Genomic DNA, 72,089 nt, shown 5'->3' with positions numbered 1-72,089 from the left:
GCAGCAGCCATAACAACAACAACAACAAATGCACTTACGACTGATATGATTATTATTATAGCACAGAAAAGCAGCAACATGACCAAGACCAGGCCCACACTAGAAATGGGAATAGTAAAAGAGGACCACAGGACATACTCCACACTAAGAAGAAGGGTGGGGATGGTGGAGAGCGGACAAACAAAACAAAGACAATAAATCTGCAGCAGCTTCTTTTCAGCGGCAAATGAAAATGTTTTGAGCGCAAAAGATGCAAGCAGTAAGAGAGAGAGAAAGAGATAGATGGTAACAGAAGTATGAAAGGGTTTAGGGGGGGAGCGAATCTCGCTCGAGGTGCACAGATGCATACCAGCTGATAAGGAATATCTCATATTTTTTGTAACTCTCTTCTGTCCCACCTCTCTGCTTGGGTAACTCTTGTTGCTTCGGCTGTTGTCTCCTCTTAAGTGCAGTAAGTAAGCCCTTAAAAGTAGTGCAAGAGATGCCTGCTGCAAGATGCCAGCTACTCTTCTGCCACAGGTTGTTGGAGTCCAAAGTTTTTGGACTTTGCTTCAAGTCGTGGAGAATTTTCATCCTTTTTTTTCGCTTTGCTTTGCAAGCGCGTTATCGCTGAACAGCCGCATAAATAATGTGGCTTAAAGAGCAGGTTGACGCCTACAAAAACAAAAGACCTCAATATCCCAGTATACAGGGGAATGAGGTTCTTCTGCCTGAGTACCTTCGGGTAACCCTAAGTAGTTGTTACTTTTTGGCATTTGTTGAAGTTCCGGGCGGTGATTAAGTTTACCCGTGTATGAAGGCCTCTCTGTTCAATAACTTTTCCCCGAACTTGCACACAAAAATAATTGCAAGGTGAAAAAAAATTGTTTTTTTCTTGCCTTTTTTTTGTGCTTTTGTATTATTTATAACTTTTGGGGTCTCTGACTGTGATTTCAATTAAAAGTGACCAGGAAACTGGTAACCAAGTGGCAGGAACCTATTTCGATGCACTTTTAACTATGGAATATGGCATAAAAATGGCATAGAGCGAGAGTGAGGGAGGGAGAAAGGCAAATGTGTTTAATGACAATTTCTTCTACCTTTTAACAACATGGTAATGGTGATGGCGATGGCGATGGTGTTGTTGGTGGGCTCTGCACTCAACACCCATGCTTCCGTTGCTGAAACAACCTGCCACAAAACAACACCACCATCGGAGCTCAGAGACTCCAGTGGAATATCCAGTTCCTCTTCTTCGTTGGAGCAATTATAGCTATGGACAACAAGAACAACAAATATTTTACGAGCCAGCATTTCGAACTCCATTAGCCGCAGAGTTATGAAAGTTTTATTGCCAGTCAACTTGCCTTTTTTTTTTCCTTCCTCCCTCTTTCTCTCTCTCTCTCTCTCACTGTCCTCTCTATCTCTACGTCTCTCTGTCTCGGGGCTAAAAAGAAGTCATTGGCCATTACATTGGACCTTGTCGTGTTGTTCTAGACTCAAATACATTGACTAGATCTTGACTCTCTTGGTTTTAGGTCGTTAAGAATGCATTTCTTTTGCTTAACCAATGCGTGGCATGAGCAACAATTACTAATTTATCTATTTTATGATATTTGCTCTCTCTGTCTTTCTCTCATTTTGGTTTCAAGTTCCATAATAATAAAATTAATAATTTAACTACAATTCGAAATATTCGTCAAGAGTGTTATGCGATGGCAAAGGATTATCAATTTTCATTCCATACACACACACACACACACCTTAAGAGCAAAGTGCACTTATCTAAGAGGATTAGGCTATATAAAGGGAATATCAATCATATCAGTCGATTAAGGATTGTAATATATTTTCGCCATAAGTTTGCATAAGTATTTTTTAGCCACTTTGATGATGACTCAGACTTCCAAGTTCCAATTGAAACTAGCGACAAATAAATTCGATATAAATATATTTTAAAGTTAAAACTGAGTTTTACCCGGCTTAAGTTCAATAAATCTTACTATAAAGAATCCAAATTGTAACGGCTCTACTATGTACACTGCGCGACAACCGATTAGCACACCCAATGCTTCCTACATTTGAAGCTTAATATCAGCCAATCGCGTGATCCTTTTGGAATGATTTTTGTGTCATTAAGACTTCACATATTTTTTAACAAAGAAAAATAATATTTAGGTTATTAACTTTATTAATAACGTTTTAAGAGAATATTATCTAAATTAATATAAAAAAACGACTTAAATTTTTGCGCCAACCGATTAGCACACACACTCAAAAATGTCGAAATATGTAGAAAAATGGGCTTCGAACCGCATCACAAAATTTTTTATTTTTTATTATTTAATTCAATCTGTTTTACCTTATTTTTAAACAAAATTAATAATGTGTTGTGCCACCACGGTTAAGTATGACCTCATACATCCTTTTGGGTAAAGAGTTATATAATTGTTGAATGTAGTCTAATGAAATGGTGCTCCAGGCATTTTTAATACCTTCTATTAGCTCTATTTCAGTTGTATATTGCCTTCCTGATTCGTATACTTTTCGTGCGAGCCATCCCCAAACATTTTCAATAATGTTCAGATCAGGCGAGTATGGGGGCCAATTTAGCAAAGGTACGTTTTGACGTCCAATCCACGACTTTACAACTCTGGACGTATGAATAGGTGAGTTATCCTGCTGGAATTTCCACTTCAAGGGTCCAAAAATTTCCTTTATTGCAGGAAAAGCCGTTTGCCATACCCCATTGTATGCTGTGGCATTCATTCGACTTGTCAGAAATTGAAGTTCTATGGTTCCATAATAGGTAATTGCTCCCCACACCATGACACCACCAGCACAGCTGTGCAATCGATCTAAAACAAGCTCTTCCTTTCTAAGATCGTGAAAGTAGTACGAATAGCCATACGGACCGTCTACATTAAATTTTTTCTCATCCGAAAAGACAACAAGTCGCCACTTCTTACTCCAGGTCATATTCGATCGGCAAAATTCAAGCCGCTGAATCTTTCTATTTGCGTTTAGAGGTGTTTTTTTTAATTTAAGGCGTTTTATGTATTTCGCGTTTTTAATAATGCGTTGCACAGTCCGCACACTCGACTTAACACCAGATTTTTGCTTGATTTTAGCCGCAGTCTCGTGAGTTAGACGCGTTCCTCAGAATCAGTCGCTTGTCAGCCTCTGTTATTACGAAAGAAGGCCGACCTTTCATGTTTTTCCCATAAGAGTGTTCGTTTTTCAAAAATGAGGTAATAACTTTACGGCTGCGCTTAATATTTTTCGATATTTGTGAGATTGAAAGTCCACACTCTATGTAAGCCTTTATTCGACCTTTTTCTGCCTCATCTAACTGCTTTGCTTTTCCCATAATTAAGTAATTTCGATTTATTCAATTCAAAATTGATCAAATTAAATAATAAATCTCTTTAAGTAGTGAGATCCGACAGCTTTCACACAAAAATCCACACTAAAAGGGAAGTGTACTAATCGGCTGTCGCAAAAAAAAGGCATGATTTTTTCATATATTTCTAAGAAAAAATTAAGACTAACTAACGGTAAACTTCCAGAGCATGCTATTTGCTTTTATACTAAGTACAAATGCAGAAGAGTGATAGAAAAATATAAAGCATGATAGAGATTTACAGTTATTATTATAGTTATTTATATTTCCTCTGAGAGGTAACAGGGTGTGCTAATCGGTTGTCGCGCAGTGTATATCTTCAACGCTAAAAGTAGTTGCGAATTCCAACTTCATGAAGCGAAAAAAGAACCGCAAAGCTTGGAACTGCAGATTCCACATTCCTTATGTGCATATTAGTAAAAATAATATTTCATTTGCCAAAACTAGAATAAAATTGATTTAAAAATCATTTGCAAATAAAAGCTGTGATTTTTGTTCCGAATTGCACTGATAAACTAAGTTATAACTAAATAATTGTAAAGCCTGGCAACCCTATAAACATAAATGTGTCGAAACTGATTTCCAAAACCAAAACAAACAGTCCTGTTTACTCTTTTGAATGCAACCAAATCAAAGTATTTAATTTTATAAAATATTTTTGATATAAAATTTATATTCACCGTTTCAAATAAGAGTTAACGCTGATAAAGGTCCTGCGCGTTCTTTGCAATGATTAAGTTTATAATCTATTTTGGCTATGTTTCATGAACAACAATTTGGCCTAAAACAACTTCAGCCAAAAAGCAAAAACACACAAAGTCTTTTATTTTTTGTGTTTTGTTTTATGATTTCTATGGGAAACCGCATGCAGTTATATGCGGTAATTAAAAGTCAGAGAGCAGAGACATAAACATTTTTGCTGCGGCCCCCTCTTACCGCACACAAAGTGGAAAAATATTGTTACGAGTTCGGGATGACAAAGAAGCATCGTCTTCAAACATCTATAGTCTGTTGGCATTAGTTAGAGGAAACTGGCTACCTGCAGATCCGCTAAAGTTATTTGTTTGTTTGTCTTGACATTTGTTTTATGACTTAATTAAGAAAAACTATTGCATCCACGAAGAAGTCTTGTCCAAATCAGCGTGAACTTTACTCATGTGGGAGTCCTCATCCAGTAGATAGTCAGGGGATGCACAGACATCTCTTCCAAGTGGGGGCAAGTCGTAATTATACACGCAACACATGTTCCAACAACATAAAAAGAAAGGTTGGATGGACGACTTTTGTTTGCTGCCGCTTTTGTTATCACTATAATAATCACCTGGCGGCAAGGCGACGGCCAACACTGACGCTTTAGCGGATCTTGATAGTGATCAGTAGAATAGTCGACGACAACAACGACTATCATCAACCCGCATTGGCAGCGTTGCAGAAAATATTAGATAAACATACGCCGTGTTCTTGAACACAATGGACACGCCTTTTGACGCAAAGTTAATGGAATGGTTGACTTTCAGTGACCAAGCACAGATTGTGCCTGTGTTGATGGTAGTTTCAGTGACATAGGCAGAGTTAATTAACATGCATAACTAGTGCATACTTATGTATATAGAATTATCGGATCAAAGATATCTATGGCAAATATACAACATTTAGAAAAGTCTTATCACTTGGCCTCCCACCGAAGATCAGAAAGATACACAAGCTTTTAGCTCAACAGATCCAGAAATTTCATAATTCAAAAATTGTTTCAGGTTTTAAGTAAATAACGTTATGGATACGGAATTCGTAAGATGTTCGCATTGTATATGTAGTTTTTGTTTCTACAAGAATTAGACTTGTTACTTTAAGGTTATCCTATTCCATTTTCTCTCTTTGACATCCAAATACAAATTATTTTACCAAATTAAATGTTTAAATGTTTACAGTTAGCTTTATGCTAAATATAATAAAAATAGTTTAAACAAAGAAATTACATTGAGTTAACCTTCATTTTGTCGACGTGTCTGCAAAAAAGAAAAGTCCACAAACTCCATGCTGGTATCTGTTTTAAGGTACAGTATTCAAATATTTATATATATATCGTGAATCGTATTGTCTAGCCACATACATATGTATATGTCCAATGAATTAAAAAGTATTGAATTGGTAATGACAAAGGTAAAGGAGCTACAAGCGATCAAAGTCGAATGACTCATTACACTCTGACTAATTTTTAATATTGCGGAAAGAAAAGGAAAGTAAAACTTGATTTCTGTAATCCCTTTGGGTTTTCAAATAAATGGTGTTTGCAGATTTTTTTTTTAAGAAAACGGAAAGAAGGAAAATATAACAGACGTTTAATTTTTTTTTTTTTTTAAGTATAATAAATGAAAAATCAGAATTACGTTATCAGTGGTCGAAAAGATTTCCCATGAAGGTAAATTAAAGAAGGAACCAATGAAGGAATAACCATTTATGCAGTACTACTTCAAAAAGTTGCTTAACCAATTGAGTTTTCAATATGATTGGTCATTGCGGATTTTATGGATTTTTGTATTTTAAAGTATGGAAATATAATGAATAAGGAAAATACTTGCGAAATGAGAATATAATTGCAATTCTCATTGGTTTCAAACGTTTTACGACTAGAGACTAGAGCTTGATTTCTGTAATCCTTTAGGACTTTCCAAATAAGTGCTATTTGCGGAATACATATATTTTTTTAAAAGAATACGGAAATATAATGAATAAGGAAAATCCAAAAGCTTACAAAAAAGGAGTTTTCAATACAATTGGTCATTGCGGATTTTATGGATTTTTCATTTTATTTAAAGTATGGAAATATAATGAATAAGGAAAATACGACTCACGTTCAAATGCCGGAGGATTATGATATCTGTTTTCTAATAGATTTCCCATGAAGGTAAATTAAAGAAGGAACCAATGAAGGAATAACCATTTATGCAGTACTACTTCAAAAAGTTGCTCAACCAATTGAGTTTTCAATATGATTGGTCATTGCGGATTTTATGGATTTTTTTTATTCTATTTAAAGTATGGAAATATAATGAGTAAGGAAAATGCGACACACGTTCAAATGCCGGAGGATTGTGATATCTGCTTCCTAATAGACTTCCCATGAAGGTAAATTAAAGAAGGAACCAATGAAGGAATAACCATTTATGCAGTACTACTTCAAAAAGTTGCTTAACCAATTGAGTTTTCAATATGATTGGTCATTGCGGATTTTATGGATTTTTGTATTTTAAAGTATGGAAATATAATGAATAAGGAAAATACTTGCGAAATGAGAATATAATTGCAATTCTCATTGGTTTCAAACGTTTTACGACTAGAGACTAGAGCTTGATTTCTGTAATCCTTTAGGACTTTCCAAATAAGTGCTATTTGCGGAATACATATATTTTTTTGAAAGAATACGGAAATATAATGAATAAGGAAAATCCAAAAGCTTACAAAAAAGGAGTTTTCAATACAATTGGTCATTGCGGATTTTATGGATTTTTCATTTTATTTAAAGTATGGAAATATAATGAATAAGGAAAATACGACTCACGTTCAAATGCCGGAGGATTATGATATCTGTTTTCTAATAGATTTCCCATGAAGGTAAATTAAAGAAGGAACCAATGAAGGATAACCATTTATGCAGTACTACTTCAAAAAGTTGCTTAACCAATTGAGTTTTCAATATGATTGGTCATTGCGGATTTTATGGATTTTTGTATTTTAAAGTATGGAAATATAATGAATAAGGAAAATACTTGCGAAATGAGAATATAATTGCAATTCTCATTGGTTTCAAACGTTTTACGACTAGAGACTAGAGCTTGATTTCTGTAATCCTTTAGGACTTTCCAAATAAGTGCTATTTGCGGAATACATATATTTTTTTGAAAGAATACGGAAATATAATGAATAAGGAAAATCCAAAAGCTTACAAAAAAGGAGTTTTCAATACAATTGGTCATTGCGGATTTTATGGATTTTTCATTTTATTTAAAGTATGGAAATATAATGAGTAAGGAAAATGCGACACACGTTCAAATGCCGGAGGATTGTGATATCTGCTTCCTAATAGACTTCCCATGAAGGTAAATTAAAGATGGAACCAATGAAGGAATAACCATTAATGCAGTACTACTTCAAAAAGTTGCTCAACCAATTGAGTTTTCAATATAATTGGTCATTGAGGATTTCATGGATTTTTTTATTTTATTTAAAGTATGGAAATATAATGAAGAAGGAAAATACGTAAGTTATTGGCGATCTAAATGTGACTTTAGATTTTGATTTAAAATTGTAATTCAAATTTTGAATGGCTCAAAGTCTTGTGTTACTTTTCTAAACAATCGAACCCTAGTAAATGGTGAAAATCGGTCTGTGTTTTAACGATTGTGAGGAATAAGGAAAATTATTTAAACGAAAAACGTTTAAAGAAGTTCTTAAAAAGGAAAGAAAAGAAAACTATTTAAAAAGAGAAAAATAATTGATCCTATCCTGATGATTTTGAGAAATAGAATGAGCTCTAGTTCTTTATGAGCCTCTATTTATACCCTTTTTCTTAGTTAAATGTCAGAGGTAACTAGATGAAAGCATAAAAAATTTAATTGTCAATGCGGTATTTTTTGTTTGTCGATTATTTAGTTATCAAAATAATACCAACCGAAAAATCGATTAAAAGTTTATCAATTATCGATTTTTACTTTACTTACTTTTCTTAGCAGGAAACAGCTGCTTTTAGCTAAATATGTTACACTCTTATTAAAAGTATAAAAAAAGAAAGCTAAACATTTTTCCTTTAGAAACCTTAATAAATTTCTGCACTTAGAAAACGAGTTTTTATATAATTGCAAGGATCAAATAATAAAAATTTATTTCCAATATACCATTCGGCTATTCTCGAATGACGCAAAGATTCCCATATTTATATTTTATGAAAGCATTATAAAGACTTTGGCAACTGTTTTATAAATACACCGTTTTGATTCTATTCATTCAATAAGTATAATTTGTTAGTTACAGACTAACTAGTCCAGTTCTAGTTGTGTTCTATTCCTTAGAAATCATTTTGCTATGTATTGATTTGGATTTTGCTTTGAGTCATCATTCCAAATAAATCAGTCGCCACCAAAAAGCAGGTTAGGAAAAATGAAGGTGTAAGCTTGATTTTAGGCAAGTTAAGAGTAACTACAGTTTAGTAGTCATATATTTTCCAAACCATGACAGTAGCCAATTTTGGTTTTTGTTGGATAACAAGTTACAGAACAGCAACTTTTTATGTGGCGAAAAATCAAACAAAACTAATTATGAGAAAGGATAAAAACCAGAAACATGGCAGTGTCTATTTTTCTTTTGGTGGTTTTTTGCTAAAACCATATCAGACTATTGCTTACAAAACTATTTTGCCACAAACTCATGTAATTCCCATCTTGAGGAGAACCAAAAGAAATGCTACTCAACAGCACTTGTTACCCGCAATAACAAGAAACCCGGTTCGGGCCAAGGAGAGGGCAGGCCCCACACTCATCCTCCACCACTAGCATCACATTGTCTCGACGTTGAAATCAGCACAACAAGAAGAAAACCAGCAGCAAAGACGTCGACAACGACGACGACGACGACAATGAATGTTGTCTGGAGGAGCAACACTAAGCAGCTCACAGAGCAGAGACAAGAAGAAGCCAGGAGATGATGTAGCCACGACGCCCACCAGTCACCCAGTCAAGCAGCCATCCAGTCATCCAGAGTAAAAAGCCTGCCACTGTTTTGCGCATATTGTTTTGTTGTTTGTTTTCTTGTGTTGCAAGTGAAAATTAGAAAGTACGCACTTGAAAAGTGTCTGTGTTTATGTCTGGCGAACGGCTAAACACAAGAAAAAAAAAACAACAAAAAAAGCCCCTATCTCATTCCCTACCCCACCACTAACACACTAACAAAGGAAAAACAGGCATGAATAGTTTAATTAAAAATTTTCCTTTAAGCTCTGCTCGTAGACCAAAAAAAAAAAAAAATGAAATCCAAAATCAACAACGATGACAACTTTTTTGCAACAAGAAAACCAAAACTTGTTCAACTTTTTTGATTTACAAAATGACAACCAACAACTAACTACAAGACGATGGGAAGTGTTTTGTAGTTCAGTTTTGTGGCCTACGAAATAGCTAGCAAATCTCTCAGCCTTTCATTTCTAGCTAGACAGTCATTAGAAAGTTAAAATTTGTTTGGCGGTGAATTTCAAACGAAACGAACGACAAACCGATATTGTTCAATAAATATTTTATAAGCATTATCTGTTCTTTTTACAATTGAAATTAAACAATTTAAGTTACATCCGGCATCATAATTTTACTCATTTGGGAGTAATTTTTGAAGAGTTTTCTCATATAATCAAATCGATTGGCTTTTGGACGCAATTTTTGCAATTCTATGTTGAAAATGTTTTGAAGTACTAGATTTTTGGCAAAACATTTGTATTCCAGATATTTTTGAATATTTTTAGTTTAAAGTTCTTTATATCATTTATATTTTAACCCAACAACTACTAATTTGTGTGCAATAACAATGGTTACATTATTTGTAAAACTTAATTAAATGCTGGACTTTGGAGTTAGTTGGCTTTTATTGTGTTGTTTGCTACTTAAGGTCTATCTGGGCACACTAAACTTTTTGCGGCGAAGACTTAATAATAACGACCACTTCTGGTCACACTTGGTTTATCTTTTTTAGTTTCTATCGAGAGTTTCTTAATTGGTTTCCCTTGTTTTTCCTATTATTTACATATTTGTTATAAATTACATTGTTTAATATTAAGCTAGAATTGATTTAGTTACAAATAGTTGTAAGCTGTTTAGTTGTAGTTAAATTTCACATTTCCCATTAATTTTGTTGCGGAAGATAGAGGTGAGCTAACTTAGAATTCAATTTGAATGCTAGTTGATTCCGATAAAAACGAAATCATTTTAGCGGGTTATCGCATTTCTATCGATTATCGATTACACTTTCTCAATTCCAATGTCATTTACTCATATCTAGTTAGCCTTGACATTTAACTGTCACAATATGTCGGAGAGAACCCGTATAAATAAGGGAGAATGAAGGGCCAGAGCTCATTCTATTTCCCAAAGTCGTTGGGATAGGATCAATTATTTTCCTTTTTTTCTTCTCAATATTTTTTGTTTATTCCCTATTTAAACACATAATCACATTATCTGTCTACATCTTTAAAGGCAATTCAAATAAGCAATGACCAATTAAGACCACTTGATTGGTATTCTCAAAGATATATATTTGGACTTGGGATGTGATTTTCACAGGCACTTAAACGTCCATCGTATTTTCCTTATTTATTATATTTCCGTATTCTTTAAAAAAATATAAACTGCAAATAGCACTTTGTTGGAAAATCCGAAAGGATTACAGAAATCAAGCTCTAGTCTCTAGTCGTAAAACGTTTGAAACCAATGAGAATTGCAATTATATTCTCATTTCGCAAGTATTTTCCTTATTCATTATATTTCCATACTTTAAAATACAAAAATGCATAAAATCCGCAATGACCAATTATATTGAAAACTCAATTGGTTAAGCAACTTTTTGAAGTAGTACTGCATAAATGGTTATTCCTTTATTGGTTCCTTCTTTAATTTACCTTCATGGGAAATGTATTAGAAACAGATATCACAATCCTCCGGCATTTGAACGTCTGTCGCATTTTCCTTACTCATTATATTTCCATACTTTAAATAAAATAAAAAAAATCCATAAAATCCGCAATGACCAATTGTATTGAAACTCCTTTTTCTTTAACTTTCTATCAGGTTTTCCTTGTTCATTATATTTCCGAACTCTGTAAAAAAAGAAATATATATGTATTCCGCAAATAGTACTTTGTTATAAAATCCGAAAGAATTACAGAGATCAAGCTCTAGTCTCTAGTCATAAAACGTTTGAAACCAATGAGAACTCCAATGTTATTTCCATTCTAGAAGTATTTTCCTTACTCATTATATTTCCACACTTTAAATAAAATAAAAAAATCCATAAAATCCGCAATGACCAATCATATTGATAACTCAATTGGTTAAGCAACTTTTTGAAGTAGTACTGCATAAATGGTTATTCCTTCATTGGTTCCTTCTTTAATTTACCTTCATGAGAAATCTATTAGGAAGCAGATATCACAATCCTCCGGCATTTGAACATCTATCGTATTTTCCTTATTATATATCCGTATTCTTAAAAAAAAAAAAATCTGAAACCACCATTTATTTAGAAAATCCGAAGGGATTACAGAAATCAAGCTCTAGTCTTTCTAGTCAGTTGCAACTTAAAAATGTTTCATTGTGCCTAACAGTTATTTTGCAATTGGTCAAACTTCCAAATTCCAACTAAAGGAAATAAAAAGCATTATAAGAGGTTTTCTACATTTTCCACTAATGATCCAATTGGTCAATATTCCATGTTAAACGAAACTAAATTAAAATGATTGTAAAAGGTTTTCTATATTTTCCATTATTAATATCAGTGGTCAAGTTAACAAAAGACGAGCAAAAGACCTTGTCCTAAGAAATCGTGTTATTTCTTAGACCATTGTTTACTTAAAATGGTAATTAAAATGATAGTGGATGTGAATGGTGAACACTAATCCGACAATTGAGTTTTGACTTTTAGCGACTGAACGATGCAATTTTTCCATGTTTTCCAATTTTTCTGAAAAATTGTACATTTGTTATTTAAATGGAATATTTAACAAGTTTCAATGATTAACGCATATAATATTTCGACTACAAGGGTTGACCTTTTCTGCTTAGACACTAAGTACATAGTTAAATGCATTTAAATGTTCACTAAAAAAAGAAGTAAAATAGCATCACCGAATAAAACGTGATCTAAAGTAGCCGCTAGATGTATTTGATAAAATGCGAAACTGCAATAGCATTTTCAAATAATTCCAAAAATAAATATATCTTTTATTAATCGATCCTTCGATTTTAACCTTAGGCCTGTTACCAAAAAACAATCGCCAAAACAAAGAACTAATTTCTTTTTATTAAATTTCTATTGTATGTGTTCTATTTCTATTTCTATTATGTTGATTAGACATTTAAACGTATTAAAGCAAAATGTTTAGTTGTTTTTCATAGACTACAGAAATTTTTCATTCAGCTAAGTAGTTAAATATATAGAAGTTGCTTAATTGTGAGAACATTTTCCACCTTATACTAAGCAATACTTTATGTGTTTCGAAATGTTTAATTTGAGAATTTTGACTTACAGTTTTATTCCTCTGAACTTTAATACTTGCAGACAGAATTCAGGTAAAACCTTGTCGTTAGCCTCCAAAAGTGTCACGCCAATTAGAATGTCTAGTTAACAGATCTAGCAACTGGAATGCTCCAACTTTAATATGAATTTGATGTTCTGTTTTTATTCCTACAAAAAGAAGTAAAAAATAAAAATTATTATAATATCAATTTCACCTTTTAATCATAAAATTTCCATTTTCAATGACTTCTTCTACTCTCAGTCTCATCAATGATGTTTACTTAGATCAAGCAAACAACATTCTTGGCCAACATTTCACAACTGTTTCTTGTTTTTATCATCAGCCAGAAAGAATCTCTGTAAAATTGCAGATAATATTTAGACTGATGGTGTTAGAAACACTTGATATAATAAAAAATTTAAAGCAGTTTCAAGCCATATAACAATAAGAGATAAAAACCTACAAAACATTTTACATAAATGATGGCCCAAGAGGAATGCAACAGCTTATGAAATTAAGAAATTATGAATTGTAATAAAAAAATGGGAGCCATGGGAGATGAGCAACTACAAGAACACAAAAATTTCAAATACTTGGAGTCTGCCTTAAAAACGAAATGTACAAACAAATTGTAGCAAAAGACTAGAAAAGAAACTTTATGTTTGCTCGGCGTTTCGTGTGTTTTTAGACTACTATAAAATTATGTTTCTAGTTGTTCGTTTTGTGCTTTTACGAGAGATAACAAATTTTTATTGAAAGAGGTCGGATTTTTATTATTATATTGCGTTGCCCAAGCGACGAGTTCAAAATGTCAAATTTGTATTCCCCTTTTTTTCGTTTTTCTTTTTGGTAGGCACTGTAATTACAATCGACCGATTACTGCCATGGGGAATGGAAAGTGTTGCTGCAACAAATATGAAACGAGAAATTGATGTAAATATATGTATTTTTCAATATGTATTTCAATATGCCCCGAAAATCGAATCGAAAGCAAAGTGCTGATAACGATTTCCGTTGCCTTAATGACTTCATCTTGAAAACGTTTTGTCCGGCACTTAGCTGTATATATTTGCATTGCCGTTGCAGCATTTCGTTTTCAGTTTTCTTGTTCGATAAGCGTTGACACCATTAAAAATTAAAAAATACATGTATATAAGTATTTCATTGATGCGACTGCTGCTGCTGCTTCTCCTGTTCCAATTATTATTTTTTCATCGAAGCAATGGAGCATCATTCATTTGCATTTTGCTTTGTCTTCTCCTTTTGAATTCACTGCCTGTTATCAGCGGCAAAAGTGACAAACTGAAAATTTATGATTTGAAAGCATACCGCTCGCTTGCTCGCTGCTCGACCAGCTCCACCAGCTCAGCTCGAGTGTCAATGCAATAAACACTTGGTCTTTGGGGGCCCTTAAGATCCGTTGCATGTGTCATCAACAGCATCATCATCATCATTGCTGGGTGTTGCTGTTGTCTTGGTCGTGCATTGGGCACTTAGATAAGACTCTCAACTTGGCCCAAACTGCAGCAGAAGCATTCAAAGATCTTACTTAACATTTTCGTATACTTTGTTCATCTACCTACAAATTGTCAACTATCAAACAAAAAAAAAAAAAAACAAAATGCATTCATTCAGACAAACATACTAAGTAAGCTTCTTACATTGTCATAGTCATATAAATTTAGTTATGCCTCTTAATGCTCGTTCAACGAATGAATAAACGACTCGAGGGATGGAAGATATCTCTGTGACTTTATTTTGGTTTTCACAAACTGCAGTTTAGATAGAAACTTCTTCATACTGTCAAGCGTATATTTATATCCTTATTTGTTTTAAAAATACAAAACCCATGTTTTTCTTTTCCAATCGTTTTATAATTAGAAAAGCTAACAACTTAAAAACAACCTGAACCGATAAACTTTTTTGGCTAAGAATGTAAAAAAAGACATCAATTTTAAATCCGAAATATATCGAATTCCTATAAATAAGCTATTACAATGAAATTTGAATCAATTCCTAACCAAGTAAATATGTATTTGATTTGTATAAAAAACATTTGAAATTAGTTTACAAGAAATTTATTTCAACAACTTTTATATTTTTTAGTTAAAAGCTTAATTTATTATGTAACTTCTTGTAGTCTTATGTCTTGTTAGATCAGACGATTGCTTCCAACGTTTTTAGTGAATAGTTTATAACTTAAATCATGGCTACAATAATTTAATGAAATAATGTTTAAATATTTTTTTTTCAACCTAGGTCTTTTTAGTTTGAATATTCGTTTCGATTGAATGCGATTTGATTGCTTATATTTATAATTATTTCTTCCTTCTTGATTTCTTTTACAAAGATTCCAAAAAATGTTTCACGTGGTTAACAATAAATCGATTATGATTCGAATTGTTAACGTTAAACAATAAGCCAACCATGTCCAAGAAACATATCAATATTTTATAAAATCATTTGGCAAACTAATTTGGGTTAAAAGGTTACCTTTGTTTATTCTAAACGAATCTAAGGTAAAATTCAAGTTGTTGATTTATTACCTTAACCATTCTACATCTCCTTGGCGTTTTCTGATCTTTAAATATTGTATATTATATTGTGCTTATTTTTTGAGAATCAAAAAGGAAGCCATGACTCCATTGATCCATCCCTAAGCCTACAGATGTTCCCTGCTCCCAGACAAAGTGCAGTTTAAGTAGCCGCCGCCTTGCGCCGGTTGACAACTACAAAATGTTGATGATGACTTAATCTTGGCAGGCCGCACAGCAGCAACTTTTTGTTGCAGCAGTAGCGGCAGCAGCTGCGTCTCCAGTAGCCAGTCAGAAACTACATTCAGTCGTCAGTAGTTGCAGTTGCAGTTGTGGCAACATTCGATAGTTGCATTCTGGATGGAGCGCGCTACACCAGAGCAATCTTCCTATGGCCATAGAGCCATTACGAGACGCCATTCGGTTGATGTTGCTGCTGTTGCTGTTGCAGCTTAGTGGTTGCAACTCCTTCTACTACTGCAACAGTAAACAGTTAATCTGCAATTTTATTATAATTTGATTTTTTAATGCTCAGCGAGCAATGCTCGCGCTTCTTGGCTCGTTATTCCACCAATGTCTGTCGGCTAGCTGAGAGTTATGCTTTCTTTTAGCCATGGTCAACGTTTTACGATGCGTTTTTACACTGTTTGTGCCGTTTGTCTGCCTGCTTGCCGGCCTGCCTGCCTGCTGCCGGCTGGATTCGAAACTCAGGCTCAAGGCAAGCGCACTAAATAATGCACATTTTAATATTCGTCGTTGGTTGGTTATTCGGTCGGTCGGTCGGTGGGGGTAAAACTAATTTTTTCGTTCTCTGCACAAACACAAACGGCATATGAAATGTTTCCGCCTGGACGACGACGTTCATGTTTTAATAAAAACATAAACATTGTTAACACAGTCCCGACCCAAAAAGTTCATCTCTCTCTCTCTCTCTTTGCCCTCTTTAGCTACATGCTGCTACCCAGGCTGCTGGTAAAAATTTATGCAAAAATATTTTTGCAATTTTTCCCACAACAATCAATCAAAAATCCAAGTGACATTCTAAACGTGGCCCTACAGAGTACAACAAGAAGCAAAATCCAAACATTCGAAATTGTTTTTTAAATTACTAGTGACCTGAAGGGAACGTGAAGAGGGGAGAAGCGTTACCAGCTATGGGGGTCGGTCAGCCGAACGACATACGTTGCAGATCGCTCATGTGTAAGTTGGAGCGCTGTGGGACCTATGGGACAATGGTCACAGCTTCTGCCTCTGCCAGATGGACCACTCACATGTGTATGTATGTATATATGCATACAATTGGTTACTTTGGTTAACCAATATATACTATATATCTGCATATGTAGGTAGGCACCAACCATCTGGATAGAGTATTGTGATTTTCATCAGATTTGATAAAAACTTACTTTTCAACTGTTTTCGGATTGAAATTTTAACGTTTATTGTGTAGCGAGATATATAACACTCAATCAGTTATCATTCCTTTTTTTTATTACTTCATTAACTTTGTTAATTTAATAGGTACTTGTTTTTACTAAAGGGGACTTAGTTTCAGGCTAATTGTCTTCCAATTGTGACGGCCCTGACAAAAACGAATTGAACAATTCAGAGAACAATTCAAAATATTGAATTGATAATCTGATATTATTTAAAACAAAAAATAAATATTAACCAACTGAGCTTCAGGCTTTGATGCTGGTTATAATAGTCTTATAGTCTAATATAATTAATTTTAAAAATAAACAAATAATATTAGCCAACTGAAACTGCAACTTTTTAACGTGTAAGAGCCCTGAATTCAACTTTAGCTCTGGTTGTTCCCTTTATTTTTAGCCAACTATCGATTCGAAACCAACTCTGACTCATTGACTGACTAAGCGGATCTAGGCGGGGGAATGGAGGCAAAATTGCTCCCAAAAGTATGCAACAAGCCGGGCAGGAATCCGATTTTTAAAACATAAATTATCAAGTTACAAGCATAGGTTGCAAATAACTGTTGACAGATTCGAGCGGTCTCAAAATAAGTGTTTTTCAATGAGACTGAGAAATTTACAAGGTATACAAAAAGTTATACATTTTTTTTGCAATATTGAAGACTTCCAGCCTATTGCATACTTAAAGGAGAAAATTTCCCCTATTTCACAATCCTAGATCCTAGATTCTTTCTAATGCCCAAAGTAGCTAGCGATTTGGTATTTTAAAAATCAAAATATTGAAAAGTGGAACTAAGCCAAAAAACTGCCTTGAAAAATTGAGTAAACTCACTCAATGGCAGATTGAAATAATGTAATAAATTGAATTTTCTTACACAGAAATTCTTGGCTTATCGTTGAGTGTAAAATTAACTTTTGTGCATATTGAAGTTTTTTATTGTAGCTTTTCTTTCTTTTAGACTCTGTTTATCCGCAATTTTCCATTTTACCCCACTGCGTAGAATTCTCTAACCAATTTATGCTATTTTCGCAAGATGTTGAAGTGAAGGCTCCAACGACTTTAACTTGAAGTCTCATCAAAAACGGTATATTCACTTTTTTGCGTCTATATAGTATATACATACATATATATATATATATAGAGAGAGAGAGAGAAGTCTGGTTATGGTTGCAACTTTTTTGGATGCTATAACGACGCCTGATGGTGGAAGTGGGTGAGGAAACGGCGGGTAATGGTGGAAAGAATGAAAATTCTGAAATGCAATTTGTTGCTGTTTTTTAGTTTTTTTTTGCTGCTAGTTTGACGCGTATGGATTCTTCTTCTTCTTCGTTTTTCCATTCTTTGCTGGTTGGTTTATTGTTTCTTATTTTTTGTGTTTTTGTTATTGTTGCAACATTGCCTCTTTTGTTTTAACAAATTCAATTGTATTATGCAACATCTGCTGCCATACCCCGTTGCCGTTTGCCCTGCCATAGCCATCATTCGCGTATCTAAAACTTAAATTTATACAAATATGCAATACATGGCGCTCAACTGAGTTGAGCTGCTGTTGAACTGCTCTACCCTCAGCCGACAGCATTTATTGTTGCCATCAATAAAGTTATGTAAACTCGCACACACACAAACACACACATGCATGTAGATATATAGCTATCCGATCCATTTTACATATGCAACATTTTAGGTTTTTCGTATCAGCAACCTCCGAAGGGAGTGTGACAGAGAGAGAGAGTGAGAGGGAGCGAGAGAGAGTGAGCGGGTGGCAGGCCAGAAGGCTAACTGGCAGTCAGTCAGCCAGTCAGTCAGTCAATGTAAAGGAGGCACTCAGCCGGCGAGTGAAATTTACATGAAGTACATCATTGTTCAGCGTTGTCAAGCGCGCAAAATTTGTATGAATGAATGCAGCAATGGCAATGCCAAAAAAACAACAACTAAACAAAAACAACAGCAACAAAAAAAGGGCACACAAATATCCCTAAACAATTGAAATAACGAAATGGGAATACTCTATATAATATTTTTTTCTTAAAATTAAATGACTGACCCTTGATGGAATGGTTGATGAGTCCCCAAGAATATTAATCCTTAAAGAAAATTCTTAAATTGATTTTGTACTGGCACGCACGCCCTGTGTATGAGAAAACGATATGCCAAGCATTTTTAAACTAAACTTCTTAGCTTTTTGTATGAAATCTCTTGTAAAACAATAATTGAACAACTATATTTCGTATCCAAATCTAGATTTTTTAAAGTTTAAAAAAATGTAGATAGAAATTCCTTGACAGTTCCCCATCCTTCATGCATAACCTCACATTTATGCTTAAGTAATATCATATAAGAAAAGAAGGAAACTTGCTTGCCCATTTCTTGAGGATTGATACTGAAGGTAGTGTTGAAATAAAAAATTCTAAATACTTTACTTCATCTTTAAATGCAAAAATTATAAACAGTTCGTCAATAATAAAATTAACAAAAATTGGTTGGATTTATTTAATAATGAATTTAACACCACAAAAGAGAAAAAAAGCGAGAGCGCAAAAAAAAAATCGACCTAGTTCTAAGATTATTTAGAATCATAAAGTTTCATATATAAAATACCACTCTTGTATGCAGAATGCACAGTTTAGTTCAGTTTAACTAAACATTACTTTAAACTTGACTTATTGACCATGTTTATAAATATTACAAAATAAATTTTTCTTTTTTTGCTAAAGATGCTAATTTATCGATTTAAATTATCATTGGTTTTTTTTCAAACCATCTGGTGAAAGGTAAATCAACTAGCCATAATATCATTAATTGGTTGAAGTTGCTATATGTGGGGTTTTAATATTTAAAGCTTAAACTATCGATAAATCGCAATCGGTAGTTTCTGCCTTCAATTCTTATTATTCTTTTTTTTGAATGTTTTTAAGTTCAAAATAAACAAAGGAAACTATTTAACCTATATTGATGTTCCTAATGATTTGGAAAAGATATTAATAATTTTATTAATCAATTTTTGCCTTGAGACAATCTTAAGTCTTATTGTTAGAAAGCTATGAGGCTTATCATTAAAATAAAACAAATATCTTTCCTTACATCTGTCTGATCCTTAGATCAATGAGAACACGAGAAAAAACTATAAAGTAGTATAATATGTAGTACCTACCATATATTCCATTTTAGTATTGGAAATTTAAACTTCAAAGCAACAGCAAAAACTGACACAAATATTCTATTGGATTGTCGAATCTGTATTCCAAGTCGTATTTTTCATTTCAAAATTATTTTGTTGAATATGTCTTTTCACCTGACTTACTACAATTATTATCTTTTCAGATTTTCTAAAACCTGGATGGACATTTTTGTCAAAGTCAGAGGACTCTAACTGGTAAGTGAAATCATAAATCGCTACCTTTGCGAACTACCTTTTTGTTGAGACGTGGCGCGGCTGCTGCCATTGTTGTAGCATGTCGAGAACGACGAAATAACAAAAGATTCGGCGTTCAGGTCGCTCCAACTGTGCTCTTACTCAGTGGCCATCCAACAACATCAGTTCGTCGAGCATTTGCATATGTTTCCTGTGACTTTTGACGATTATATGATTTTTATACCCTTGCAAAAAGGGTATATTAATTTTGGTCAGAAGTGTGCAACGCATAGAAAGAAGCATCTCCGACCATATAAAGTATATATATTCTTGATCAGCACGACGAGACGAGTTCAAATAGCCATGTCCGTCCGTCCGTCTGTCTGGATCAACGCAAACTCCTCCTAGACTGTAAGAGCTACAGAGCTGAAATTTTGCATGTAGGCTTGTATATACTGCAGGCGTTGTATATCTCGGATTCAGCCGGATCACTATATCATATAGCTCCCATACAAATGGCAAAGTCACGAACTGTGACTTTTCTTAATAACTTCGTTATTTTCTGAGCTATTGTCGTGAAATTTAATATTTGTAAGTTAATTACACATATAAACGACTATGCCCAATTTGATCAAGATCGGGTGACTATATCATATGGCTCCCATAGGAACGATCTTTCAAAAACAGTGACTTTTGTGAATTACTTCGTTACTTATGAAGCAATTGTCATAAAAATTTATATTTCTCAGTTTAGCATAACTATTAATGACTGTGCCAAATTTGATTAAGATCGGGCGACTATATCATATAGCTCCCATAGGAACCGATTGGTGGTGAACAGTGACTTTGATCAATAACTTCGTTATTTCCTAAGCTGTTCTTTCGCAAGCATTAGACCTTTTACACAAAAAACTTGCAAGGGTATACAAACTTTGACGCGGTTAAAGTTAGCCCCGGCCCTCTGGTTTGTTTTCTTCTCTCTACTCTTTATATGTACCTACAATATGTAAAGGTATTTGCAAAGTTGGCTTCAGGTTTTATTTTGTTTTTTTCGGTTGCCACTTGTGAAACATTGGATGAGGCGAGTCAGCAGGCAAACATGCAACGACTCCCGAACTGCAGTCGACGCGACGCGTTGTATAAAAATAAATCTCCACACAGAATAGAAACACTTGGACCATGCCCATCTAACTGGCTGACTGACGAACTGACTGGCTCACTGGTTGGGATGCCTCTCCTCTGCCTATATGGAACCATACTCTGGGTATGGGTAGTGCAAAGCCCAGGAGATTTACGTGCAATTCAACAGTTTTATGACTTTACCATCTTTATACAACAGTTGCATTTTTCCCCCCTTTTTGCCTTCTTCATTCCTTTATTTTGTTTTTTGGCTCGTCAACTTTGCTTTTCGGTTTGTTGGATACCCGGATTTGCTTCTGAGAATGCACATACATATGTACAATTTGGGGCGTAAACTTGTTAAGATAATTGTTGAAAAACCATTAAATGTTATTTAAATAACCAAAAGTCTAATTCCAACTCCATGACGAAACATTACTAGATGGTTAAAGTTAAATTTCCTTGCTCCTTAATACAGATGGACGGATACTGTAATTTTAAATAATTACCCACTTAAAAAATACTATAAACTGTAACCATTGTGATGTGGTTAATATGCCATAAATATTCTTTTAAATTTCCTGTTACATTTCCTGTAACATTTCCTGTATATTAAATCGTTGTCGTAACAAACGATTTGGCTTACGGAAATCAATCAAGGGGTAAAACTAAATTTGCTGCTAAAAGTTAAAAAAAATTCACACCAATATAAATATCAAAAATTTAATAGTTATAACTTTATTGCTTATTTTGGCAACTTCTGTCCTCTGTCCGTCCGTCTGTGCGAATGCGTTTTACTCAGCCGTCTTAAGAGCTATCGGGCTGAAATCAGGATCGGACCACTATATCATATAGCTCACGAAGAACTAGAAGAAACATTTTCATAAAAATCGGAGTATGCTATGAAATTTACATATGTGATTGTAAAATAATTGTAAAATAGAGAGTAAAATTGTTTTGTTTGTATATTGATGAATTGAGTTGCAGAAAACAAATTTTGAACATGTAAAATTATTATTACCAAGGACTGCAAAGGTCTATAAACTTCGGCGTAGCCGATCTTAGCTTCTTTGATATTTTTTATTTTAAAGTAAAGCAAGGCTGTGAATCACAAAATTATCCTATTTAAAATAAGTTATTTGTTATTGACATCAAATTTTTTTATTTATTTTATTCAACGATTTTAAAATTGATATTAAATATGGTTTAAATCATACAAATGCCGTATTTATAACCTTTAGCATTTAATGTTATACGAAAAATATCTAAACAACTTTGGATCATGTAAAAATATTTAAATTTTAACACAAAAAGTACAACTTATATTTACGAGAAAAATCAAATTTACTTGACTTTATGGGAGTAGAGTTCAAAATAAGAGGCTATTTTTTATTAAATAATGGATGAGTAATAAAAAGGGCATTATTAGTTTATTTAAAATGCTGGATTTGGAGTTAGTTGGCTTTTATTGTGCTGTTGTGTTGGCAACGTTTGCTAATTAAGGTCTATCTGGGCACCCTAACTTTTTGCGACGAAGACTTAATAATAACGTTTATTAACACTTGGTTTATCTCTTTAGTTTCTATCGAGAGTTTCTTAATTGGTTTCCCTTTACATATTTGCTATAAATTACATTGTTTAAGATTAAGCTAGAATTGGTTTAGTTAGTTGTAGTTGTAAGCTGTTTATTTGTAGTTAAATTTCACATTTCCCATTAAATCTGTTGCGGAAGATAGAGTTGAGCTTACTTAGCATTCGATCTGAGCGCTGGTTTTTTCGATAAAAACGAAATCATTTTAGCGGGTTATCGCATTTCTATCGATTATCGATTACACTTTCTTAATTCCAATGTCATTTACTCATATCTAGTTAGCCTTGACATTTAACTGTCACAATATGTCGGAGAGAACTCGTATAAATAAGGGAGAACGAAGGGCCAGAGCTCATTCTATTTCGCAAAGTCGTCGGGATAGGATCAATTATTTTCCTTTTTTTCTTCTCAATATTTTGTTTATTCCCTATTTAAACACATTCTCTTATTCTTTGTTCATTATATTTCCGAACTCTGTAAAAAAAAAATATATATGTATTCCGAAAGAAGTAGTCTGTTGTCAGTCATAAAACGTTTGAATCCAATGAGAACTCCAATGTTATTTCCATTCTAGAAGTATTTTCCTTACTCATTATATTTCCACACTTTAAATAAAATAAAAAAATCCATAAAATCTGCAATCACCAATTGTATTGAAAACTCCTTTTTTTGAGCCATCTATCGCATTTTCCTTATTCATTACATTTCCGTATTGTTTTAAAAAAATAAAGTCCGCTAAGACCATTTATTTCAAAAATCGAAAAGGATTACAGAAATCAAGTCTAGTCAGTCGCAACTTGAATGCCAGCTGAGGCCTGTTTCTTGTTTTCTGGATGGCAATGGTTTCTCCTCCTGATTTATGCGCTCTTCAAACTTGGCCAATTCTATCAGATGCTGACATCATCGGGTTTGATAGTCCCTTAAATGTAGTGATGAGAGAGCTCTTTCGGGTTTTCGAATACGTTTCTTAAGACTACGACTGTCTAATATTGAGCCGGCAATATAAGATCCAATTCAATTTTTATTCATCAATTTTTCCCATGGTAAAATTTTCCTTTTTTTCTAGTATTCAAAGGAATTGAAATAGCCCTCGAGTACTTGAACATTCTTTCCATATAATTTCAAATTGCAGATTATCAGAAGTTTCCCAGGTATTGCCTCTCTTGTAATAGCCCAACCATTTCACATAGATCTGGGGCTCATATCGCTTCTCTTCAACCGATTCAACGTTCTCTAGGTTGTAATCTCCCTTGGACGGCTTCTGTTTTGGAACTACCAAGCCAACACTTCTCAACAAACTTGATATACCCCATTTGGAAGCGTTAAATAGGATCGATCAGTAAAATCCAGTAAAATGTGTTTTAAACATTTGAAAGGTATCAACATATTGGGTTTTTAGGAAAAGTTCAACTTCTGACCTGCTTCATCCCAGACTGATCGCAATTCATAGAACGATTGATCATTATTGACGTTAGGAGCTTTGCTTTGTTTTATTACAACGAAGTGTTTTGATCGTTATCCTTGATCTTAAAAAGTAATTGTTTGCCCTACATAGCCCTAGGAAATATTAAATGCTCAACTAATTTCGCTATCTGCTTTAGCATATAAATTGCTTTGGAAAAGAATCTCGGTTTTTGGTTAATATTGCCATTTAAACAAAGATGTTTTTTGAGTTTTGTAAACTTACATCTCTTAAGCGCCTTTTATTAACTGAAATAAACCTTGTTTAAATAGATACAATTATCAACCTTTGAGTGAATCTAGTTTTGATAGTCGACGAGTTTCATTTTTATCACATAGGAAATTCAAACGAAATGATATATAAAACTATTTTTAGAATATACTAAATGAGAGCTATAAATTATACAAATTAAAACGATTATTACCACTTTGTTTTGATTTTTAAGATTTTACTACAGTTTAAGGGACAGAGCTTAGTGGTCAATTAGCACAAATCCACAATTTCAGGAAAAAAATCCAAAGAAATGCCTAATTTTTTGGCTGACCATATTTAATTAAATGATTTTTATATTTTGAAGATTTTATTAATCGAAAAGATGTTTGATTTAAAGTAGCTACAATTTTTCTTGCTTTAAGCATAATGAAATCAAAAATCTTCACCATTTGTACATTCCGAGTCAATGGAAACGACTTTTTCCGAGCCAAGCGTATGCCAACGATTACGATAGCAAGTTTAGGGCAATATTGATATAGCAAACCTTTCTATATGATAAACAGCAGTTTTTTTTTGTTGTTCCAAGGCCATAAGTTTGAAAAATTCACAGCGTGTGATTTTATTTATTTTTGTCGATCTTTCAACTGCTTAACGCACAGGTGACAACCAATTAAATAACAATCTTTTTTTTTTTTTGGATGGCACAACAACAGCAGCAAAAAAAAAACTCATCAATATTTCTTAAATGCCCCAGCTGCTACTTTAAAAGCTTCGTTTTTTTTTTTTTAAAGGGGTAGGTGTCGGAGGGGATATAACTCACACGGCAAATGAAGCCATTTAGCTGCTTGTTCTCAACTTGGTCAGCAATGGATCATGGGATCATCGAATTTTTTTTTTTTTAGATCATTGTCATGCAAATGCTATTGGCTGCTGTTTTTAAAGTTTGGCTGCTGATGATATATGCCCAAAATCGATAAAGTATACTCAAATGTATAGGAAGACATTGCCCTTTTGTTCAGTTAGAAACACATACAGCCTTAATTATAAGCCATGAAGCATGGAAACCAGTTATATAACAACAAATATTTGCATAAGAATTGGAAGATTCTTTTTTTTTTCGTTTTGATGTTGTTGTTTTTGGCTACAATGTATTAACTTGTTTTATGTCTTTTGTCATTATTGGCGATTTTACAGGCAGTTCTTTCCACAAGCTACTGTAGAGAGAGATAGAAAGAGACAGAGAAAAGACAAAAAATTTACCGACTGGATACATGGTTACGTAGGTAGATAGGTTTAAGACCAACTCACGTTGTTGTCATAAACACTAGGAGATGGAATGTGTATGTCTATTTATCCAGGCTTCCCGTGGGGGTTATAAAATAAAAACAATTGTGTCCATAACGTCCACCAGCCAGCAGCAGTAAGTAGAATATTTAAAAGTTTTCGCTGCTTTTGTTAGTAGCTAATGAATATTTATGGCATCTTAAATATACATTGGCATTTTTTCGCATAATTTTCGGAAAAGCCAAAGAGAGCAACTATAAATAATTTTTTGATTGATTTTATGTGTACGAGACGAAGAGTGTTAATGATTAATGCCCAATACTTGGACAGCAGCGCAAGAACCTAGGGGAAGACCCTAAGAGTGTGATTTTTGACGCGCATCTGTAATCGATGATTTTGGGGGAGTGGATTTTTCATAGGAAAAAAAGGTGCCATATCATTAGCCAGCTGCCGATCCTTTCAGCATGACACCGCAGGATCAAAAAAGGGCTAAATTCATCTATCTCTCATCAAACAATTACAATACACAAATTTGATATTGATTATGGTGCGGCATAAACGAAAGAAAACAAAACACCCAAACGAGAGAAAGAATGAGAGACCATAACAAAAGGAATATAATCAAAACGCCTTACAAAACCCAAGATCAAACGTAACCAGAAAGATCATTAGATTGATTAATTGAAGTTTCTAAAAGGATCCCAGTGAGCAAGTTGCGTCTGTGTGTGTTTATGTGTGTGTACGAGTGTGAGAAACGCCAATGATAAACCATTTTCCCTGAGATTCTTAATTGCTTCAGCTGATTTTTCCAAAATAAATTTATATATCAGCTGCAGTATCAAAAGTTTGCCAGTTTAATATACCTCTTAATGCCTGTGCCGATTTTGATCAAAATCGGAATACTATATTATTATATCTATATTATTATAGTTATCCGATTTTGATCAAATTCAAAACAGTCAGATAGAACGTCCAACAATCTTAGGCATTTGAAGCATTTAGGCATCTGAAGCATTTCCTTTTATCGTCTGTTTGTTTAAATACTTTTACGATGAAATTAAATGCTGTATGCTTCGGCCGTTCTTTCGCAATAGACTCTAAAATCACACATTGTTTTTTTTTTACAATGGATGATGTTAATTTCTTTAATTTCTGTCAAAACAAAAAAAAAATGTTTTTAAATAGTTGGCAAAATTCTGAATTTGAATTATTACTCATTTGTTCAAAGCCTTGGTAAATCTATCTTTAATTTGACAATAATTTGAACTGTATTGTTTTACATTTTTTCGCCAAGAGTTGTTCAAATTGGATCATTATAGTATCATAGTACTATCCTAGGTAAGTTTCCCTAAAAAAAAACGAAAAAAGTTCTGATGAAAAAATATTTTTGGAGCTTCTTATTGTATTTATATAATTGTTTAACTTGTGTAGTCATTGTAATAATCGCCAAAGGGAAAATTGTTATCCTTTTTGCTAAGTCTTGTAGATATTGCAAAAGCATATAAATATGCTATGATTCGGTCGGTGTTGTTAATCTGATGTGTTATTTAATTAATAAAATATTTCAAGTACAAAGTCAACAAAAATATATGTATATCAAAACTCCTAAAAATTATCAGTCATTATTATCTATATACATATACATATTGATATACATTGACAATGAAAATCCAAATATGTGCATAAACTGCCCAAAAGCTTATGTCTTTTCTTTCATAATTTAATTACAAATAATGGAATAAGAATATTAATATTACCTAAAGTAGTCTCTATCTGAATTAGCATCGCTTTTAGTTGACAAATTAAAACTGTTCCTAAATCATTAAAAATTCTGTTCTACAAAATCTGATATCAAATTGATTGAAGTAATTGAATGGTAGTTAATTATGATATCATCATATATCAGAGAAATTTATATCCAAGAAATGTAATTGAATTTAGAATACAGTTCTCTTCTCTGGCAATTAAGTATTTGTTCTTTCTATCTCTCTCTCAGTCTCTCTTTAAATTAAGCCTCTGAAATTTGCACTTATTGGATATTGGTTATAATAGTCCAAACATTAATATTCAAAAACCAATTTCAGACTAAAACACCAACCAACAGCCAATAGAGCCTCCTCTATCTCTCTCTCTCCATTTAAATGGACCATGAGGCACTTCAATATGGAACTCAACTAAATTAATGCAATATATTCACAATGTACACTTGCATTATACAAACAATGTAAAATGTAAACTTTAATAACCGAATGGATCCATTTGACACACACAGGAACATGTATAAATAAATCTATATACATATGTAGATACATATATCCATAAAACGTATTGCAATAATCCTTATGAAAATCCAATTTGCGAAGAAAATAACAATTAGTTAGTTTGTGTGCTAATATTAGAACCATATGTGGTAAATGCATTAACTTGGCCATATAATTAATACCCGATAGGCAGACACACACACTCACACAGACTTCGAGATGAAGAGAAAGAGAATTTTAGTGAGATGTAAACGCATATCTACTAAATATAGGGTGTTCTTTCTGACAGTAGTTTGACCACCTAGATATTTGTTAAGCAAAGTCTGCTAATTAAGTAACAAAAATAAAAAATTTTTTAAATATTTTTATTCTGATTCGTGACAATTTTAAAAAGCTAAAGAAATTCATTAAAAAGGTCATCTAAAATATTTCAAAAAGTTTTTTAATTTTTACAGATTATAAATAAAAGCTTATAATACTTAAAATTCCCAACTGGTTTAAGCTTGAAACACTTGTGCTAGATCACTGCTGTAAAATGACTGTCAAGTTACTCAGAGCTCACTGTAAATACTTTTGAAATGAATATTGTATAATTTAAAACTCAAACTGTATAAAAACAAAATGAGTCCACTATTATTAAAAGTTCTCCCAGGGTTTTCCATTGTTGCTCCTTAATGTTGCAAAAGGCTATAAAAGTATTCATAAGCTAGAAAAGTTTTCATAGGCAAGCAAAGTATTCAGTTAAAATTGTCTATAAACAATGTTTGTTTTGATATTACCCAAGCTTTTTTTTATAAGTTTTGAAAAGCGGATTCCTAACAACAAACAAACCACACAGTATGAGTTCCATGCAATTCAAAAACTAGGTCAGGACTTCATAATTAAATCATGAGGATTATATTTGTAATACAAAATGCTGCACCCTGTATTCGAATGTTTTTTGGTCTGACCTGGTCTAGCCGGGTCTGGGTCTGCATTTGTCGCCGTAAATTTTCGACAATTTTGTGAATCATTAAACCAAACATTTTGCCGCTTGTTTAATTATGCATACATACAATACAATATTACAATACATGTGTACTAACTACTACAGATGTCTGGGGCCTTCCATTATGGCCATGGCCAAAGTAATTGCAGCCGCAGCATGGGCGCTTTACACGCTCGACAAACATGCGATTAACAACAATTCAAAAGACATTGCCACAAAATTTATAACACGAAAATGCAATGTAAAATGTATTTTCGGCTCCTGCTGCCGTCTCCTAACCCCCGTTGCAGCGGCAATCAAAAGACAGCTGCTTGTTTATCCAATCTTCCAATCCAAACCTCCACCACCCTCCCATCAGCTTTGTTGTTGTTGTTGTTGTTGCATTATCAATCTCACCAACATATCCAAATGGATGATGGAAAATTGAGTGTTAATTAGCTAAAAAGCCACAGGGCGCCTGTAAATACTAAAATGAATTTCATTTTTATGCCTCCCATAAAGAAAGGAAAGAAAAGTCGTCAATTGAGTATATCTAAGGATCTGTGTGGTTTGGTATTTACCTGACTATTGAAAGCCATTAACCGATTGCTCAACATTTTCTGTGTGTCTAATGAAAATCAGAAAGCGGAAAATGTGACTTTTTGTTTAGTTTCTTCTCTGTGTGATCAGGCTACAACCTAACAAAACTGGTCAATTGAAGGTGAAATCTCTGTCATTACAATATTAGCATATGCCAATTTATGTTAAAATTTATTAGCACTTACTCTAAATTAAGCAAAATTGATCTATTAAAAAGTAACTGGCATTTTTACATGGTTTACTTTTTCAATCAGTAATGGTGCTAAAAAAGTCAAGAATTCTATGAATAAATTAAACTATTATTGACTTAGTTTTAGTACTTCGCAAACTACTGCATATATCTCACTAATACTTTTTAATTTCTTGTCCCAAATATGTGAGACAAAAGAAAAATAGGTATGTATGTATAAATTTATTACAATATGTAGCTATAAGAAATCTAAATGAGCTACTAAACAATATTTAAATCCAAGTTACAGTTAATTTGTTGCGCATTGTTCATATTCTCAAGTATGTAAATCGGGAGTAAATTAAAACCAAGAGACTTGAAATCAATTTCGATTTCAAAATAGATAAAAAAGGCTATTAACATGCAAATAGCTCCTTAGGTTAGAATAAAGTATCCAAGGCCTTTTTAAACAGGCAAAACAGGTCAAAACCATAAAGATTTCGATTTAGAATTGTTAAGATTAATTGCTGAGTTACAGTTAAGTATAAATTACAGTCTATTTGTTAAGCAATATACATTTGAGTGAATTATAAAACAAAAACGAAAGCTGGCATGCTACGAAAACATTCGATATTCTAGTAGTCAAATAAATTTAGACGTATGGCTAAGGTTAATCAAAGAGTATATCAAAAAGGCCCGCCCAAGGAGTTGAATCTCTGTAAGATCATTACTATCATGACAATCCCAGTAAGTTGATTACCTTAATACATGAAATATAAGTAAAATAGGATGGTCATATGTAGTCTATTACAATATTATATAACTCTAGTTTATTGTTGAATTCTTAAGAAAACTTACTACAACTTTAGCATTTTGAGAACCAACAACTATTCATGTAAAAGTAATAAGAGAGATTTTTAAAGCACTCAAACTGCATCGATATCTTCTAGCCTTCCGTTTTATACATAAAATGACCACGATCTGGACTAAATGTAAAGCTTGATTCATTTTAAAAAAATCGAAATCAAGCCAGATCAACTATCGATTACGCAAAATATATCATTCTCTAAACTAAACTTTTATCGGACTCGAAAAGTGTTTTGATAATTCTTTGATAATTGGATACTCGTTTTGAAATTTAAATAAGTAAAAAGAGGTTCACCATATCAAGGGTTTAACTTGAATTTCTGACAATAATTATATATTTAATCGGCAAATAGATACAATATATTACAATTTTATTCCAGTTTACCTCGCTATTAAGACGTAAATTTAAGTTTCTGTGCCAGATACTTAGAAACAAATAAATAAATACTTATACATATATTCATAATCCATCCACATTCAGGTGCTTGTTGCCACAAACATAAATAGAAATGAGTTTTCAAAGGTTGCACAAGAAACTACATACTATGCTATAGAAGCGAAATCAGATTGAAGGCGCATGTTGGCAAATCTGCAGCAAAACATTTGTAGTATGGCAACGGTGTGGAACAAAAGAAGTGCCAGCCACATACTGAGCGGCGCCTTGGTACACATTCATGTAACCTCCTCACGCACAGACGCCGACCCGCAGAGGAGCGGTGAAGTCGGTCCGGGTACGGGGTTTGGGGGCATATACGCCAATTAGCGTTCAACATTTTATGACAATTTCAGCATAGGGAGCATGTGTGCATGAGAGGAGCGGAGCAGAGTGTAGCCGAGCGCTTAGGGGGAGAAACAAGAAAATGAGAACTAGAGAAAAAGAAAGAATAGCAAAGAGTGAAGCCTGCGGAGTATGTGAGTGAGTGTGTGCGTGTGTGAGTGTGTGAGTGTGTTGGAGTCCAATGTATAGTATGATGATGAAGCAGGTGCCCAGGAGGTGGGCAACGCAGCCAAAGTCAACGCGCTGCGGCACTTAATTATAATTATGGCAGCAAGGCTACAGGCTACAACTGCAACAAACTCTAACTGAGTCTCACACACACATTTCCCCATCTCCTGGCCTGCTTCCTATCCAGCATATACCAATCCTTGCCGCTAGACGCCATCAGCATCAGCTAGAGTTTTTGACATTGGCGCGACATTGACACAAAATGTCGGTTAATAAATTTTCTTAGCTGAAAACTACTTCAGGAATATGTGAGCGTGTGTGTGTGTTTGTGTGTGTCTGTGTGTCACATGAACTTGGAAGTTTGAAGCAACTAAAAGTAGTGCATAACTTCTTAAGCTGACTGTTAAATTCTATTTAAACGCGAGTCGATCAATAAAAAATTTGACATTTGCTGTCGTCTGCACTGCTCAGCAATATATCCATCAAAACTAAAATTCATGTCACTTTTAATAACAAACATAGAGTTGTGGTTTCTTTTTCATGACGGGGACATGAAGAATTATTGAAGAGCCAATCCAAAATTGTGAATTTAATGTTGAAATTTGTCTAGCAGAATAATTTTTCGTCATCCTTGACTACCTTTAGATATCACTTTACTGAATCTAAACATAGTAGCTAGTTCTATGGTTTTTTGATTGATAGAGGGTAAGACTGATAGTAGATATGCAGTGTATTGAGAGCTTTTCTGATTTTCGATGATGAAAAATATGGAAGTAAAGACATTGGTTTTTGTTTTCATTTATTTTACATTGCAAATTGTAGGCTACCTACTTAAAGGAGAAATGCAACGAAGGAATATAAGTAGCTCTAATTTTGTGGAGGATAAAAATAATTAAGAATCAAGTGTGAAAAAACAGAACACACAAAATAATTCGACTTTGCCTATATTCAGCTAAGAAGGAATTTAATTTTATGTAGTTAAGGAATTTGTTTAAAAGCTCTAGACAGTTAGCGTTTTCTTCTTGCATGGGAACTCCTCCTGAAAAATTGGTTTGCGATTTACAAAAACTTTGGTTGGAAATGGAATTTTAATTATATTTGCCAGAAATAGTAAACAAATGTTTATTTTCTTCATTGTTTAATAAACAATTACTGTAAAATAGGAATCCTGCCCATCCTAGAATGACCAAGTTTTGTTGGATCTTGAAATTTAGTTCCATTTTCGCAACTCCATGAATATATCAGGATCATCTAAATATAATTCTTTTCAATATCTTTCTTGCAATATTTTTATCGACTACGTTCGTGGTTCATTTATTGCAACTCATTCCACTTGGAGTATTCATAAAAACTATTTTTAAAGGATCTAGGATCATTTTGAAGGATATAGTTAACTAAAATATTTAATTTAAAATTCTGAAAGTAGAGATATTCTAAAAGTATATTTCAATAAAAGGTTTTTTGCTTCTTTAAGCTCCTATTGTATATTTCACGAAATCAAAATGCAAAAGTTAACAAAAAATTCTGACTTTTGGACGAAAAAAGTCATTTAGGGAGTTAAGTTACATTAGAAGACAATAGAGAAGAAAGAAAGAACCTCTTAGTTAGTTAAATTGCAATTCTTCCGCTAAACTTAGTAGATTATACTAACCAATCATGACTAACCATTTATCTGCTTATCCAAAGTAACTTGTTAAAATGCTCTTAAGTATGAGTCTCTGGCTAAAATGCCTGCAGACAAAGGAATAATACCTTTTCAGAGATATTAAACACTTTATATATGTACATATATCTGTTTGTTCAAACGTGTATAGAGTGTATATGTATATCTTAACTGAGATTTCGTTGCCGCGCTGTCAAGCTTTGTGACTGTGCGCTGCACTTTTGATATATGGCCACACCTTTAATCACTCCGCCACCGCAAAAATCCAGCAGCAAGCAGCAACTGAATGTACATATAACAAAAAACAACGCTTCGGTTATCTTTCTTTCTGTTGTTGTTTATTTTTTCTCTTTTTTGGTGGACTTTGATGAAGCCGAAATTGAAACAAAATCATTTGATGTGTGTGAAGCCACACAAAAGCCGACAAACTTAAGCAGTTGATTTGTGTTGAGTTATTCGGCGAAATTCGCAGCCAAAAATTATAATTTATTTAGAACAATCCACCTCCCTTACCCATTCGGCCCATCTCCCTCAACTCTCCACACATCAATCCATTGGGGAACTTCTGTGCTGCAAACAGAAAGAGTGAAAAACAGAAAACAAAACTTTTGGAATTCATTCGAATTTCGGGTTTAAGATCGTGAGTGAGTAAGTCTTTGGCAGTCTTTTAAAGATTTCACATTCCTTGGCCCAGGGTAGCCCAGGCAATTAAAACAAATCGTTTCAGTATTGTGGAACTAAATCATTGGGAAAGTCAGTGAGTGGCATTCCGATTTTTTTTTTTTTTGTTATTTTTTGATGTGGGGCCATATCTCATTTGACTTTTAGGCAAAAAAATATGATAAGTTTTTAAAATGTTTTATGGACTCTCAGTTCAGTTCACAAATCTAAGCCACTGAGCATGGCCAAAGGGATCAGCAAAAGACCCAAGAGTGGGAGTAACTTTATTATTATCTTTTTTTTTTACATATTGTATTTGGCAATAAACAATTTTAATTATATTTATATAGCCATATGGATGCAAATAACGAGAATGAGAGACAATCGAAACGGCAATTTTATAACAAGATTACGTTAAGCTTTAATGAATTAATACTTATAAATGCGAATGAACAAAAAACGTCATTTAAATGAGTTGAATTCCCCACTTCGTTTTGGTTTTGCGTGACCAAATTCGAACATTTTTTAATGCAAAAGATTATATCCTTAGATGGGAGGGCTGACTGATGAAATTATAATAATCAAATGGGATAATAGTTGAAAAATGTTGGAATAATTTGTTTGGTTTTTTTTTATAAAATGATATTTTAACATAATCAAAAAGTTTTCTGAGCAAAAAAAAAAGCAAATGATTAATATTGGGTTAACCTAGAATTGAAATGATTGGTTGAAACTTAAGTTGTACATGAATAATTTTTGTAGTTATTATCACTCGTATATGTATATATGAGCCGTAAATGTCGTCATGTCAGCTTTTGCAGTTTTTTCAACAGGCTTGTTTTAGCCAAAGATCATTTTCGGCCGGATGATGGTTAATTACATTCTTTCTAGAATGTTTATTTATAGGTACACTTACGTAGTCGTTGAAGAAGTTGATGATCTGAAAAACTTATGATTAAATGCATACAAATTTTTAATTTAGCCCCAGCAATCGAAAATGCTTTAAAAATGCATTTATTAACATTTGAAAACTTAAGACTAAGATTAGAATAAATAAAAGGTCAGTCAACTTTCTGAAATTTTTCTATTCAAATAGATATTAGTTGGACAAATTTTGTAAAATTTAAGATTACATTTTTTAACTTAAAACTTTATTTTCATTTAAATTTTTTTTCCCCTATGTTTCGAATTGAGATTAATCAAGGAAAGTGATTCGTATAACACTTATCTATGTAGATTGTCATTACCCATTACCATGGGTACTTCCCTTGTAAGTTTCTACTAACAGGAAAATTTTGTTTGATTTTATTAATTTTATGGTATCCGGACCAGTCTCAAATCTCTTATTCTCAATATGCTTTAAAGGATACATTCAACAAAAAAACGTTTTAAAATAACTTTACATTTATATTTCAAGGTTAGGAAATTAGACATTTTCCTAATGAGAAACGCCATTACTGGCTCACTTAAAAAACATTTTTCGTTCTTAAAGTTTCCTAGGAATTACATTTTGTACATATATTTTTAAATTTACTCATTTTCCTTGGTTTTTTGCAAATTACCCATTAACCTCTTGAGACATTAATATAAATATATTAAACCTTCCAGGACCTGTTTTGCCCATTGTCACCATTATCTGGACTTTATTTACCCATAAAATAAGGTTTCATTGCCAAGTTTTTTTTTAAGGATTTATGTTGCTTAAGTTTAAAAAAACCATCTTCGAAAAATTTGCAGAAAAAACTCCTGAACTGAATTTCTATTGAAACAATGTAGTGATTTAACAGTCAGCCTTCGTAAATGAATTGTATTAATGTTGGAATTAAATAAATTCAACAATTAATAATTGCTTTAACCTTGAGTCGCATTTAATGCATTTTGTGAATTTCAAATTATAATTAAATTTCGTTTGAAGCATTAAAATTGACACTTTGACTGGCCGCACACACCCAAAAGCATTAACAGCAAGAACAATAACAACGATAGCAACAGATTCAATACACACAAAAGCTGAAATTTCAACAAATGAATCACACAAATTGACTGACACTTAAGCCAAAATCAAATAAACCAACAGCAACAACAACTAGGAAGTCTCACTCAATCTATCTCTCCATTCCTCTTATCATGGACATGACATTTGATTAAGTGCACTTGGAAGTTAAGCTAAAAATGATTTTTTGGCTTTGACTCCATATACATACATCTTATGTATGTGTATGTATGTGTATTTCGTCAAATGCAGATATTAAACCAGCTGCTAGTTGTGGCAAAGAGACGAGACTTTGTTGATTTAAAGTGTCCCGAAGCCAAGCTGGGGCAGCAGCAGCAGCAAACCGCATAAACGTTACACACAAGCTTTACGTTCAAAAAGAAACGAGTGTATAATGCATAAAATATATAATTTGCAAAATTAATTAATTTTTACAACACATTAATTTCATCCCAGCTCACACACACACACACACACACACACACACACACGCACATACACGCCATACAGACACATATATTCAGTCAACCGTGCCACATGCACCGTTGCCCCAGTGGTTGGCCGTCACCATGCCACACCGCCAACCGCCATAGCCACCGCTATCGTTGTATGCATGTCCCTATCCCTGATCTTCCCCTTTGCCCCTTCAACTCCTCTCCTCCACTACCCGGAGACCCACAATGTTGTGGCCGTCTGGCCATTGAGGCAAAAGTAACTGAAAAAGCGCTTCCAGCGCTCATTATGCTGCACCACTTGTATAATATTTATTTAATTCATTTAAAGGTAATGAAACCAAAGAAGAAGAGAATGCCACGCATATTCATACCAGAGCAAATGAGGTGAAGCAGAGAGAGGTGGACAGCAGGCAGGAGTTTCTAGAGGACCAGAACGGGTCATCCAGGACAGTAGAGAAGAGAAGATGAGTACAGCAAATGCCATATAATTTTGCTATAACAAACTAAGAGGACCAAGCTGCAGGGACGTAATATCGAAATTGAACCTCAAGACAAGAATATAACGCAAAATCCTATTTTAAAAAGTTTGTAAACTAGTCTTGTTGATTAAGTATTTAAATTCGTTGTCAATTCTTTGCAGCCCTGCATTGCGGTTTAATCGTTCAATTGGGTGAATGGGTGTTGTGGCTTCTGCTGCTGCATTCAAGTTCATGTAGCACTTAGGTTTATGTAGATTTTGTTGAAGGCATAATTTGCAGGGCGAGTTTCGATCAGTTATTTTGATGTGCAGAGGGACAGATATCAACCAACTGACGACGAACTGGTCATGTAGTAAATTATGTATTTTGACACGCAGATCCCCTTGGGGTACCAATCATTGTGGCAAGGGTAGTCAGTCATTCAGAGGCACACTTTATAAAATATGCATATCATGCATACATACATATATACGCCAACTATTACATACTTACATATAGGTATGTATGTATATCTAGCTCTTGTGCGAAATTAAAATGTGCTACATTCGCATGTTTAATTAATGAAATGTTTGACAATGTCTCGGGGTTGCTCTGTCTTTTTTCTTTTTCACTGCGTTCTTCTTGGCCTTTTTTGCGGTGCAGGCGCTTTGATGGAATGCTTACACCAAATGCCAACGCCTGGGCACGCACATACGGTCCGCTTCTTCTTCTTCTCCGAGTGTGATGGGTCTGTTGCATTATTGAAATCGACACAATTTTACTTTTAAGCAGCAACAGCAAAAGCAACAGCAGCAACAACATGTGCATCCAAAAAGGCCCCCATCGACCGATCCAAACTCCCAGGCTCTGAGTGACAGAGTCAAGGCCTCCTTCTCAGCCAGCCAGTCAGCCATCCAAGATTGGCAACATGTTGCGTGCTGCTGCTGCTGATGTTGATGATGGTTGGTGTTGGTAATGTGTCTGCGTTTCTGGCAGATCCGTCGTCGCCGCCATCAAGTTCAAAGTCGAAATGCTTGTAATATGCAAAAATGTTGAAATTAATCACTTTGATGCACACCGTCCAAGTTTATTTTTTATTTTACAAAGGCGCAAGCGCGTGACATATTGAGAGGATAATTATAATTGAGGACCGACCATCGAAGAGACACACAATCGAAAGTCACAAGAAAATTGATATCTTAATAAATGTTGTCAATGAAACCAAGTAAAGGTCAGTTATCCACTTCTAACAATGAGTATCATACAAAAAATACATTGAACTATAGTCGAAAAAAAATCAATTATATTATTTTCAGCTAAAAATACCAGCTTTGAGATATTAATTATATTTAATAAATAATAATAATAAATTATTTATTGTATTTAAAGTTGACTATTGAATTCTTCTTTCGTCTATTTACTTTATAGGAAGAAGGAAATTTGCAAATCAAAAATGCGAAGAAATGCGATTTATATGCATATAAATACCTTTTATAAAAGTACCTTTCCGGGGGAGATTAAATGATCAAAATGGGTTACAAAACTCTATACTCTTAAATATAGGTATAATTATAATAATGATAATAATAGGACTAGCAGATCCTTTGTTTACCATGAAGGTAAATTAAAAAAGGAAGTAATAAAGGAATAACTATTTATGCAGAACTACTACACGAAGTTGCTAAACCAATTGAGTTTTCAATATGATTGCTCATTGCGGATTTTATGGATTTTTTTTATTTTGTTTAAAGTATGGAAATATAATGAGTAAGGAAAATGCGACAGACGTTCAAATGCCGGAGGATTGTGATATCTGCTTCCTAATAGACTTCCCATGAAGGTAAATTAAAGAAGGAACAAATGAAGGAATAACCATTAATGCAGTACTACTTCAAAAAGTTGCTCAACCAATTGAGTTTTCAATATAATTGGTCATTGCGGATTTCATGGATTTTTTTATTTTATTTAAAGTATGGAAATATAATGAAGAAGGAAAATACGTAAGTTATTGGCGATCTAAATGTGACTTTAGATTTTGATTTAAAATTGTAATTCAAATTTTGAATGGCTCAAAGTCTTGTGTTACTTTTCTAAACAATCGGACCCTAGTAAATGGTGAAAATCGGTCTGTGTTTTAATGATTGTAAGGAATAAGGAAAATTATTTAAACGAAAAACGTTTAAAGAAGTTCTTAAAAAGGAAAGAAAAGAAAAATATTTAAAAAGAGAAAAATAATTGATCCTATCCCGATGATTTTGAGAAATAGAATGAGCTCTAGTTGTTTATGAGCCTCTATTTATACCCTTTTTCTTAGTTAAATGTCAGAGGTAACTAGATGAAAGCTTACAAAATTTAATTGTTAGTGTGGTATTTTTGTTTCGATTATTTAGTTATCAAAATAATATCAACCGATAAATCGATTAAAAGCTTATAAATTATCGATTTTTACTTAAGTTACTTTTCTTAGCCGGAAAGAGCTGCTTTTGGTAAATGTTTACTTAAGCTACTCGGTCCCAAAACAGCCTTGAACTACAAAGGTTTGGTATCAAACGAGAGAGAAAAATTCCACGAGCACGAGTGCACCTTGGCGACTTACAATTTAGTAGTGTTTGTGTAATTAACAAAAGAAGTATCATATTTTAAGCAGGATTATAGCTAAAAGTAGCTATTTCTGGCTAAAAGAAACTGTCAAATGTTTTGAGATAGTGTTGCCAGATGCCAAATTTCGGATTCTAATTCCATAAGTTATTAATATTTTAAAAAGAAAAGACAAAATAATTTTTACCTCTGGATGTAATTTTATTGAAACTTTTAAGCGCGTCGAAATTTTTAATTATATGTTATGTTTAAATAATTACTTGGATTATTATAAGAAAATCACAATAACATTGACCCTCTCATTCAGAGATGATCCTGCCTTCAAATATTATTTTTCATCTCTTTTGCTTGCTTAAAAATCTCAGTACATAAAAGGAAGATATATATATCTGCTATATAAATATGTAGATATGCATATAATAAACTGCATTATTCATCAGCTCTGTGGCAGCTGCTGCAGCTTAAACTGGGTTAATGACAAGCTTAACGGCCACTGGCGGAAAATTAAAAAAGAAAAAGGCAACACAAAAGAAAAAAAATAACTGTCTCCCCATACCACACAGATGGATTTCGGTTGCAATAGCAACGCCGACTAAAAATGCTGAATGAGATTGCCGGGCATTGTTCCTGCCACATGACTTTGCTTTTGATTCTGCTAGGGATTCGGGTCCTCCAACCGAAATGTAATTTAACAAGCATATTTTGTAAGCTCTGCTCTACATACACACACACACACACACGCACACCCACAAAAGGAAAAAAAGCGGAAGCCAAAGCAGGTCACAAAAATTTTAATCAAATATATACACACAAAACACCAAAAAAAAAAACCAAAAATGAATATTTGAGTGCTTCTAGAGCATGAAAATGTTATGGATTGGATATGCATATATGTACATATATATATATCTCTATAGTCGCCAAAGGTTTAGATTGTCAAACTTTAATATTGAACAACAATAGAAATGAAATGGAATTAAAATGTGGCCAGACAGCTATCTGAAATCCTTGTTGCATATTTTCATTAAAAGGGCCAGATTTAAAGGATTCTTGTAAAGTTTAACGGGAAATGAATTCAAACTAATACTCGAATAATGTGATATAAAGATTGATGACAATCGATTAAAGATTAAAGGATCAATGCATGATAACTATGTAAGTAAGGGCCAATATATGATAAGATTGATGAAAAATAACGATATTAACACAACTTTATCAGATACAATCAGTTTCCGCCAATTTTGACATGGAAATGTAAAAACGAATCCATTTTTTAATTCAGATGTATATTTATGGTGATCTAAAATCTCGACTAAATCACCTTGAGTATTTAAATTTATTTTACATTTTTAATAGTTATTGTCAAGTAACTTTAGATTTGGAAACATTTTAAGTAATAAAACATTTTTTTAATTGATATTATATTTTGAATTTGAATTTTATATGGGGGAATATAATATAATATAGGAATATAATATGGCCAATGGTAAGGCTTTGGACGAATTTGTGGCAAGCAATTTTAAATTATATGAAAAGTTACTCAAGTACTCGAGGAATTGGAGTACCAGTTGAATTCTAGAAAATAAGGAGAATTTTACCACCATTGAAAATTGTTGAATTCATACAATAAAACTTCGATTGGATCTTATACTGAACAATCAAGCCAAACTAATTGAGTTTTCAATATAATTGGTCACTGCGGATTTTATGGATTTTTTTTATTTTATTTAAAGTTTGGAAATATAATGAGTAAGGAAAATACGATAGACATTCAAATGCCGGAGGATTGTGATATCTGTTTCCTAATAGATTTCCCATGAAGGTAAATTAAAGAAGGAACCAATGAAGGAATAACCATTTATGCAGTTTACTTCAAAAAGTTGCTCAACCAATTGAGTTTTCAATATGATTGGTCATTGCGGATTTTATGGATTTTTTTTATTTTGTTTAAAGTATGGAAATATAATGAATAAGGAAAATACTTGCGAAATGAGAATATAATTGCAATTCTCATTGGTTTCAAACGTTTTACGACTAGAGACTAGAGCTTGATTTCTGTAATCCTTTAGGACTTTCCAAATAAGTGCTATTTGCGGAATACATATATTTTTTTGACAGAATACGGAAATATAATGAATAAGGAAAATGCGAAAGCTTACAAAAAAGGAGTTTTCAATACAATTGGTCATTGCGGATTTTATGGATTTTTTTATTTTGTTTAAAGTATGGAAATATAATGAGTAAGGAAAATACGATAGACATTCAAATGCCGGAGGATTGTGATATCTGTTTCCTAATAGATTTCCCATGAAGGTAAATTAAAGAAGGAACCAATGAAGGAATAACCATTTATGTAGTACTACTTCAAAAAGTTGCTCAACCAATTGAGTTTTCAATATGATTGGTCATTGCGGATTTTATGGATTTTTTTTTTTTTATTTAAAGTATGGAAATATAATGAGTAAGGAAAATGCGACAGACGTTCAAATGCCGGGGGATTGTGATATCCGCTTCCTAATAGACTTCCCATGAAGGTAAATTAAAGAAGGAACCAATGAAGGAATAACCATTTATGCAGTACTACTTCAAAAAGTTGCTTAACCAATTGAGTTTTCAATATGATTGGTCATTGCGGATTTTATGGTTTTTTTTTATGTTATTTAAAGTATGGAAATATAATGAGTAAGGAAAATGCGACAGACGTTCAAATGCCGGAGGATTGTGATATCTGCTTCCTAATAGACTTCCCATGAAGGTAAATTAAAGAAGGAACCAATGAAGGAATAACCATTTATGCAGTACTACTTCAAAAAGTTGCTTAACCAATTGAGTTTTCAATATGATTGGTCATTGCGGATTTTATGGATTTTTGTATTTTAAAGTATGGAAATATAATGAATAAGGAAAATACTTGCGAAATGAGAATATAATTGCAATTCTCATTGGTTTCAAACGTTTTACGACTAGAGACTAGAGCTTGATTTCTGTAATCCTTTCGGATTTTCCAACAAAGTGCTATTTGCAGATTATATTTTTTTAAAGAATACGGAAATATAATAAATAAGGAAAATACCTTTAAGTGCCTGTGAAAATCACATCCCAAATCCAAATATATATCTTTGAGAATACCAATCAAGTGGTCTTAATTGGTCATTGCTTATTTGAATTGCCTTTAAAGATGTAGACAGATAATGTGATTATGTGTTTAAATATGGAATAAACAAAAAATATTGAGAAGAAAAAAAGGAAAATAATTGATCCTATCCCAACGACTTTGGGAAATAGAATGAGCTCTGGCCCTTCATTCTCCCTTATTTATACGGGTTCTCTCCGACATATTGTGACAGTTAAATGTCAAGGCTAACTAGATATGAGTAAATGACATTGGAATTGAGAAAGTGTAATCGATAATCGATAGAAATGCGATAACCCGCTAAAATGATTTCGTTTTTATCGGAATCAACTAGCATTCAAATTGAATTCTAAGTTAGCTCACCTCTATCTTCCGCAACAAAATTAATGGGAAATGTGAAATTTAACTCCACTGCATACGTCGAGATACTCTTAATAAATTAACTCTACATATATAGAAATCGTAGTCGAAGCTAGGCGTGGAATCCGGGGATCGAGAGAACCCACGAATATTTAGGTTTTTAAAATTAATATTCAAAATTATAGCAACACAATCTTAAATCAATTTTACCAATTTTTATGTTACGATTCATTCTTCTTTTAGTAATTCACTTTTATCATTCACAAATACTGCCATTCTAGTGTATATGAAAATGTTGCCTTCTATGATTAAAATCGTCTTTTCGTTTTTTTTTTTCTTTTATAGCTATTCTAAAACTTATCTGTTATAATGCCTGCTCATTGATTTCAATGCGTGCATTAGACTCAAACCATATTTATATTGGTCCTTCAGCCCGACTGTTGCTATGTCCATATGCCACACAACAAGACTGATTAGAGCAAAAGTTATAAAAACTCGCGTTTTGTGTGATTGTTCCTTTTCTTTACAATAGTTCTAAAAACAAATTTGGATATTTTTGGAAAGTCGAGACTTAAATACTCTGTAAAAATTATTAAAACATATATATGATTTATAATATAAAATGTATTACATGCAGCAAGAATTAAGGTTTTCAACGAAATTTAGAACTTTTCGATAATTTATCAAAATCACAAATTTACTAGTTTTGGTGTAAAGACAAGAGTAAAAAGGTACAAAATGATTAGATATATTTCGAGGATGTCCAGACCCCCAAATCTTATCATGGATCCATCCATGTTTGAAAATCATGGAACATGAAATGAAATGGGTAGCAACTTAAGTTGAAAACTATAATTATCATTTATTTTTTATACTTTTTTGATTAAGTCTCAAATTTGTTTTCAAATTAAAAAAAAAAAATAAATGTTCGTATGATTTGGTAAAATTTAAAATTGTATATTTCTCTCCATAATTAATTAAAAATTATTTTCGATTGAAATCCTAAATGAAGCATTGAATTTTCTGCTTAGAATCTTTTAGCAATCCCAATTTGAAAGTTTTTAGTAAATATTGAAATTAAAATTAAGGCCAAAAGAATTTTTTGAACGTTTCAAGGTGAATTTTTGACAGGTCTTTATTATAAATATTCATTTGAATTTTATTCAAATACTTTCGCACACTTCTTGTACTTTTTTCTACAAGTAATATACCAAATAAACATAAAAATAATTATTCTTAAGAAGATGTAATATAAGATCTCTAAAAAAAACGCAGACTTGCATAGTTAACAAACCTTTTCTCTGAGATAGAGTAAAGGTAGAGTAGAGTAAAATGGTTATATTGCACGCGGACCAAAAGGCCGTAAAAAAAAAGACTTTGAAACATCTTAAATATCTCAAATGAGGAAAAAACGAACACCGAAAAGAAAAAGAAAAAATCATAAATGGAGCGGCATATTTTGCTTTTATAACGAATATTTTTGCTGTCCGCCATAAAAACGTGAAAATAAAAGCACTTAAAGTTTGTCAGCAAGGCGATCAAAACATGTTAAAAATCGAACTAAAATTACGGCACTTAAGTGACAATCGTCAGGGAAGAGGAACCAACCAACCAGTATATGAGTGGACAAGTTACTAGAGAAATTTATGAGCAGATTGATAATGTGAAGAGGCGCCGCCATCGCAAGGTGCATGAAAGTGAGCGAGACTTGGTCATCATTTCCATTGGCCTCCAACGGGCTAATGATGATTAAGATGATGCTGGCAAAACTTCCGATTTATCTCAATTGCTGAAAATTGAAACGCCAGCGCATTTAGACACCAATTCGGAGCACGAAAAGAAACAAAAAAAACTTAAAAATTGATATAGACATTTTCAACGAAATGTCTTCATTTCAAGAGAACTACTAATGGATTTGTTATTTGCATATTTAAGCTTTTATTTTTTTGTGTGTCAAAAACGGTTTAGAATATCACTTTTTGCCTTATGAATTTCAAGCTGTTAACTCTTTGAAATTTGAGTCTTTTGCCCCATTCACGCACTTTACTACGATATTTTATCTAAAGCAGTATCCAATTCAGATTTTGATTTTGATTTTCAGAAGAAAAGAACTAACATTTGTCATATCTTTATGTTTAAATTCAGCAATTTCCTTCGGTCGCTCCCCTTTTTTCTTTTTTCTCTTTTTGGGTTAGCAGCTGTTGCCGCGGAAGTAAACGCCCTTCAATAAAAAAAACCTCATTCTTTGGCTCTCCTCCTCCTCCTCCTACTCCTCCTAACATATCAAATTATTTTTTGCACACAAAATCTGTCCAAACACTTCAAAATAATTTGACATCAAATCGCTCGATTCCCACAAAAATCTTTCTAAAACCAAAAGTGGTTGTTGTTCTTGTTCTCTCTGTGTGCGTCACTCGAGAAATTGTCAAACTAATTTGCCGCAGGTAGTAGACACTGGGGATAACCTGACTGCCTGATGCCTAACTATGTCTGCCCTGTGTGCTCGGCTGTTGGACCATTATATGAAGATGTTGAATAAAAAGTATCGCATGACACAATTCTAAAAAGGTTGACAAACTTCTTAAATTACGGACGAGACTCCGAAGACCCGGTAACTGCCGTGAGGGGGGAAACGAGGTAGGAGTCTGGCTGAGTGTTTTTTTTATTTGTAGTTCTTCTTGTCGTTTTCAATCTGTGGCTAGCAAAAAAAATTTATGAAGCGTATAATTTTCATATGCAACACCTGCTGTAGTTTTCAACATGAGAGTAAGAGACTGAGATTCAGAATCACATTCAGATTTTTGCTTTAAAACAAGAGAGAGAGAAAAACTGCTTTATAATTGCAAACCAAGGGTAGAGAGAGATGGGTGGGTGATACTTTGCATTATTATGTCTGGGCTGGACAGTTGCTGCGTCAATGGTGAAGGAGTTGCTTATAAATTAAGCCAAGCCGTGCTGTGCCCTGCCGAGTCGAGCCGTGCTCCCACGGCCGCTACTTGCATACTGGTACATTAAGGACACTTGATAGCTTAATTTATTGCAAGGCAAAAAGATGCAGGACAACGACGACGAGCGGAATGGTGAAAGGGAGAGAAAAGGGAATGGCAAAGATAATTGCATGCAGGCGCAGCGGAGGCAGTTGCTGCAGTTGAGGACCCAGTTCATGTCCTTGTTGTTCTTTAGCATTGCTTCGCATCGCTGGGCTCTCCCAGGCATCTCATATGTGTGTTTGAAGCACCCACACATCGTCTATATGTGTTTGTGTTTGTGTGTATCTGTGTGGTCCTTCGCGCTGCTGCATAAAACATTTTAAATTGAGCGTTAAAATTAAACGATGCATCGCAAAACTAACAAACGTGGCAAGCACAAAGAGGGGAAACCCCAACCAAACTCTTTCTCTCCTTCTCTCTCTCTCTCTCTCTCACTCATACACACAGAGTGCATGTGGATATACCCGGGCACTTGTTTGCTATAGTCGTTAATCGTCTATGTATATTACCCTATAAGCAGTGTATAAAAATGCACAATATAAATTCAAAAATCAAATGCAGTTTACTTTATTTTTTTTCCACCACCTCTCCCCCTCCCGCAAACAATCTGGCTTCATGCAAATGTCACAGATTTGTTAAGGCCATAAAAAATGTCGAGTACTTAGATGGGGAGGACTAAGCAAAAAATAAAAATAGAGTTTAACTTTCACTCCAGATGGGACTCGAACCGACAACCCCCGGCTTCGAAGGCCGATGCCCTACCATTGGGCTACTGGAGCTTGTGATAAAAAGGATAATAAAATTGTATTATAATTCTAAAAAGATGTGAGCGGTGGGCAATAGGTTATGGGATTCCAATTCTTTTTTCCTATCACGCTATTATAATATATTTTCCACACAAGACTTCTTAAAAATAAAACATGGAAAGTCGTCTTAAAATTTGAATATTCCAACTGGGTATTAATAATTATAGTAGTTCGATCCGGCTGAATTTCAGAATTAGAATACCTACTAAACTTGATCTTTATAGACCTTGAAGTTGTCCGAAAAATCTTTAATATCTCACCTCCCCGCAGAACTATCGGAATGTTCTTTGCAATGACGTTAGGCTTTCATGATTTTCACTTTCACATTTCCTGATTCCTTCCGAGACATTTTTGATTAATGGATTTTTTTTAGAGTGACAAAGTCATTAGATCTCAGCTTTCGGCAGGTCCAGAATCTGATAATATCAGTCTCTGTTTATCAATAATGACTAGAACCTGGAAAATAACCACACAGGGCCATGCAAATATAGATATAAATTTTAAGATTTTACAAATCGCTATTATCACATTGTTAGACAAGCCATTTAATCATATTATTATCTTCGATAAGATAAAAAAGAAATGATAAAAAAGAAATTTCACTCCAGATGGGATTCGAACCCACAACCCCCGGCTTCGAAGGCCGATGCCCTACCATTGGGCTACTGGAGCTTATAAAAGCAGGATAAAAATATTGTTTTAAAATACTTATATCATTATGATGTTTGTAGTAAACTTAAATATCTCTCCCTCTGTTTTATTGAGAAGTTTTGACCCAATGTTTCTTTGCTTTCAAAGAAAACCTTAGAGTCGGGTTAGTGTCTTCATCCGACTTTGACTTAACTTAAGCTTATTGTAAGCATTCGGTACTAACTAGTTGGGTGACAACTTCTTTTGAGCAATAGTTGCTCCAGCATTTTATTTTCAGTAGTAAGTTTAAATAGTTTAGAAGTAATTCTTTCTAATTTTAAAAATTTAAGCTCCCTTCTTGTAACACAAATCTGGTCCGTTGAAGAGCAGTTTTCAAATATAAAATAAATATAAAAAAAATTATTCAAACAAAAGAATGTCTAAGAATATTTAAAAAGTTTTCATTGTTTATATTTACATATGTATGTACATCTTGCCATTAAAACTATACACAATTTTTATAATTGTCGTCTCAGTTACATAAAAATACGTAACTTGCATTTTTATACCATACACCCATAGGGTGAAATGGTATATTAAAGTCGCCAAAATGTATGTAACAGGCAGAAGGAAGCATCTCCGACCCCACAAAGTATATATATTCTTGATCAGGATCAACAACCGAGTCGATCTAGCTATGTCCGTCTGTCCGTCCGTCCGTCCGTCCGTCCGTCTGTCCGTCTGTCCGTCTGTCCGTCTGTCCGTCTGTCCGTCTGTCCGTATGAACACCTAGATCTCGGAGACTGTAAGAGCTAGAGTCACCAAATTTGGTATGTAGACTCGTGTAGTATGTAGAGTGATCAAGTTTATTTCAAATTTTTGCCACGCCCCTTTCCGCCCCCGCAATTTGAAAAAAGCGTTTATCTCAAAAACTATTCCAGCTAGAGACACCATATTTGGTATGTATATTCGCTTAGTAAATGCACACATTTTAAATGCATACAAATTTTGCCACGCCCTTCTCCGCCCCCGTAATTTGAAAAACTTGATTATCTCCCGTATTTTTTTACCGTATGCAATCAAATTTGGCACACTTAAATTTAATACTAATATCTAGCAAAATACCAAATTTGATCAAAATCGGACAAAAAACAGTCGAGTTATGCATATAAACGTTTTTACATAAGGCCGGAGTTGGCCGTTGGCTGGTGGGGGCGCTAGGGTGCTCGTATGATTGAGTGAGCGAGATACTAAGATATGCTTGTAAGAAGCATGTGAAAATGCATTTGTTTAATAAAGTTGAAATATTTGCTTTACTGGTGTATGGTATACCTAAGTCGGCGAGACGACTTACTTACTTCATTTTTCGTTTGCATTCATACCTAGTCTGTTGACCAATTTAAAATAGTTGGCAATTTCTTTTAGACCAAACAAATTTAATTGAAACAAACAAAATTTCATGCATAGCATGCAAAGAAAAAAGAACAGGAAAAAAATTTCATAAATTTTCAATTGCCAAGCAGAGAAATTGTAAATCAACAAATCGATTCAGATTGCAGCCAGCTCAACTCATCGGCGTCTGACAGTCACTCATCCCAATCCTCTCCAGTCCCAATCCACAAAATTCAATCTCAGGTACGTCAGCAAAAGCAAACAACAACAAAAATAACCAAAAGAAGAAAACTGATAGAAATGTCTAAACAAAAGACCGCCCAGAGAGTGACTCAGTTTAAGCCTGAAAATAACAATATACACATAAACATATATAGTGAAATGTGGCCCAATCAGAAAGAAGTCAACAAACAGCAAACACAGAAACGGACGACCGACCCACTTAGCAAAGTTGAGTTCTGGGTTGTATGTTTGTATGTATTTTTGGCCTGGATCGCTTGCAAATTGACAATTTAGCCTTTCACCTGTCTAAACGAATCTATCGCACATCAAAATAAATATTAAAAATACTCGGCTAACAATAGCAAGTCAGTTAAATATAGAGACCGAAAGAGAGAGAGACCTATAGACATAAAGACAAGACAAGGCTGTTGTCAGTCAGAGAGTCGGAGAGCCAAGTTGGCCAAGTAGCAGCCCCGTCAGTCAAATACTTGCTCGGCATGGTTTTGCTTGATCAAATTTATTTTTTGTTTTGTTTTTGCTTGAAATTTGAGGCTCGCTTTTTGGCTGTGCACACTCGAGAGTCAAGGCGAAACCGTGGCCATACTTTTATTGACATTTCGGCGTGTTATCGCGCCATACCAACAAAAGGAGTCAAGTTGAGAGCTCCAGCTCTATAGCTCCATAGTCAGAGTCAAAGTCAGTCAGGCAGTCAAAACAGACAGACGGACAGGCCCCTAATCAACTCAACTGGTTGGTTGCCTGACTTCAAGTTGAAACTACAAAACTATGTACATACATAGTCAGGCCAAAGCGAAATACAAGGCCACGATGAGATTATTGCCAATCGGAAAACACTACGAACAAAGAAATGCTCTATATTTCATCAGTATCGAATATCGAAGAAGATTTAAAAACGAAATCGAAAACAGTTTGGACAATATTTTGAACTATTTTCAAAACCTTCTCTAAATATCACCAATAATAGTTTTGGTCTAACCCTTCAAAAATATGTTCAAAAAGTAAGTTGAAATTGCTGTGAAATAACTATTCAAGTTTTTTTCATGTTCCTTAATTAAACTTTAAACTAATGCCTTAATTTTTTCTAAAAAAATTAATTTTTTCCCATAAATTAAAAATTAAATGAAACCCCCACCCGAATAAAAAATTCAACGAAACTCCCAGCCGAAATTTTAAAGATCAAGTATCGCAAAGACTTAATTTAATTTTATTATGCATTTTTTGATTGATTTGATTGATTTTGATTTGATATCATAGCAATCGAATTGTATTTAAGCGGAAACCTTAAAAACAAAAACTACAGGAAGAAGGGCAATCAGAGGGCTTTGAATAGTAAATAGCAAATTAATTGCTTTGTAATATCATTATTGGTGATATGAATACTTTCCATAAAAACACTTGTTAAAATTTTAGTAAACAATTTTTGATTATAATAGAAACTTTAAATATTATTAAAGGCTATAACTATTCATTGCGAAATGCTCTACATAACTTAAAATACATATACTAAATTTATTCAAAAATTTAAAAAAAGTGCTTTGTTAAATTTAACAAACAAAGATTTCGATAACGTTTGATTCTAACAAATGTTGTAATTGATTAATCAAATTATATGCCGAAAAGGCTTTTCATTTTAAAATCATTAATTTTCAAATATTTTAAGTAAATATTTTTTAACTTCATAAGTTTAAAAACTGCATAAATCGACCAATAAACATTTAAATGGCGCGAAAACTTCTTTAAATATATTTATTTAAAAATATTGATATAAATATACAAATAAAGAAAATACTTACATATACATATATAATGCATTCTAAATCTAATTATTACTTCAAATAAAAATTTAAATTGAGTACGTGAGAATATAAAGACATATAAAAAAGTGTTTAATAGTTAAAAGAAACATATTTAATATACTAAATATGTTACCTAGTGCAAGTTCTTCCTTTTTTTTGTACAAATTCTTTTGCCATATTACATTTTCTATTTGTGATTGGTTTCCCGTAAAAACTGATAGACTCTTTCTACTGCTTAAAATGATGCGATGGCGATAGGAAATTTTAGTTTTTTTCTTTTTTTTTTCTGAATGGCTGGCTAAGTGAGGAGAAACAACTGCAACTGCACTGCACCGCGCATTATAATTTCCATTAGAAGGCTGGCAACGATGTTGGCGATGGCAACAAGTCCAAGTGGCCACAGCATGACGACTCTAACTCCGACTCCAACTTCGACTACAACTCCGCTGACTGGGATGATGGCGTAAACAGAGAACTGTCATTATGACAGTTGATTCTTTGTTGCAGCACCAGGAGCAGCAGCACCACCACCAGCACAAGCAGCTAGTATCTATGTTTGTATGTATGTCTGTAGTAGTTGCTGCTGTTGCCCATTTAAAATGATGGCCACCGACTGGCATTGCAGTTGCAACTGTTGGCAACTGGCAAACCGGCAAACTGGCAGTCCAAAGATATATAATTTTATACTTTCGCATAATGTTTTGCATTAAAATTATAATAAGTTTCAACTTTTTGCCTTGCATTGCACTGAGCCCCAGCCCATTTCGGGTTTTTCAGCTTTCAGTTTTCAGTTGACTTGAGTTCTGTCGAGTCGAGTTGGGTTGACTTGAGTTGGTGGAGTTCGCGCGCTGCGATTTGACTTCTTTGGGTCAATATCATTGCGTTATCTCGACAGCTGCAGCAGAAAGTGGAGTAAGCCAGTCAGTCAACCAGTCAACTCGACCCGCCTGCCTGCAGCCTGTCATTTATTATTTTTTTTGTTTCGTTTTTTTTTTTTTATTTTTGTAATGCTTAAAATGTTGCAAGGAAAATATAGTCATAGCAGTGCATTTTTAATAGGTTTCTTAATGGCCCTCACCATTGTTAAAAGGGTTGTTGCGTGAAGTGGGTGTGGTTCCGGCAGAACGGACACAAAAACCATCTCCCTCAGCGGTGATTAAGCGAATGTCAGATACCAAGGAAGCGTCACCTATTAACAATATGAGCAAAACTTTTTGAAATTGTGGCAAAATCTTAATGACTTGGAATGTAATTCCCCTGATGAGTTGTCGTAGATGTTTGCAAGACCAAGTATATATAAAATTTATTGTGGGGGTTTTGCTATATGCATTGGCTAAATAGGCATATTAAAGTTGGCGGACGATTTCCGCATAGGCAATCCACATAGTTCCCTTTTAATCTTAAAAGATATAACAAAGCTGCATTTAAAGTTAACATTAAATATTTTGAATGATCCTGGTTTTAAAACGATTCTAATATATTTTTTATAGGCCAGAGTTCTAAAACTTTAAATATGGAGAACGAACGAAACCCCAAATGATTTTACTAAAAAGTATTTTAATGATCATTTCACGTCTGAATAAAATAGTAGTACAATTAGTTGTCAAAAATTAGTTGTTAGTTAGTTGTATCGCAACATCAGTAATTACAGCTGCCAGATCTTTTGGGGCAAAGCTTTCCTTATTGTTGTAATAATCCTTTTGCTGTATAGTAGAAGAAGAAAAAATAGTAAAAATAAATGACGATCATCTGCAACGAACCTTTTAATTAAATTTGGCAAATTTAATGGCTGTTTCATAATTTATTTGATTTTTTTTTGTTCTTCTGTGTAATGTGCATGTCCATTTTTTTGTTGCATTCGAGAAAAAGAGTCAATCGAACCTCATGAAATGTTACAAAATGTATTCTTATCCTTAGTTCCTTTGTGATTTAATTTCTCCTAACTTTTTAATCAGTTTTACAGTCAATTAGTTGGTTTTAGTTGAATAGTTAGAAAAGGTTTCTTAAGCTGAGTTCATATTTTTTAATGATTTTTGCTTTATGAAACAACGATTCATAAAATTCGTTCTTTTCGTATTTAGTCTTATTAGATTTATGACCTCATCAACCCGAAAGTCATCAATAAACCGTTGGTTTTATATCAACTAGCTAGCAAAGAATATTCTGCCATATTCCCAAGAGTCTATAGAATGATTAAGACCTAAGGTTCTCTTAGTCAAAGCAGCTGTCAATATGCAGGAACAACAAGTTGCTAAGGTACTTGAAAAGTTGCTTAGCTTTCTATACGCACACATAGCAAGTAAAGGAAGAAAGATGGCAGGAGCCAGAAAATACCCAAAACATCAATTTATTCTCATTAAAAGATATGAAGGTGTCTGCGTTGTCGTCGTTGCAACGTTGTGGCACAACAAGCAACAAACGGCAAGAAGGAAAAATAAAGAAGAAGACGGGGAAAACTTTTTGCGGAAAATCTTAACAAAAGCATGCAATTTACAAACTGTTGCTGCAGTGCCTTCTAGATGACAGCATGGGCGATGTTGGGGAGTAGCTGCTTGAAAATTAATGCAACAAATGGACCACAAATCCCATGGCGGTTAAACTTCTTGGGTAAGCATTGAGAGGTTAAGCAAGTGCGGCTAAAGGTAATAAAGTTTAATTGAATTTTCATTATACGCAATTCTTTTTTTTCTTTCTATTTATACTTTTTGTTGGTAGATTTGCTTGTTTGGGCCCTTGGCCCAACACGGTGCTAATGAAAAATGCATTTCAATATTCAATTATGCGCTGGCAAGGAAAAAAAAAGGCGAGAGGTCCGTTTGAAGAGTATTAGTTTCTTTTAAATAGCATTTATCTTCATATTGCACTTGTAATAAATTAAAAGCAACAATCAGTGATAATTGCACATCTTGACGATAGCACAAAAATAAATCGATATCGATAAGACCCACTTATAAGAAAGCTTGCTTTTAGTAGTAGTAAAACAGGTATAAGTATAAAATAAACATTTTTTTTTTAACTCTATTATAATTGTTAACTTTGTTTAGTTTAATATTAAAATTTGGAGTAATACCTATATTATTGATGATTATATTGACTCAGTTTAGATAGAGCTACGAAAATTTCAAATCAAAATTGTTCGATTGAGATTTCTTTCAAAGTTGAAAGCGAAATCAAGAACAAAAAGTCAACGACTTAGCCCTCGTTCAGAAATATTTCATACTTTCTCTGTGTGTTGGTGAATAACATTCTAAATATTATAGAAAATTTATTCTCCAATTGTAAAAGTATTTATTTATTTTCGATACCAATTTTAAAAAGATGAGCGAATCAAATGAAATAGACGGCTTGACAACAACTCCGCCACTGGATAAGAACAATCAACAGACAGATCCCAAGGACTTGAAGGAAGGTATAAAAACTAAAGAGGAGGAGCTAACGAAAAAAAGCAAGAAACAGATAGATTCTAAGAATTGTAAGGAAATAGGAGAAACTATAGAGATAGAACTTACGGAGGAGAGCAACGAACAGACTGATCCCAAGAATTTAAAGCACATTGAAGAAACTCCGGAGGAACAAACGGAGAACAGCAAGGTACCAGCTATTCCAAAGGACTTCAAAGCGTTTGAAGCAACTAAAGAGGAGCTAACGGAGAAGATCAACGAGCAGGCTGATCTCCACGATACCAAGGACTTGAAAGAGTTTGAAGAAACTGAAGAGAAGAAACTAACGGAGGATCGCAAGAAAAAGGCGAATTTCCAGCTACAAGCTACTCCACAGGACTTAAAGGAGTTTGACGCAAATAAAGAGGAACTCACGGAGGTCTACAAAGCACAGGCAATTCCCATTCCGGAGAAACTTTCGACAATTACAGAGGAACTAACGGAGGAGAGCATCGAACAGGCTGATCCCAAGAATTTAAAGCACATAGAAGAAACTCCGGAGGAACAAACGGAGAACAGCAAGGTACCAGCTATTCCAAAGGACTTAAAAGCGTTTGAAGCAACTAAAGAGGAGCTAACGGAGAAGATCAACGAGCAGGCTGATCTCCACGATACCAAGGACTTGAAAGAGTTTGAAGAAACTGAAGAGAAGAAACTAACGGAGGATCGCAAGAAAAAGGCGAATTTCCAGCTACAAGCTACTCCACAGGACTTAAAGGAGTTTGACGCAAATAAAGAGGAACTCACGGAGGTCTACAAAGCACAGGCAATTCCAATTCCGGAGAAACTTTCAACAATTAAAGAGGAACTAACGGAGGAGAGTAACGAAGATAGTGATGAGGAGGAACTAAAGCCAATGAAACTCCCTGGCATATGCTCACGTTTTTTGCAAAGCCATATTGAGAAGGCTAAAAATTCTTTGTTTCGTCTGAGTATCTAATGCTTAGACAAGCAGCTAAGAACTCCGACAAACATGACCCTAGATGGGAAATACTGACTGCCGATAATGGGTACACTCATCAATCGTCCGTCCTAGTGCCAAACACGAAATATCCTGAAACAAATTGAATTATCCAATGAATTCTCCAAAACTTTCCATTCCAACATTGACTTTTGAGAGACCTTAAAAACTAAACTAAACTGATTGCTCATACAGACGATACAGAAGATTTCAATTTATAACAAATTTGATTAACAGAAGCAACCTGTTACACTGCCACAAAAACACAAACCTTTCGACTACTCTAGCATATTTGTATTATTTTCTCCGGCCTTACACAACAATAAAAGACGCCCAAAACTACCTAAATTTTGTTTTTTTCACAATTTTCTGTAACTTTTCGATCACATCTCTGCTAGGATGCTAAAGATCCTCAGCCAAGAATGCTTTTTTTTTGTATAGGGACCTGCAAGAGTCTGTACAAAGAGCAGCGCGCAATTTGTGTTGCCTTTGTGATGCAAATTCAAGTGGGAGTCAAGTCGCGTTGTGAAGTGTAGTCAGCCACGCCCACGTCAAGCCGCAACGCATCTTTGAAAGGCTGGCATTTGGCACTCTACTCATGAGAACGGCAACGGCAACAGCAACAGCAACATCGACGGCGACGGCGTTGGCAATGGCAATTGCATTGGCATTCATCAACCGCTTGGAAAACACACGTTGCCTCTCCGCATGGTGCATACAAATTCAGTTGTGCCACATGTGGCTGCTATCCCCGTGGATGAAAATCAAATCATTGCCGCCTGCTCATCATCAGCATCATCATCGTAATCATCATCATCATCATGAGCGACTGTCAGACCCTTACTTGAGAAAGTCATAAGCAACTCCTGTGCGTCACTCTTTCACTCCCTCTCTTTCTCTCTCTTCATCAAGTGCAGCATCTAATAAATCATTTTTGTCGACGATTTGTTTGCATTTTCATACATTGCATTCGCCTAGTAGCTCAACTCTGGGGAGTGATACAACCTGCCTCCCTCCCTCCATGGAAAACCACAAAACCGACACCAAATTGGTCTCATTAATGATCGGGCGATGTTTTCACTAAAACTATTTCAATATGTTTGACTTTTTTTGTTTTTTGAGGGGGGATCTTTAACGCTTTCTGTTCGCTAAACATATTTAATATGCCCACTACAAATATTTGGCTGCTGCCGCTCATTAATCAATTTAACCAAAAAACAAAAAACCGAAAGAAAAAAATGGTATAATATTAAAAACAATATCCATCAAATTTATAAGCAGTTCGATATATGTTAAACATCATCAAAAGTCACAGTAAACACGCATTTTGGCATACGGTCGTTTACTTAATTTACATAATATCAATAAGTATACGAAATATGTATGTTTTTCATTTTTTAGTTTTAGATTGATTGTGGGGCCTCTTAAAAAGATCGGCCTGGCGCCTTTTATGCCTCGAGTGAAAACAAGTTTCTATTTATTACTTTTACATTTTCTGAAAGGGGGAATCGACCAGCAATATATTTTTTTTTTTTCGTAGAATGTCATAACCAGTTTTTTGTTTTTTTTTTTTTTTGTTTTTTGTTTTTTGCCATTGCTAAAGTCAAAGTTTTATTATATATAATTCGTTTTGGCAAGAACCTTCATTAGCGCATCAAGGTGTTGGTCTAAATAAGAACGATGGTTACATATATGCCCTAGGGACTTTGCACTCTGCACACTGGTATAAAAATGTGTAACATTATAATGGAAAAATCCTGGAACCCAGATTGTTATATACAATCTGCAGTTGCAGGCTATAATGTTTGTTTTTGTTTACGATGTAAAGGAAAATTCCGCAAGGTATTAAAAATCCTTGTTGACTTGGTTGAACTATAGTTTTGAAGGTCGAGACTATGTTGGTATCCTTCTGGAAGATTGATTAAAAAGTGGAATAAAAGTATTATTTATGGCTATAAGATGAAAAGTTTTGAACTATCTCTTATTTTTGTAAAAGCAAAAAAAAGTGTTTAATCTGGTTTTTCGATTCTACAAATAAACATAATTCTACACATGCAAATGTGAGATGACAACCTTGTATATGGCATCCGTGTCAAGATTATGCGATAAGGCAGGACTGAGAGGTTGCAATCGATTCGTCGAGAGTTGAAGATGTGTCTTTTCAGCTAGAAAGTAAAAGTTGTCTGTCTCATTGTCATAACTAAATATATTTTTGTAACTAAATATAATCCAATCCATCATTTTTATCAGCAGCATCTACTAGATTAAAAGTCAGAATTAAAATATTTTCATTGAAATAATTTAACTATTTATTGGTTTGGTTTTAGAAAATGTATATGAAGTTGTATTAAAATTTCACTAAATTTACATTGAAACTTTATTACCCTTTATTATTTATTTGAACCAATAAAAAATACATTACTCTGTCTATGTATGTATGTATATTTCCAAAACACATTAGATCATTTAAAATTATTTAATGAATTAAAAATGCTCAAATTTCGTTGCCTGAATTTAATTATTATGAAGTAAAAGGATTAATCTAAAATAGTAAGCAATTTTGAAATTTGATTTGTTCCTTAAACAAGTTTTACTTGAATAATATTAAAAATATTGTAGCTTAAAGTCAAATGGTTAGCGTTAAGCTAAAAGCCGCAACATTATTTCACATTGACAATAAAAAAAATCTTTATTTAAAACATTTCACGACATCGACCAATAAAACACCGAAAAGTGTTAGGTGGAAGCCAGAAAACCGCAACATGTTTGGAACATTTACACGTGCGGCAAACCGGCTGCACCTAAAGGCGAAAACGTAGACGAAGGCGGACCGAAAGAAAGGGGATGGGGGTAAAAGCAACGTGGTAGTTGTTGCAGCCATTTGAGTTTGAAACTGTCTCAACTATAAAAGAAATCAATTACTTTCGCTTCGAACGTATGTATGTACGTAATACTGGACAGCCGGCATGGCTGTCGGCAAGATGGCTAAAGGAAGCGTGGGAGTGGAGTGGAAGGGCAATGAGCCAAATGCACTCACACTTCCGGCACTAGCTGACATTTGGGAAATTCGTTTGCCCCCTCGAGAGTCCGAATTTAAGGTTAGTTCTAGAGAGTCACGTGCTGCAAAAGAACGCGCTTCAAATTTGTTACAACTAATGCGTGGGTGCAATTCGAAATGCGCTTCTTAAATGCAACGAAGGTTATTCAAACAGTTCTCTAGGATATCTAATCAATCCTTTACGAATGCCTTAAACCCGCCCTCGCATTGAACTTTACCCGAATTGAACCTAGTGTGAGACATGTGAATATCGAATGCGGCTTCTCAAACGGCACTTTGAATATTGTTACACACCATTTCAAGTTCGTTGACTTTGGACTTTTGGGCGTGCCAATGGCTCTATCCAAAGACCGGATGACCCTTTCGAAGTATTCTGCTTATCGGACGGACTGCACTTTGAAGTGCAGTAGTTTATTTTATCAAAGTTATTTTCGTTTGCGCTTTCAAGTAGCTCCCCTGTGGTACCCTGTTTCGATAAGATGCGTTAAGTAATTATAAATGTTTAGCGGCTAAATGTAAGAAAACGCAACATTTCATTATCTGGCATCTTAATGCAAATATTTGACGCGCATACATACGTGCTGGGCTCTCTCTCTATACCTGTATATCTTATAGATGCATTGGCATTACCATTGAACCTATAGGCCAATCTAATCAAACCCAAACGGATGATGATGCCAACCAACTCAAGAGACAGACAATCACCACTGAGCTCAAGGAAAAACTAAAGGGAAAAACGAGGTGTCGGTGGCAAAAGCCCAATGCCATCAACACCAACCCAAAAGAAGGCCTCAGGGGAAACAAACAGCGACACCACGAACAGCAGCAGCAACCAGAAGAAACAACAACGACTTAGCCATTGCCGTCAACGACGACGACCACGACGATTATCAACGAGGCGCAACTAAAATATTTTAATTAACGCAATATTTGCACAAAATAACCAACATTACAAGTTCAAGGCGCTAGATAAGAGAAAGAACGTATCGTTCAAAAACAGGGCTCGGAACACAGTGGCTAAAATGGGGTGGGCAGAGGCATACATGAACATTTATATGTATATAGATGTGTTTGTAAGTCGGCCCAGTGACGGCGAGAAGGAAGTTGCACCATAACCCAGCAAACATCTGGGGAGAGTGAAAAGAAATACATATGATCCTCTAAACTAGCAATTCCATGTCCATTCAATTGGGTTTCACTTGAGAAGTCAAGTTAGCGAAAGTCTACAAAGTCGTCGTAATATCCTTATTTTATTCAAGTAATGGTGGTGAGCATGATTATGCTCGGAAATCTTTATAAACGTGTTGTCAGAAAGAATATCAGCAAAATCAAAACCTTACCTGTCGACCTGCCAGTTAGCTCTGCGATGTGGGCGTCGTGGTGACTGAACTTCCATTAGAGGAATCAGTTGTTTACTCTAATTGTAAGTCTAATCTATTTCAAAGTTAATTTCCTTTAATTCACCTTCGAGTCATTACATTCAATTGTTGGTAGAGGAAACCGCACTCAAATGTCCTGGCGTCACATAAACGGTGCTCACTTGGACAATTTTTTAATTCCAAACCCTCTATAAATATCGGAAATCTACAAAGAATTCTAAGAATCTTGGTATCTTAATGAAAGGACATCAACGTCTAAATAATAAAATTTCACTGTGAGTGATTAGCCTATGTAGAATATATATGTATGTATACCATTAACTCAAAGACTAGGTGATCTATGAGACTCCTGACCAGATTAAAAAGGCATGCTTTACACTGACCATCATATCTACTCTTTGAATAAGTTTAAACGTCTTACGCACAAATGGAGCGGATTGGAGCAAAGGTAAAATGGATACTTTTGTATGCTGGGTTATGTATTTCGACTTGGTCATTGGAGTGTCCCTTTCAAAGTATACACCCATACATTTGTATATGCACACCTACAGATGTGTGTGTGTGTGTGTGAAGTAGTGCTCTTTTGCTGCACTTGACTTGCCACAACACGCAAAGACTCGATCCCTGCAAAATCTACCTCTAGCTTCAAGTAGCCAATGCCGCCACGCAGTCGTACACCACTCAACGCCTTTTCCTTACTCTAACTGAGTTTGTTTGTGTGTGTGTGTGTGTGTGTATAGTTGTGCACATCTAAGATAGACATGCAGATATCATTGTGGCAAGTACCTGCTGGACACTAGTCGAAGTACATAAGTCTTTTGGTGGTGGTGGTGCTGCTGTTGGTGCTGTCCCTACTGCGCCTATCGCATTGCAATCAGCGCATGCGTTTTCAAAGGCCGATCAACTGGCCATCGTTCCTTTCACAGTAGCCATTCGTTCTAAAAGGTAAAGGATAGGAGAGGCAAATGGGGGGGCTGCCTGCGTTGTTGGTCATGTGATATGAAGGGGAATGGAACGCATTCGGATCTGGTCCTCCTCATCAGCGCAATGTAGCGCTGCGGCAATGGACGGGTCCCATCGCTCGGTCGCTCGCTTGCTGGGTCGCTCGCTCGCACGCTTATCGCATTTTAGTAGTGCAGCGATTTATCAAAGTTAACATAGACTTTTAGCTTGCGCACCACTCAACGGGCGGAGAGAGATAGTCTCAGTCCCAGAACGAGAACGTATACGTGAACGTGGATGAGAACGAGCTGGATGGCTAGATGGCCGGGGCAACCATCTCAATGTCCATTTGCCAGTTGCGCCTCGCCTCGAGGGCAGCCGCTGCCGCCACTTGGCGCTTTTGGCGGCGTCTCTGCAACCTCAACGCATTGCGTTATAAATCATTTTTATTTGTTTGCTCTTTAAAACGGGCCACAAACGAATACAAAGAATCGCCAGAACCTCCGCCAGTCAGCCAACTCGCCATCCTCTCACACTTCATTCTATTCCCTCTTAGCAGTCATTCTAATGTTTTATTTCTTTTTTGTTTGGTGCTTGCATTTTTAAGATTTTTGTTCTTGGTTATCAAAGCTCTCGTATCAAGCCAACAAATGAACATTAATGATTCAGTTAAAGTTGACTATTTAAGTTTTTTGCTGTCTCTATTGATATAATTGAAAACTTTTACTTTTCCATTGTACAAATATCGTCTATGGGATCTTTAAGGAATTATTAGTCTATGATGCATTATTCCTTCCTAAGAAGGACACATAAGTCTCTAGGGGTCTGAAATCCTTTCTGCAGTGTAGATAAGTCATACTTTAGTTTAGTATGTTATACAAATATTCGATATAGATAATAATTTTAAAACCCACATTAAAGTAAGACATATTATATATTTTAAAGATTCACCATAAATCAATCTTTACTTCTTTGGTTTAAGTCGCTAAACTGTTTTTAACCTTCAGTTTGTAGTTATTTCTTTTTCGTTTTTCACTCTTACGACCTTGAGAAGTTTTTCTTGTGTTTACTTTACAACTTTTGGAAGCTCAGAGAAAGAGAATAAAAGAAAAACCAGATAAGAAACAATGTTAAGTAAAAAACTTTCCCACTGCACACGCATAAAAGGCAAAGCTAAAAGTCGCAAACGTCGTAGTTCGTAGTACAACTTAATTACAGTGCCTGCCAAAAGGTGCCTCGCTGACGTCTGACTCTCCTCTGACTGAACTGAACTGAACTGAGAGTGGACAGCGGGATTGACTGTGGAATGGTGGTGGTAGGGGGTTAGTAAGAGTCTGTGTCTGGGTTTTTGGAGAGGGGGTGGATGGGTATGTCTGTTGGGTTGGGTGCCGAAAATATCACTTAATTAACATTTTCGCCATCGCCCCGTCGCGTTGCGTTGCGTCGCTTCGCGTCGCACGGTGGCGTAATTAACGCGTCCACTTAATGCAAACGCCATTGAATAAACGAGTAATTGGACGACATGTTCCTCTCCAATGTGGCCAAAAACGAAAAAAAAAGGAAAAAAATCGGATTCGAGAAGCGAATGAGAAGCACAAAGAGCATCGCGACAGGCTACGGGCTACTCCTCTCTACGACGACTGCTTGTGTGGGGCAGCAGAGTACTACCAGTTCCCCAGGTTAGGTACAACGTGTAGGCTTGCCTTGGCTATGCAAATCATTTTGGCCATCGCTTGGGCCCTGGCCCTGGCCGCTTGCTGGGTGGCCGTGCGACAAAAATTAAAACCAAACAACGATTTCCAATCAAAGCAACACAACTTGCAGAAGGTATCCACAGTCTCTCACTCTCTGGACACATAGGCTGCCGAATCGCAATTCGCGCCCCGTAATTATGCGACAAATGCGTGGAGTAGCCCATGAAGAGAAGGAGGAGGAGGAGTGCAGGCAAGGTAGTTGCCTTAGTCGGCGTTTCCAAGTTTATAACGTAATTTAATTAATTTATGCACTCGCATTATTCAATGAAGCGCGCCACCTGCATGCGTAATTATTGAAGGCGCTGGCAAGGATCGTTTATCGATCGCCTCTTGGCACTGGCGTCGCACTGACTGCCATTGAGGCGCCTTTTTGCATGCCTGATGAGAAAAGGGAGGGCTAATGCCAAAAACTGACAACTCCTACAGTGAAAATTTGCCACTGAGACAAGGATAGAATATAATTATTGTAAATAATTTGTATATTCCATAATTTGTTTTAATAAATTAAAACAAACTAATAGTAAGATTAAAGTTTATTGTCACAAGTATCGATTTTATCTTTTGTAGTTTCCCAATATTTATTTCTTACTAATTTATAGCTTTCTCGCAGAAATTGCAATTGGCCATACTTACTTTTAAATGCTAAAACTAGTTAAGAATTACAAGTTAAATAAGGAGAAAAAGTTACAAGAAAAGATAAAGCAGAAATTTGATACTCTAAGTTTTAGTCATGTTTAGAAATACTTTCTAGTTCGTAAAAAAGTTATTATCTCATTGTCCAGTAAACTTTTTTTTTAAGATTGAGATCGACAAGGTTTAAAAAAATTCAAAATAGTTTATGATTTATCGACTTTATAAAAATAATGTTATCTAGACAGATCTAGACAGATATCATCATTATTATAAAGTTAATACTAAAGCATAGCGTCTGGGAAAATTATATTGATTATTATATTAATTAAATTAGCGTTCATATATTTGTGCCTCAATAAATGTTTGATTATTTATAATAACATTGTGAGAAGAATCAAAAAGTAAAGTATTTTACAAAATAGATATCCTATAATCAATACATATACTACTTCAAATTATTACTTAACATATTTAAGCCCGGCGATAACTAAAGAAAGAAAAAGAGCAACTTGATGAATGTGCTTCAAATCAGACTTCTAGAGTATATCAATTTCGGATTTTCATAATGCTTGATCCAATATAACACATACTTAAATATAAATGGGTAAAAATGTTCAATTTTTTACACTTGTAAGCCGCATAGAGGGGGCCAATGTATTTTTTATTCTGCTTCTCTTTGCGTTGGCTTCATAAGAAGTTGTGGAATAGGCGGAGAGGGAGAGAGAAAGTTGGGTGGGGAGTTGAAAGGCAATACCCATGGGGCGTGTCGTCTGGCCGGACATGTGCGCGCAATTAGACATGGTTGGCGTTGTGTGTAAGCTCCCTCAAGTATCTGCTAGATACGCGACGGAACCTGAACATTGAACACAGAAAATCATAATCCGCACACAAGCCTTTTGTACAATTGAACGCACTGTCTCCCTGTTATTCTTGCTGCCTTCAGTCTTTACAAGTTTGGGAGCAAGTTTGATTGAATGTCTTCTACGGATCTCTCTGTGTGTGTGTGTGTTTGTGTGTGTGTGACAGCTCGATAGGTTGTTGGGCTTTTGCTTTTTGTTTATGTGAAGTATCTGCAGTTGTCGCGTGTGACATGACACAAAGTGGACAGTTTTGATTACTGTTGAAATTGAAATGGAAATTGTTGTTGATCTGCTGACTATACATGTGTGTATGTGTGTATCTGTGTGTCTGTGGGTCAGTCTTTGTGTGACCCAAATGTGATTGGAGTTGCAGTACCTACAATTTGTGTGGTGATTTGTTTTCGGCGTCTGTAAGCCTAAGCCTCAGCCTAAGCCTAAGTATCTTGGAAAAGCTGTCAAACATTGCAGGTTGGTCAACCAGTCAACTGCCTCTGATATGTTGCAATTGCATAGATGAAAGTGGTTGGAGTTCCAATTTAAAGCTATTTAATGAAAACTGTCCACAAAAGGTAAATATTTCTCATATCTGAAAATGTCACAGATTGCACAGTTAATCAAAATATGTAATTACTTTCCTTCAGTCATGATGGATTTTTCTTTATACTCTTACAAAAAGGGTGAATAGAAATATAGGATTAAGGCAAAAGCTTCATAACTAGCAACATCTTTGGAAGGGTATAAAAGAGTCAGTATTATTTGGTTTTTCTACTCATCTAAGATCACTTGATTTATGAACACTATGACCACTTTACCTATTAAATTGTAGAGAGTTAGTTTTGCCGCCAAACTGAAATATGCCTGAAGGCAAATTCTATTTAGATGTGCTATTCGCCATCCATTAGTCATAAGCTGCATTTGCCAAAACGAAAATCAATTAGTGTATATTGCCATGGCCAAACCAAAGACGAGTTGAGCCTCGCCACCCAGGCAAATTTTTATTCCTTTTCGGCCTGTCTAGAACAAAGTCATTTTACCAGGCAGGCAGTGAGTTGATGAATTGGTTTTAAATCAAAGATAATGCAATAAAAATGAAAAAGAGAGAACGAAAAAGAATACGTCATAGTCATAGTAGAGGATAGATATTCATTTTCCCATCTTGACTTAAATTCGAAAACTTATGTTGGCAAAGTTATAAATTCAAATCACACAACCACGCAAAATGTGGAATTCATTCGCGAGAGACACTGAATGAGTGAGTCGCATGTGGGTAGGACCATGGACTCGAAAACCATGGCACGGGTTGCCAGTTGTTATCTACATAGGCAGATGTTGTTGCTGTTTGTTGTTTTCCTAGTTGCACGTTGCAAGTTCTTTCTCCCCTTCCCTTGCAACATTCGCTCTGAAAATATCAATTATGAGGCAAAAGTCTCACAGACAACAAGCATCATAATGATGATAACAATGACGATGATGATGATGATGATGATGTGGATGTGGATGCCGAGAAACGACGTTCTCGTAGTCATATTAGTCGAACAAGGTATTGCGGTAGTTGCAGAGCTGCATGCTACTACACATGTTGCTACCGTGTTGCACTCTTTACTCCACTCCAACATTGGCTGGCTGACTGGCTTTGGCGTTGTTGGCTAGCATGACATTTGTTTTAAGGCTCTTATCGCGATATTCCTCGAAAACATAGGCCGCGCCCATCCACGATATTTCTATTCTTCCTCTTAGATTATGCGCTAAATTCCTAGCCTATTCTAGCAATTGATTTATTATGCTTGTTTTGAAACGATTTGGCACACACAGCAAACTCTTCCTGCCTGACATCCTTTCATCCGATAGATGTTGGTACCCATCTGGCATCTAATGAAGGCATATAATTTGTTGGCTTAGCAATGTAATTGATGCATTGAGGTTGTGACATAGTTTTGTGATAATGCGCTGTGGCTTCCATCTAATAACCAATGCAATACAATGCAATGCAATGCAAAGTCCCCGACTCTCCCTCTTGACAGTCATGCCACATCATTCTCTGAGCCCAGGCGATTGTTCTGTTTGGGAGGCCGACAGCTAAGCGACCATTGCACACGCAATTGTTGGCCCAAAACAACATATGCCAATAATGGCAGTTGCTTTAGGCCACCTTGACAACTTGATAACTGTTTTAGTCCACCCCCATTCTCCCTTTACCATGCATGTTAAAGTCCTGGGAATAATAATTATCCATGTGGTTTTCAATTGGTTGATGAGCATGCTAACTTTAATAAGAGGTAAGATATTTTTTTCTGATATACATTTGATGTGTTGTTTTTCTCTCGATGAAAGGTTAAGCGGTTGTTTGAATGGAAACACAAAATTTACAATTTACATTCATCATTCAATTTTGTGGTCACAAAAAACAATTATATTTCTTGATCAGATGGTATAAATTCTTATTGATTAAATTAACAAATGTCACAAGCAAACACAAAATGCATAAATAGCACAGACCGAGGAAACTCAGACCCAGAGATCACAGTACACTTTTCTATTAGATCATGTTCAAGTTTCCAAATGTTCAGATATTAACCTTTTTGAACATATTACATGTCGTTTTATTAAAATTGAGTTGTTTATCAAAATAAATTTCTTACTGAGTTAGAGCGTTCTAAATTTTGTACTTTTTGTGGTGTTAAGAATCATTATATCCATACCTTAAGCCTTATAAAAGTAAAGGACGAAAAGATGAAGTCTGAATTGGTTGGTAGTATATAGGACAGTAAACTGTTGGCTAACTGTCTACTTACTTTTCACTTTACTAAAATTGAAAAAAAAAATTGAAAGAAATTGAAAATTGCTCATTAAATTGCTCAAATTAAAGATAATTTAAAAAATTATTAGGTTTTTGAAAGAACAAACATGGTATTTTTATACCCTTGCAAAAAGGGTATATTAATTTTGGTCAAAAGTGTGCAACGCATAGAAAGAAGCATCTCCGACCGTATAAAGTATATATATTCTTGATCAGCACGACGAGACGAGTTCAAATAGCCATGTCCGTCCGTCCGTCCGTCCGTCCGTCCGTCCGTCCGTCCGTCTGGATCAACGCAAACTCCTCCTAGACCGTAAGAGCTACAGAGTTGAAATTTTGCATGTAGGCTTGTATATATTGCAGGCGTTGTATATCTCGGATTCAGTCGGATCGGATCACTATATCATATAGCTCCCATACAAATGGCAAAGTCACGAACAGTGACTTTTCTCAATAACTTCGTTATTTTCTTAGCTATTGTCGTGAAATTTAATATTGGTGAGTTAATTATAGATATAAACGACTATGCCAAGTTTGATCAAGATCGGGTGACTATATCATATAGCTCCCATAGGAACGATCTTTCGAAAACAGTGACTTTTGTCAATAACTTCGACACTTTTGACGCGATTGCTTTCAAATTTAACATTTGTCAGTTTAATATATCTATTAATGACTGTGCCAAATTTGATAAAGATCGGCTAACTATATCATATAGCTCCCATAGGAACGATCGGAGGAAAACAGTGACTTTGATCAATATCTTCGTTCTTTCCTACGCTAAGATTGTAGGCCGTTCTTTCGCAATATTAGCCTTTTTAGATAAAACGTTTTTCTACTTTAATGGCTATAGGTAAGGAAAGAGTTACCAAAAAAGTTGCAAGGGTATACAAACTTTGACGCGGTCGAAGTTAGCCCCGGCCCTCTGGTTAATAAATGTATTGTTAATCGTTTTCCAACTGACATAAAAAATGTTGGTGCTATTTTATTATCGAACTCAGTTTTCATCATCTATGTATTCGGTGGGTCTTGAGTTCGCCTCATTTTTGTCGGCTTGTGTTAACAAGGATTTATTTATAGAGACAAACCGAAAGGCTTTGGTAATCTAAGATTATAGGAAATAAAAAAACAACTCATAAACGGACTTTAAAATGATAATCTTTGGAAGCAAGATAGATGAACGCGTAAATATGACTAAGTAGTCGGAATACATACGATTGCATTGTGCACAATCTTCCTATCCTACTTTGCAATAATGTTTTATTCTTGGTATAAACGTTTGTTTATGTAGCATAGCAGTTTATCTGAGTCAAAAGCTTATAGTTAAGTATTCTAATAAATTTGAATGATTTGTGTTAGCATCGATTTAATGCTTGTCAAAATCCGATAGATTATTAACAGGTAAATAGACGAAACCTTATTTTAACTCTGGATTACCTGGATCTTGGGGATCGTTTTCCGGTAAATGTTTGTTTCAAAAGCTGCATCAAATCATTTAAAAATAATATTAATTTTGTTATTTAATATCTATTCAAATCAAAAATAAAGAAAAAAAAGAATTGGGTAAAGAAACGGCTTTCCAGCTCTACATTTGTAGTTGCTTTAATTTTGAAAACATCAATTGGCTGTTGCCTGCAATCAATCTACAACACATTCAAAACTAATGCCACATTCTTTTGCAAAGATTGAAAATATGTAACAGATTACACGGTTTAAGGTTTAGGCTATAAACTGACCCCAATGCGCTCGTATGAGTATCAACAAGTTAATGATGACAGCTACCGATATGCGGCAGTTCAGCTTTAGCCTCGGCCCCACGCTCATAAATTACAGAGCCCATAAGGCACAACGGCAATTGGATAGACTGACAGACAGACTAACGGACTGCTGGACCAACCCGGAGGGACGAGGAACACAGGGCTTATGCGAAATTACAGCTGAAATGGCCGCGAAATTCTTTGCATGCCACATAATTTGTTGGTAGCTGTCTTTTGTTAAAGCATCGCCGCTGCGCCACACGAAAAAGAAATCACAATCTCATTATGGCATACACCTTTTGCAGGCCAGAAACGCGAAAAAAGAAAAAAAAAATAATAAAACGCACTCTTGGGGAGATCCCAGAAAGGGTCTGTCTTGAGCCTGGTCATACATAATTATAAAGAGCCCTTAAGTACTTGTTAACAAGTTCGATATCTGCCAAGATTTACATGATGTTCTCTCTTGTTCTCTCTCTCTCTCTCACTTTGTGTGTTCTCTCGTTCTCTGCAAAAGAAAGTGCAGGGCAGTGTTAAGATTTGCAGAGCAAGATTAAACCAAACGCAAAAAAAAGAGAGGGCCAACAAATTGAATGGTTATGCTTTATGGCTTATGGAAACCGGCAGCTGATTTGCTCGTTGCGATTTGCCTGCTTTTTTTTTTTTTTAAATCGTTTGCCATAAAACTTAACGAAATGCAACACTAATTAAACGACTTTGCCACAGAAAACGAAGACATGAAAAATCTGAAACTCTGAATATTGTTATGCGATAAGCCTCGAAAGGGCCCAAAGACCGTTAAAAGAGTCTCGAGACACAGACAGACAACCATTAGCTGAGATTAAGCCTCCCCCCCACCCGAAAAAGAAAACCAAATTTGTCTCAGACTATGTCTCCAGTCGTCGTCGTGCCTAACCATTAGCAATTAATTAAAAAATTAGAATATATTACAAAACAAAGAAAAAAAAACCAACAACTGATAGCGCATTCAAATTGACAAACGAAAAAAAAAAGAATTCCATATAGCTGATGATGTTTGAAGATGTCGATGACGATTCTTTATCTGCCGCCTCATCTCTATGACAAGCAAACGAATTAAATAAATTGAAAATAGTCTATGGACGAATGTGAATGAAAATTTGTTTTTCCATTTGAAAAGAAGATTCTAGATTTTATTTTTATCCCCCTCAGCCAGCCCCGCTCTCCTCTTTAAGAAAATGTTGCATATTTACGAGTTATTTATGCATAATAAAAATTCTCTTGGCTGGAGGTGAGAGAGGGAGAGAGAGGAAAAAAAAACTGAAACCCAAATCAAAACTAGATAACAGTAGCTAGCTGACTGGCATCTCTTACCTGAATACCAACTAGACTCAAAACGGAGACCCTCAAATGTGTATATATAGATACCCTCTTGTATATATGTACATATATTCCTGTAATAAAAGTCAACGGGACGAAGGCACGCATGACATTCTATATATGTACATATGTATGTGAAACTACTTCGATATATTGCTCAGATTTGCGTTGATAAAGATTTGTCTATTTGAAATGCTTTTTAGTTTCCTTTTTATGATGCCACAAAAAGAAGACAGTTCTGAGGGGCGCTTCTTCAATCTAGCAAATTGGAAACGCCCATTCGAGTGCATACATAAAAAGAATATATACATATATGTACATTCTTATATGAAGCATATAATTTATGCAACTCGTAAAATATCATCATCATCAAATTGTGCAAATATGATGCAGTCACAATTATAACATAACTTTTACTCAGAAATTACTGAGCCAAAACACTTTACAAGATGAGTAAAATAACTTTTTAGTAGTTGTTGGAATTGAACCCTCGATAATGGCGAGGTTTATCTCGACTACGCCTCTAACTCATAACTTTTAAAGACCATTTAAATGCCTCTATATGTGTGTCTTAGTATGATTTTTATGGCATAACCAACTTTAGCAACTAAAGTTACTCTTGTTAAATTACTATAAAGTTTTTCTTTAGTTTTTGCTAACTTTAATCGACCCTAATAGGTGTATAAACGGTGGACTAAAGCATTTGGTAATTTTACTTTTGCGGCTAATTTGAATTTAATGTAATCGAGCGATCATTTACAAATATCTGTCGTTTTAATTTATTTAAAATAATATTTGAAACATTTGTGCTTATTGAATAATAGGAAAACTATTTTATATGTAACTGCTTCAACCTTTTTTTGGGTTTTAAACTTTTCTATGAATTGTCTAAAAAAATTGATTTTTTTACTTCAGTTTTGGAAAAAGGGTAAGATTGCGGAGAACTGGTTGTTTATCAGTGTTGGTAAGTTATATAATATTTTACTTTTGACAATGCTAGAATGTCAGAATTGTTTAATTTAAATAAAGTTGCAAAATTTCAATAAATACTAAATACAATAAACTTTGCTTTATTACACTTCTCTAGTAGAATTGCCAAACGCAATTTCCAACACTGTTTATGAATCAAATATGTTCAGTTTTTAGCTAAAAAAAGCTAGAATTAACTAAACTGATGCTGAAAATTTAAAATTTTATAGTTGATTACCACAATTTCTATGGATCTCCGATTTAATACTTAATTTTGTGCACTATGCAAAATTATTAACTTTTAATTTAAACACTTAATTAATATTTTGATGGATAAGATTTGTGATTTTGCACACATATCAATTAGACTGGAACTGAATCCACGAATGACTAGTCTAGTCTTTCCTAGTGTCCAAATAAAATCACATTTTTCAGATATCGAGTTATGAAAGAAAGATTTTTGCACAAAAACATCTATCCTATATTCCAAAGCAGTCGTTGGAATTGGAATCGATTCGATAATAATAAAAACATTTAAAACGCCCACTAAATATGTAAAAAAGATACTGTTCGGTTTACTTATTTTTATAGGATTAGTATATATAAGTCCGATTTGAGTATATTTAGGAAAACTTAGTTTAAGACTCTTTGTAATCGATGGCAAATTGAAAGTTGTTTTCCGCATTACAGTGGTCGTAAAAAGCATTCTACGATAACCCAAAAACTCTATACACATTATTTTAGTAAAATTTATGTATGACATTAAAAAAAAAATTGTTGAATTTCAGTGTTTGTTTGAAAATGTTCTTAAAGATAAATTTGCGTAGATTTTTGCATAGATTTTCACTTTATGCACTTCCCTTTGCTGCGTTGCCATCTGGGCTAAAGGTCAACAGACACACACACTAAGTTTGGGGTTTTTTTTTTGTCAGGGACCATGGCATTGACATACGCATTTGGAAAGCTGAAGCCATGCTCCATGGCTATAGAGAGATGTGCATTTCAACGACGACGACAATATTGTCTGTTGTTGCTTTTGCAATTTCCAGTTTCATCCATTGGCGAACCAAGCCCACATTTTCATAATTTGCTTGGACCCAAAACCAAAAGGAAACCAGAGACCTCTAACAAACCATCGAATGTAGAGACTCGAGAGTCAAGAGCAACTTTTCGTATCGAACGAACGAACGAATGAACGAACATTGCCAACGTTCAATTAATGACGATCATTGTCAAGGCTTTTGCCGTAGCTAAATAGAGGCAGGCTGCGATGTCGCTGATGTGTAGGAGGAGTCTACAACATTATTGCCCGTTGTTGTCGTCGTCATCGTCATCATCATCATCATTATCATTATCATTGCCCCGTTAGTATGTGTCTGTGTGGCGCATATTTATGTATGTTGCAACATGGCATTTACAAGTGCGCCACATGCAACACACGTACATACAAAGTTAGGTTTCGCCGGCGGCGTGGCCGATTATGTTGTCGCTTTTGGGAGGGTGCGTCAATTTATGAGTTCATTGTGCGTTTCTACAGGAAATGTTGCTTTTTTT

General features: G+C 34.5%; 1 protein-coding gene and 2 non-coding genes across 3 annotated transcripts; 1 reads left to right on the top strand and 2 right to left on the bottom strand.

Annotated features, from left to right (window-relative positions):
- Positions 1–46,469: 46,469 nt before the first annotated feature.
- Trnar-ucg lies at positions 46,470–46,541 on the bottom strand. Its single transcript has one exon. It is a non-coding gene; the product is annotated as a tRNA-Arg (tRNA).
- Positions 46,542–47,168: 627 nt separating this feature from the next.
- Trnar-ucg lies at positions 47,169–47,240 on the bottom strand. Its single transcript has one exon. It is a non-coding gene; the product is annotated as a tRNA-Arg (tRNA).
- A 6,707-nt stretch (positions 47,241–53,947) lies between these two features.
- LOC6640907 (myosin-J heavy chain) lies at positions 53,948–55,009 on the top strand. Its single transcript, XM_002063827.1, has one exon. The coding sequence runs from the start codon at positions 53,948–53,950 to the stop codon at positions 55,007–55,009; it is 1,062 nt and encodes a 353-aa protein (XP_002063863.1).
- The last annotated feature ends 17,080 nt before the right edge of the window (positions 55,010–72,089 follow it).

The sequence above is a fragment of the Drosophila willistoni genome (assembly GCF_018902025.1).
Source record: "Drosophila willistoni isolate 14030-0811.24 chromosome 2L unlocalized genomic scaffold, UCI_dwil_1.1 Seg168, whole genome shotgun sequence".
NCBI lineage: Eukaryota > Metazoa > Arthropoda > Insecta > Diptera > Drosophilidae > Drosophila > Drosophila willistoni.
Note: the sequence above shows the minus strand (reverse complement) of the source record. Positions and strands in the feature narration are given on the sequence as shown.

Coding starts and splice junctions, on each gene's coding strand:
- LOC6640907 (XM_002063827.1), top strand. CDS start 53,948: ATGAGCGAATCAAATGAAATAGACGGCTTGACAACAACTCCGCCACTG.